General features: G+C 46.1%; 1 protein-coding gene across 1 annotated transcript; it reads left to right on the top strand.

The window, feature by feature from the left end:
* The first annotated feature begins 16208 nt into the window (after window positions 1-16208).
* Window positions 16209-69895, top strand: Sae1 (SUMO1 activating enzyme subunit 1). The gene is made up of 9 exons (XM_006991459.4): window positions 16209-16445; window positions 25153-25264; window positions 30009-30182; window positions 31897-32039; window positions 34036-34135; window positions 42246-42351; window positions 61593-61737; window positions 66412-66481; window positions 68903-69895. The coding sequence occupies exons 1-9, from the start codon at window positions 16339-16341 to the stop codon at window positions 68993-68995; spliced, it is 1050 nt and encodes a 349-aa protein (XP_006991521.1). The 5' UTR covers window positions 16209-16338; the 3' UTR covers window positions 68996-69895.
* Window positions 69896-71321: the final 1426 nt, after the last annotated feature.

Raw genomic sequence — 71321 nt, 5'->3', positions numbered from 1 at the left:
GAAAAAAGTGACTCTGGAAAATTGTCCCCCATCCTCTCCTCTTCCTCTCCCCCCTCCTCTCTCTCTCTCTCTCTCTCTCTCTCTCTCTCTCTCTCTCTCTCTCACACACACACACACACACACACACACACACACACACACACACTCACACACACTTTGAAAAAAAAGGAGAGCCGGGCAGTGGTGGCACATGCCTTTAATCCCAGCACTCAGGAGGCAGAGGCAGGCGGATCTCTGTGAGTTCGAGGCCAGCCTGGGCTACCAAGTGAGTCCCAGGAAAAGGCGCAAAGCTACACAGAGAAACCCTGTCTCGAAAAACCAAAAAAAAAAAAAAAAAAAAAAAAGAAAAGAAAAGAAAAAAGAAGAGAAGGGAGGGTAAGAGGGTTGGTCTAGCTGGGCTAGACCTGTCATCCCAGCAAGGTCACTCTTTCTACACAATGTGTTTAAGCCTGGACTAAAGAGCAAGACCTTACCTGAAGCAAACAAGCAAGAATTTCTATTGGAAGCGCTGTTTGAAACATCCCAGCCAAGCACGGTGGCACAAACCTCAATCCCAGCACTCGGGAGCAGAGACAGGCAGGTGTCTATGAGTTCAAGACCAGCCTGATCTACAGTTCCAAGACGGCCAGAGCTAGGTAGCGAGACCACAGGTCCATGCCACCCTCCCCAGCAAAGCTTTTTCCTAGGACCTTACACATGCCAGACACATACTCTACTTCTGAGTCATAGCCGCAGTCCTTGGACTTGTTGAATTTTTAAAGACAAGGGATCATTTAGCCCAGGCTGCCCTTAAACTTGCTATGTAGCTAAGGATGACCCTAAACTCCTGACCCTCCCACCTCCACTCCCTCTGTGCTGGCAGTACAGGTATATATGCATACCCCACTTGACTTTTGCCATTTACTATTGAGAAACAAAATGCCAGTAGACCTCTTCCCTGAATCTGTTTCTGACTCGCTTTGTCCTTCCCTCCTCCTTCTCATCCCCAGTTGGGTTTTGCTATGTTACTGGGATAGCCTGGAACTCCGGGGCTCAAGTGATCCTCTGGCCGAAGGCTTCAGAGAAATTAAGACTATAGGTGCATATCACCATGCTCTATTCTCTCTCTCTCTCTCTCTCTCTGTCTCTCTCTCTCTCTCTCTGTCTCTCTCTCTCTCTCTCACACACACACACACACACACTTTCTTGCTCTCTCCTTTTCCCTCTCTCTTTTTTGACAGTCTCATATAGCCCAGGCTAGCCTTCAGCTTCCTATGTAGTGAAGGATGACCTTGAACCTCTGACCCCTCTGCCTCCACTTCCAGGGTGCAGGGATTATAGGCAGGCGCCACCCCATCTAGGGGACCAAACCCAGGACTTCCAGTGTGCCAAGCAAGCACTGTAACCAACTGAGCTCTGTCCCCAGCCCAACAAGGGTCTTTTCTTTCTAGTTCTTGGGATGGCTCTAGGGTGGGTTTTTATTATGTAAATGAAGGATTTTACAGAGAAGATACTCTCATTCCTGATGAATGAGGAAAAATATCCAGTACCAGCCTCTGGAGCCATCTAGAAAAGACAGGAACCCATCAGAGCCTAGCAGTGGTGGCCCATGCCTTTAACTCAGCACTCAGGAGGCAGAGGCAGGAAGGATCTCTGAATTCGAAGCCAGCCCGGTCTACAGAGCAAGTTCCAGGACAGCCAGGGCTACACCGAGAAACTCTGTCTCAAAAAGCCAAAAAAAGAAAGGAAGGAAGGAAGAAAGAGAAAGAAAGAAAGGAAGGAAGGAAGGAAGGAAGGAAGGAAGGAAGGAAGGAAGGAAGGTAGAAAGGAAGGAAGAAAGAAAGGAAAAAAAAGAGATTAAAAAAAAGAAGGTTCCAGGTAATAAAATCAAAGCCTAGAGACAGATCCATCCTCTTCTCGTGGGGGATGATGTTGCCCCCTAGAGGATCTCTGTGAAATTACTGAGGAAAATTAATGAGTGGTTTTCAGTAATCAACTTTCTCCAGGGAACAGTATACCCTCCCTGAGGATCTTTTTTTTTTTTTTTTAATTTCCTTTTTTTTTTTTTTAAACCGTTAGTTACAATGATAAGGGGTTTGTTTCCAGGGAACGGCACTCATCATAAATGATCACCTCATTAACAGTTAATGAAACCCAGGCCTGGGGCAAAGGGCAAAAATTCCAGAACTATAGAAATTGAGGCAGCACATTCAGACATTCAGAAGCTCAAGGTCATCCTCCAGTATATGGCTACTTGGAGTTCAGCCTGAGCTACATGAGACCTTGTCACAGAAAAAGAAAAAAAGAGGACAGCCAGGGCTACACACACACACACACACACACACACACACACACACACACACACAAAGGAAGAAATGTTTTGTCATTGTCATTCAGGACAGTAATTGGCCGACATAGTAAATGCACTAAATGTCACTGTGAATTATCCACTTGAGAATGGCTTGCAAGCCGGGCGGTAGTGGCATACACCTTTAATCCCAGTGTTTTTAGGAGGCAGAGGCAGGCAGGAGCCCTGTGAGTTGGAGGCCAGACTCATCTACAGAGAAAATTCCAGGACAGCCAGGGCTACACAGAGAAACTCTGTCCCCCCAAAAAAAACAAACAAACAAACAAACAAAAAACAACGGAAAGAAAGACTTGCGAGGAGATGATGCACAGTTAAAAACAACTGCTTCTTACAGCTATCTATTGCTCCAGTTCCAGTAAATCCCCGACCTCCTCTGGCCTCCAAGGACACCTATATGCGTGTGGCGCACATACAAACATTCACACAAACACCCATTCACATAAAATAAAAATAAACAGGGGCTCTTGGCTACTCAGCCATCTCTCCATCCCTGGCACTCTGCGCCTTTTGCCTTTCCTGGGACTCACTTGGTAGCCCAGGCTGGCCTCAAACTCACAGAGATCCGCCTGCCTCTGCCTCCCGAGTGCTGGGATTAAAAGTGTGTGCGACCACCGCCCAGCTGCCTTTGTTCCTTTATTTGCTCCTTACACAGAGGGCAAGGCACCCACTCATACCGAGGTCCTCCCCGGTGAGCCCCGCGGCCTCAGACAAGGCACCCACACTGAGGTCCTCTGTGAGTCCCGCGGCCTGTTGGTCTTTCCTCCACTCAGCCTTTGGCTCTGCAGTTCGGTCTTGTATTTGGAAGAGCTGCAGCAGCAATGCGGGGGTAACTCCAGCTCTCCAAGGCCCTTGAGGGTTGCTGGTTGTCCCAGCAGCAATATTTATTTTTATTTTGCTGATCCCGTGAACACACAGGAAATGGGAAGAGGGCTAGGAATACCCGTCCCCTCCCCTTCCAGCAATGACCCGGAGCAACATTGGATCGGCTGCTGCTCTTGGGCCCACTGATGTCTCCTATAGGGAGAGCTCACTCTCCAGACCCTGAGCTGTCACACCTTCAGAGAAGGGCAGCAGACAGCCACAGGATTCTGACAAATTCGGAGGGATCTATCTATGATGGCGGGAAAGGCATGGTAGCAGGAACATGATGAGGCCATGTGGGCACTCAGAAAGCAAAGCCTTTAAATATTTATTTTATTTTTGTTTTTGTTTTTTCGAGACAGGGTTTCTCTGTGTGGCTTTGAAACCTGTCCTGGAACTCACTCTGTAGACCAGGCTGGACTCGAACCCACAGAGATCCACCTGCCTCTGCCTCACCAGTGCTGGGATTAAAGGTGTGTGCCATCACTGCCATGTTCCTGTCCTTGGTCCTGTTGTAGCTGGAGGCCATGTGGATGTCCATGGCTTGTGTTAACCACCAAAGGCCATCTGTGCTTCCTGCTGCCTGAAGCAATGATGTTCATGGGCCCTGCTGCTACCTGAGGCAGTGGTGATGTAAGTGGTCTGGGCTGCTTCCAGGGGCCATGGCGGTGTCTGTGGCCCTGCTGTGCCTGGGGCCATGCTGATGTCTGTGGCCCATGCTGTAGTGGTAGTCTACGATCTGTGTGCCGCCACTGACTGTAAAGAGCAAGGAGGCCTCTCTTGGATCCAAGCCTGCAGACTCACAGTGGAGAATGAGAAACATGGAGGGCTGCTGTGACTTCCCCCACTCCCCCCTCCACACACCCCCTAAATAGAAACATTCTAGACAGGAATCCATTGGAGAGAACTATTAAACATTGTTTTAGGGGTGCTGAAGTGTAGCTCTCCACACTGATGGCTTCTGGAGAGGGGTACGGGTGGAGAAGGACTCAGTTTTCCTTAAGGGGCTGGCTACTATGAGTGTGCTCATGCTCCCAGTGAGTATATAGCTGATACAAACTGGACTTTTTTGCTTTTTCTTCTTTTGTTTTAGGGGAGGTCACAAGGGTGGGGAGGTGGACCTGGGAGGACTGAGAAGTAAATGTGATCAGGGTGCATTATGTGAAATCTCCAAATAATCAATTAAAAATATTAATTACGTTCATCAAAAGAGACATAAGCCTCATCTTCTTCCTGTTCACGAGGTCTTGCCTTCACTGCACCAGCATGTACTCAAACCCTCCAGAATCATAAACACAAAAAGTTACCTAGGTCACGGTACTTGTTTTTGCCAAGGATCTGGGTTTGATTCTCCACAGCCACACAGCAGTTCCAGGAGATCCCACTTCTGAACTCCTTGGGCACCAGGCACCCATGTGGCACACATCCATGTGAGAAAAACACTCATACTGATACACATAAATGTAAAATCAGTAAATCTAAATCTAAATCTATATATATATATCAACACAACCACAACCAAAAGGTAACTAATGCAATAATGTTCAGGCTGGAGAGATGGCTCAGGGCTCAGGGAATGTACTGCTCTTGCAGTTTCATTCCCAGCACCCATATTGTACAGCTCATAACTTCCTGTAACTCCAGCTCCAAGGGATCCTATGACACACACACACACACACACACACACACACACTCTCTCTCTCTCTCTCTCTCTCTCTCTGCATGCGTGCATGTGCGAGAGAGAGAGAGAGAGAGAGAGAGAGAGAGAGAGAGAGAGAGAGAGAGAGAGAGAGAGAGAGTAAACCCCTGAGCTTACTTACTCAACTAGGGTCTCCTGATATGGTCAGTGGGAATGAAAACCAGGTCGGGTTGGAGGCTTCTCAGCAAGACTGAGGCTGAGACAAGTTTATTGCAAGCAATCAGATTTTTTTAATCCCCTTATCAGAAACAGAATATAATGGCAGTTGCCAGGAAGAATCCAATTGTAGTCGCCAGGTTGCAATGACGTTCGCAAGCTATACAGGGCACACAAGATGAATGTCTAAGACTAATAGTCCAGCCAAGCTTCCATATGCTTCACTGGCTTCTAAGGAACACAGAGGGCGTGCCTCACTGAACTGAAAGGCACATAGTGCCCCAGGAGTCAAGGACTCTAAACTGAATCACCTACCACACATGCCTCTCAAGGCAGCTAGACCAGGCCGCCTCCATGATTCCCTGCCACACGCAGACAAAATAATAATAGTAGTAAAATTAAATCTTTTTTCTTCTTAAAATGTGGAGCTAGAGATCTGGCTCAGCGGTTAAGAGCACTGGCTGCACTTCCAGGGGACCCGGGTTCAATTCCCGGCACCCACCCACGTGGTGGCTCACAGCTGTCTGTAACTCCAGTTCCAGGGTATCTGACACCTCCATACCAATGCACCTAAAATAAAACATGGTAGAGAGAGGAAGTTATAAGGTCACAGAACAGCAAAATAGGGCTAGATGTATGGAAATAGCCCAAGATCAATTTCTCTGTGAGGGCAAATATGCTTATTTGTAAAGACAGTTTAGATTTGATGATCATACCTTGGTGCTCTGTCATATAGCAGCTTTGAATGCTTGGGACAGGTTTGAAGAATCATGAAAAAAGACTGAATCATTTCCTGAAATTATACAAGGCCCAAAAGAAGGCTTCACTGATTTTTTACAAAGATTGATTTCAGCTATAGATAGAATGATTCAGGTCCAGGAGACCGACAAATATTAATTGAATCTTTGGCTTTTGAAAACGCTAGTGCTGAAAGAAAAAGGGTGATTAGGCCTTTATTTTATTTTTCATTTTATTTTATTCTGTGCAGTTTTGGAGCCTATCCTGGAACTCACTCTGTAGCCCAGGCTGGCCTCCCGAGTGCTAGAATTAAAGGCATGTGCCACTGCTGTGCAGCAATTTCCAGAAATTTTAAGAAAAAAATCAAATGTCAGATATTTTAATTGTGGTCAACAAGGTCATTTGAAAAGGGATTGTAAGCCGGGCAGTGGTGGCGCAAGTCTTTAATGCAAGCACTCAGGAGGCAGAGGCAGGCAGATCTCTGTGAGTTCAAGGCCAGCCTGATCTACACAGAGAAACCCTGTCTTGCAAAACAGAACAAAAAGAAATGTTCAGGTTGTACATAAGCAAGGCACAACATTTGGTGGTCTTTCAGGGATACCAATAGCTCTACCTTTAAAATGGTTAACTGACAAACCTATGTGGGTGGAACTATTGGTGAAATTATTAAGGATATTTATTTAATGGCATAACTTACAAATTAAGGGATAGGTAGGTCGTGGGGTCTGGGGAAGGTGTATCGCAATCCAGCAGTGTTCTCTGGAGCTCTGCTCAGTCCACCTCCACTGTTCAGGGTCTCGGAACAGAGAGAGCGCTGGCTCATCCAGATCTAGGGTCTCCAGGCGCCTCCCCTGGCCCCCGCATTGTAAGCGTGACAGTTGCCAGAGTCTCAATGGGGGTTGGAACTTCCAGATCAAAGCTGGAATGGCTACCCACTACATCTCCCCCTTTTTGTCTAAATAAGAAGGTTCTAAACTAATACAAGACTATATACAAAGGAATGGTTATTAAATATTGTCCAGGAATAATGAGGGATAATGACCTAGATAAGATGGAACTACAACCAATGTAAATAATATCAAGCAAGAAACACATACTAAAATCCAGAGAAGTCTAGAGCATAGGTAAATGGCATGTTATAAAGATCATTTCAAAAGGTATCCTATCATAAAGAACCTGAATCTAATACTTAATATGTTCTATCTAAGATATTATATATACTAAGTTGTAACTATAACTGGTAGTCTTCAATCCCATCAAAGACCTGAGAAGGAACATAATGGTACCTGAGAAATGGTAGATGGATGCAAGCAACTTTCGGGAATCTTGCAAGAGTAGACCAAGATAGCTGGCAGCCTGGACAGTCACCTAATGTTCCTCAGCATTGTTGGTACATTCAAATTAGCTACAGGCCTAGAGTATCTGACAGACCATTTTCAGAAGCAGGAATTCTGAAAGACCATCTTACCCTGTCTTGGCAGAGTACAGTGGTCGCTTTCCTTGTGTCCCGCTTGTCCAGAAAGGACAGCATTGCATTGGTACTATCAGCTGTCAAGGCAAGGGCAGTTCTTTGCTCAGTAGGCCATTTTGTGCCAAGAAGACAAACTTGCAAATGGAAATGTCTTAGAAGCCCAACATTCTCTCTGGATCAAATTGGTGCAGCCAGGAGCAATTGTGTCTCACGTCAACAGAATTCTAAGTTATTTAAATGCCATATTCTCTAGGTCTATGAAGTGTTTGAAGATTACCTGTCCATCTGACCTATGTATCTGTAAATCTGGATAACCTAACTAATGTAACTATAGAGATGACAGGCATAGGTGACTATAAATCTATAAGTCTTATCTACCGAAATAACCTAAGGACTGAGGCTTCATGTAAACAAGGTAAACAGTCTATAAGCAAATGTATGGTAAAGAACGATGACTTCAAAATTGTGACAATACACAAGATATTTATAACAGAGGTAGGAATATATAGTGCAATATGCAATATGACAATAATCTTAAATATATATCAATATACCGAATATCCTAAACAGAAGCAGAACATACATAAAGTATGACAGATATAAATTTACATTTGTATCAATATAAAAATATTTCAAATAAGAGTAGAAATATATGTACATTATAACAAATATAGCTACCCACTACAGGAACAGTGGCCTTTGACATCAGAAAAACTACAGGCACTAGAACAGCTGGTAGAGGAACAGCTAGATGCTCAACATATTGAAGAATCAACCAGTTCTTGAAATTCTCCTAATTTGTCATTAAAAAGAAATCTAGAAAACGGAGAATGGTAACAGATCTAAGAGCTATTAATAAGGTGATTCAGCCAGTGGGCTCTCTAGAGCCTGGAATGCCCTTGCCTTCTCTATTGCCTAGAAGATGGTCTAGTACAATGATTGATTTGAAAGATTCCTTTTTTACCTTTACAAGAATAGGATAGAGAAAAATTTGCCTTCACGGTGCCGACTTATAATAAGTCCCAGACTGTTAAAAGGTATCAGTGAAAAGTTTTCCACAAGGGATGTTAAACAGCCCCACTTCATGTCAATATTTTGTACAATAGCCATTAGGAATAATTTGTAAACTGTTCCCTCAATCTATAATTTACCATTGTATGGATAAATATCTTACCACCTGATTCAGATGCAGATGCCTTAGAAAAAAATGTTTGAAAAGGTAATGAAAAATTTGCCTTGTTGGGGATTACAAATTGCTCCTGAAAAAAAAAATACAAAGAGGAGACTGTATTAATTATTTAGGATATGTTAGGTTTACAACAATTTCAACCACAGAAAGTACAAATCAGGAGAGATCAACTATAACTCTTTTTTTTTTTTTTTTTTTTGGTTTTTCGAGACAGGGTTTCTCTGTGTAGCTTTGCGCCTTTCCTGGAACTCACTTGGTAGCCCAGGCTGGCCTCGAACTCACAGAGATCCGCCTGGCTCTGCCTCCCGAGTGCTGGGATTAAAGGCGTGCGCCACCACCGCCCGGCATAACTATAACTCTTAATTATTTCAAAAATTGCTGGGAGACATTAACTGGCTACAGCCCCCAGTTGGATTAATAACTCAAGGACAAAGTAATTTATTTCAAACCTTACAAGGTGATAAGGACTTTATAGTCCAAGACTATTATCAGATGAAGTTGAGGAAAATTGGCTCTGGCAGAAAAGACATTATAGGATACATGTGGATCGATGTATGTCCAGTTTTTTGGGGGGGACTCAGATGGGGAGAGAGGGACACAGGGAAGGACGAGGGCTTAGGAGTTTCATGGGCCTTTTGGGATCTTGGAAAAGAGAGAGGAGGGTCAGCTGGGCTTTTTCTCCATTGCTTTTTGGATCTACCAGGTTCAGACCCCAATTTCTGACTCCCTAGTTTTCATTAATAATAGAATAATTTAGATAACATGGGTCATGGACATCAACATGGTTTCCGGTTTCTGGACACAGCTGGGATCATGGACATTGACAGGGATTCTGGTGGCAGCTCAGACCACAGACATGCCCATTGCCTTTGGTGGTAACACGGACCATGGACATCAACATGGGAAAACTCCTATCTTTTTTTTTTTTACATTAATTTATTTATTATGCATACAGTGTTCTGCCTGCAGGCCAGAAGAGGGCACCAGACCTCATTACAGATGGTTGTGAGCCATCATGTGTCTGTTGGGAATTGAACTCAGGACCTCTGGAAGAACATTCAGTGCTCTTAATCTCTGAGACATCTCTCCAGCCCCGAAAACTCCTATCTTAAACCACAAGCAGGAAGCAGAAGGAGTGAACTGGGAAAGGACAGTGGCACAACCCCCAGCGATATACCTTCTCCAGAAAGTCAACACCTTCTGAACGTACCCAGACCCAAACAGCACCACCAAATGGGGACCAAGCGTTCAAATATCTGAGCCTACGAGGGACATTCTTATCCAAACCACTACCGTTGTGTTTTCTTTCTTTTTAAAGCATTTGCCTTTTTATTTATTTATTTTTGAGACAGGGTTTCTCTGTAGCCCTGGCTGTCCTGGAACTCATTATGTAGACCAGTTGGCATTGAACTCACAGAGATCCTCCTGCCTCAGCCTCCAAGTGCTGGGCTTAAAGGCATCCACCACTATGCCCAGCATCATCTCTCATCTCTCTCTCTTTTTAATTTTTAATGATTTATTTATTTTATGTGCATTGGTGTTTTGCCTGCATGTATTTCTTTGAGAGAGTACCACGGCTCCTGAAACTTGGGTTACAGATAGACAGTTGTGAGTTGCCATGTGGGTGCTGGGAATTGAACTCTGGTCCTCTAGAAGATCAGCCAGTGCTCCTAACCACTGAACCATCTCTCTTGCCCCCATCATCTTTCTTTCTTTCTTTCTTTCTTTCTTTCTTTCTTTCTTTCTTTCTTTCTTTCTTTCTTTCTCTCTCTCTCTCTCTCTCTCTCTCTCTCTCTCTCTCTCTCTCTCTTTCTTTTCTTTTCTTTTTCTTTTTTTTTTTTTTCTGAGACAGGGTTTTTCTGTATAGTTTTGTGCCTTTCCTGGAATTCGCTTTGTAGACCAGGCTGGCCTCCAACTCACAGAGATCTGCCTGGCTCTGCCTCCTGAGTGCTGGGATTAAAGGCATGTGCCACCACCGCCCAGCATCACCTCATTTTTTTAAAAAAATTATTTTATTGCTGGGCAGTGGTGGCACACTCCTGTGATCCCATCACCTGAGTGGCAGAGGCAGGTGGATCTCTGTGAGTTTGAGGCCAGCCTGATTTATAGATCGAGTTCCAGGACAGCCAGGGCTACACAGAGGAATCCTGTCTTGAAAATCAAAAAATTAAAATTATTGTATTATTCTATATGTATGAGTGTTCATCCTGCATGTGTACCTGCATACCACATGAGTCCCTGGTGCCCAGAGAGGCCAGAAGAGGGAGGTTGGATCCCTTTGATCTCTTGGAATGGGAGTCACATGGCCAATGTGAGTTACCATTTGGGTTCCGGGAATCAAACCCAGGTCCTCTGAAATAGTGTTCTTACCCACTGAGCCATCCCTCCAGCCTGTTATATTTTCTTTCTTTTTTTTTTTTTTTTTTTTTTTTTTTTTGGTTTTTTGAGACAGAGTTTCTCTGTGTGGCTTTGGATCCTGTCCTAGATCTTGCTCTGTAGCCCAGGCTGGCCTGGAACTCACAGAGATCAGCCTGCCTCTGCCTCCCGAGTGCTGGGATTAAAGATGTGTGCCACCACCGCCCCGCTCTTTCTTTTTTTTCTTAATAATTAATTTATTTTTATTTTATGTGCATTAGTGTTTGCCTTTGTATATGTCTGTGTGAGGATGTCGGATCCCCTGGAACTAGAGTTACAGACAGTTGTGAGCTGCCATTTGGGTGCTAGGAATTGAACCTGGGTCCCCTGAAAGAACAGCCAGTGCTCTTAACCACTGAGCCATCTCTCTAACACGCTTCTTTTTTTTTTTTTTTTTTTTTTTTTTTTTTTTTGAGACAGGGTTTCTCTGTGAAGCCCTAGCTGTCCTGGAAATCACTCTGTAGAACAGGCTGGCCTTGAACTCACAGAGACAAATTTTGCCTGCTTCTGCCTAGGATTAAGTGTGCCACCACAGCCAGGCACTTCTCTGCTCTTATTGCAGGTATTGCATTTCAGAACCACCAGGGGAAGGCTTTGATTTGTAAAATCCCCAGTATCTCAGCTCCATCGCAGACCAATTAACTGAAGTCTCTGAAGGTGGATGGGCAGGATATCTACTGCAAAGCTCCCTCGGTGATGCTAATACGCAGGTGCAATTGAGAATTCCCACCTAGTGAGTGGTGGGCAGTCATCTGGGCGGAGGTAACTTCATAATCTTTAAGCCTAGGAGCCTAAGGTACTGAATAACTAACTGCTCTCTCTCTCTTTAAGGTACAGAGCCTTAATTTGGCAACTGTTCTAATTAACAGTTTAAAAATAACAGTCTAAAAACTGTTGCGTTATTTTTTTTGGTTTTTTTGAGACAGGGTTTCTGTGTGAAACAGTCCTGGTTGTCCTGGAATTCACTCTGTAGACCAGGCTGGCCTCAAACTCACAGAAATCCACCTGCCTCAGCCTCCCGAGTGCTGGGATTAAAGGCGTGCGCCGCCGCCGCCGCCGCCGCCGCCGCCGCCGCCGCCGCCGCCGCCACTGGGCAAAACTGTTGTTTTAAACTGTTAAAATTAATAGTCTAAAAACAACAGCCGCCGGGCGGTGTGGCGCACGCCTTTAATCCCAGAACTTGGGAGGCAGAGGCAGGTGGATCTCTGTGAGTTCGAGGCCAGCCTGGGCTACAGAGTGAGTTCCAGGACAGGCGCAAAGCAACACAGAGAAACCCTGTCTCGAAAAACCAAGGGAAAAAACCAAATAAATAAATAAATAAATAAATAAATAAATAAATAAATAAATACATAAATACATAAATACATAAATAAAATAAAATAAAATAAAATAAAATAAAAAAACAGCCACCAACAACCCTTGTCTCCGGGGTGGGGGTGAGTGTGTGGGTAATATGCAAAGGAAACCAACACAGCATCTCAAGGATCTATTGGTACTCCCATTTCCACGGTAGCTATTTTCCTCTTCGTTGTAACAGGCCACCTAACAAAAGCAGTTTATGGATGGAAGGGTTTATTCTGACCCACACTTGAGGCGACAGTCCATTGTGGAGGGGCAGGTTTGGAAGCAGAAGTGTATGGTTGCTGGTCACCTGGCACCTGCCCTCAGAAAGCAGAGGGATGAGTGCTGATGCTCAGCGTGTTTTCTCCAGGCTGGGATGGTGGGGTGACGCTGCTCACAATCCACCTAAGCCGGAAAACCCTCGCTAACATGTCAGGTTTGTCTCCTAGGTGATACTCTCATCTTGTCAGGCAGACAACAGAAATTAACCATCATGGTAGCTCTATCCTTTTAAAAAATATTTTATTTGCTGGGCGGTGGTGGCACACACCTTTAATCCCAACACTGGGGAGGCAACCCTCCCGCCAAATAACCAAATAAATCATGTATTTATTTTGCTTTTTTTTTTTTTTTGAGAGACAGGATTTCTCTGTGTATCCCTGGCTGTCCTGAAACTCAGAGATCTGCCTGCCTCTGTCTCCTGAGTACTAGGATTAAAGGTGTGCACCAGGCCTTTAAAATTGTTTTATTACACTTGTTTTATTTATTTATTTGTGTGCATGCTTGCACGTGCACGTGCACGTTATCACAGGTTGGAGAACAAATTTGAGGAGCCGGTTCTCTCCTTTCACTATTTAGGTCCTGCTGATTAAAACTCAAGCTACCAATCTTGGTGGCAGGTGCCTTTATTCACTGAGCCTTCTCACTAGCCGGACTGAAACTCTGTGTATGTAGTTGACAGTGGCCTTGAACTTCTAATTCTCTTCACTTTGTTGAATGTACAAAGTGTTGGGACTGCAGGTGTGTTCCAGTATGTTAAACAAATTACTCCAGCCGGGTGGTGGTGGCGCACACCTTTAATCCTAGCACTTGGGATGCAGAGACAGGCGGATCTCTGAGTTCGAGGCCAGCCTGGGCTACAAAAGTGAGTTCCAGGAAAGGTGCAAAGCTACCACAGAGAAACCCTGTCTTGAAAAACCAAAAAATAAAAAAAAATTACTCTATTAGCTGAGCCACATATACAACTACTTTGCAAATTGTATTTTGTTTGCTTGTTTTTTGTTTTTTGTTTTAATCTGTCTTCATGTACACCTTTATGCCAGAAGAGGGCATCACATCCCACAAAAGATGTGAGTCACATGTGGTTGCTGGGAATTGAACTCAGGACTTTTGGAAGAACAGCTAGTGCTCTTAACCACTGAACCATCTCTCCAGTCCTTGTTTTTTTTTTTTTTTTTTTTCTTTTCTTTTTTTCCCCTTTGAGACAGAGTTTCTCTATGTAGCTTTGGTGCCTGTCCTGGATCTCACTCCGTAGACCAGGCTGGCTTCAAACTCACAGAGATCCATCTTTCTCTGCCTCCCGAGTGCTGGGATTAAAGGGCTGTGCCACCACTGCCTGGAAAATTATGTATTTCTAATTTATTTATTCTTAGACAATTTCATACATATATATATAATGTAATTTGATCATATTCTCCAGCCCCCATTATCCTCTTTTATCCCTTTCTCCTCCCAACAGACCTCTTCCGCCCAACAAACCCCATCCAACTTTCATGTCTCCTGTGCATTTAATTAGGGTTACTTTCCTAAGCATTGGTTGGGGGAAGTGTTAACATTTAAAATATTGTGTGTGACATGTATATGTGCTCGTCAAGGTCACATCCCATTGGTGGAGGTCAGAGGACAACCTCTGGTGCCAGTCTTGTAAGCAGTGGCCAGGGATCCTTCGGTCTCTACCTCCTCAGTGCTGGGATTACAAATCTGTACGATATAAGCTCAGTGTTTGGTTTGTTTGTTTGTTTTACAGGGCTATAGAGAGCAAACTCAGATCCTTCTGTAACAGGGTCCCAGACCTTAGCACACCTAACTCCATGCGGGAAGTACCGTTCAGGCTGTAGGGCTCAGCATGTAGACAGCACCACCTGTAAAACTAAAACAAAGGTCTGATCTATGAAAGTCCATATAGTCCTGGGAAAGTCTCAAAATGTACTAACCTTGCTTCTTAGCTTCTGTAGTTCTGCTTCTGGCTAACTGTTCTTGTTAACGGAAGTATGTCAACCCATTAATTACACAGGGCCAAACACACAAGCCAGAACATGGTTTCTGTGCTTAAAAGCTCACCCTGAGAAAGGCTTGGGGCTGAGCTGGGATCCCAAGCACCCAGTGTAGTTGCTGGCCAGCTAATACTTTCTTTTGGCTTAAACCCATATCCAAGCAGTCTTCTCTGGTGAATACCCCACAACACTTACACTTGCTGGGCTTTACTGAGCCATATCTTAAGTCCCTGTTTGTTTTGAGACAGGGTCACTATGAAGCCTTGGCTGGCCTGGAAATCAATATAAAGACCAGACCGGCCTAGAATTCAGATATCCACCTGCCTCTGACTCGCAAATGCTAGAATTAAAGGCATGTATGACCTGGCCTGTTTGTTTGTTTGTTTTGGTAGATCTATTTTTAGTTGTTTCAAGAACCCCCATATGGACTTCCAGAGTGGCTGCACTAGTTTGTAATTCCCTCCCACGGTGTGTATGAGTCCCCCCATTGTCCACAAACTCACCAGCATGTGTTGTTTTCTAGACAACTGCCATTCTTATTGGGGTGGGATGGAATCTGAATGTAATTTTGATCTGCAATTTCTCTGACAGCTAGTAAGGGTGAACATGTTTTCATTTGTATATTGTGATTGTCATTTTTGTAAGAACAAAAGCATAGTTAATTTGAGGCAGCCTTTAAAAAAAGTCTGTGTCAAACTAGTACCTTTAAAGTAGCTGGTGAATTTGGGTTGATAGGTCTTCCCTTGGTCACTATTTCTTGTAAACTGGCACTAAAAATAATGCACATGGCATTTTTCTACATAAGTAAAGCCTGGCCTGTTTGTTAAGAGGCAGAATCTAACTCATAGTAATTCTCCTGCCTCAGCCTCCTGAGTGCTGGGATTACAGGCATGTGGCCTTAAACCCAGGTTTGCACTTGTTTGCTAACAGGATCTCATGTAACCCAGGCTGGACTTGAACTTCTGATTCCTCTCCATTCTTTTGTCCAAAAGCTACGATCACAGGCATGGTCTACCATGTCCAATTTCAGTACTGCATTTTACGTAAGGTTTGAGGATCTACAGATTTTGATATCGGGAGAGGGAAGGGACCCCCTTCCATTCCCACCTACCTCCATTCTCTCCAGGAGGAATGTCTGTTTTTCTTTAGTTTTTCCTCAATAGGTGGTGAGCTCCATGAGCATGTCGTTATTTTAAAATATTCACTTTATTATCTATCTATCTATCATCTATCTATCTATCTATCTATCTATCTATCTATCTATCTATCTATCTATCTATCTATCTATCTATCTATCTATCTATCTATCTATCTATCTATCTATTTATTTGGTTTTCCGAGACAGGGTTTCTCTGTGTAGCTTTGGAGCCTGTCCTGGAACTCCCTCTCTAGCCCAGGCTGGCCCCGAACTCACAGAATATCCGCTTGCCTCTGCCTCCCTCTGCCTCCCGAGTGCTGGGATGAAAGGCGTGGTCACCACCGCCCGGCCCACTTTATTTATTTATTCCTACCATCGATGCAGGATTCCCCGCGAGAACTCGATAAACCCAAGTCCAGCTTCATAAATGACCACATGGACATCCCCGCGGAGCCAAAACTCCCGCCACTTTTTTTTTTTCCCTTCTCCCCCTCGTGTCCCTCTCCGGGATTGATGGACGTCCCCCTCACGTGACCCGCGGCAGCTAGCGGGCCTGGGAGCCTCGGGAACCCACGTGGTCCCCGGGAGTGCGCGGGGGCGGCCACTGCGCACACTGCGCAGACGCGGCTCTCTGCGCAGGCGCAGACGCGAGCCCGGCGCACGGCTCCGCTGGCGGTTGGCGAGAGCGGGAGCGGGTGAGAGCCGGCGCCATGGTGGAGAAGGAAGAGGCCAGCGGCGGCGGCGGCGGCATCAGCGAGGAGGAGGCGGCGCAGTATGACCGGCAGATCCGCCTGTGGGGACTGGAGGCCCAGAAGCGGTGAGGGGCGCGGCCGGCCCGAGCCGGCCTGGGGGGCCCGGGGGAGCGGGTGGGGCCTGTTGGCAAAGCCGCGTCGTGATGGACGCACCTGGGTTCCCCAGTGACTCGGACAGGACGAATGGAGGGTGTTTCTGCAAAGTGTGGGAGGTGGTGACGCCCCCCCCCCGGGTGAGAGAGCGGGTGTCCTCGGAGGAGGCGGGGAAGAGGGAGGATTCGAACCCGAGGCTCCGCCAGAGTCGGCCACGGGTGGTGGTGGAGCTTAGGGCGTGAGAGAGGCGGGCTGAGCTCATTGACTTCCATTCGGTGGGAACCTGGGGTGGGCGCCCTGGGGACCCGGCACACCCCACAGGCTCCCCTGGGGAGGATTTGGGAGCGAGTCCTGACAAAGGGACGCCTGGAGAGGCTCAGAATGGCCGGATTTATTGAGCACATTGTCATGGGTCCTGTCCCGTGTCCCTCCACCCCCAACCCCCCAAGACAGTTGTCCTGGAACTCAGAGACCCGCCTGCCTCTGCCTCCCGAGTGAGTGCTGGGGTTAGAGGAGTGCGCCACCGCAGACGGCTTCTTTCCCGTTTTCCAATTGTTATTATTATTATTATTATTATTATTAGCTGGGCACGGTTTTGCACATCTTTAATTCCGGCACTCTGGAAACTGAGGCTGGAAACTGAGGCTGGTGGTTCTCTGTGAGTTCGAGGCCAGCCTGGGCTCTATAGTTCCAGGGCAGCCAGAGCTACACAGTGAGACCGTGTCTCAAAACAAATTAACTTGCAGAGATCCTCTTCCTTACCTTCCCAAGTGCTAGGGGTTACATGCATTCACCACCACACCTTAGCTCCTTAAACATTTTTTGGGGAGAAGTTTTAGAATGTGATGTATTTGTTGATGTGTTCATGGTGTGGATGTGGATGCCAAAGGACAACTTTGTGCTATTTCACCTTGATGTGGATTCTGAGGTTTGAATTCAGGTTGCCAGGGTTCCCCCCAGGCCTTCAAGACAAGCACTTCACTTGGTGAGGCATCATGCTTGGGCTACCTGAACATTTTTCATTGAACAGAATAGGCTCCTTCCCCACTTGAAGCTTACGTTCTGATGGGGACTGAGGACAGTATTCATAAATAATAAGGTTTCAAAATAATAAGGCTCCAAAGTAGTGGCACACACCCCAAATCCCAGCACCTAGGAGGCTGGGATGGAGGAGTGGGCTCCAGGCTAGCCTGCAGTACATAATGAGTTTGATACCATTCTGAGCCACAGTGACACCTTACCTCAAAAATCAAAAATACTGCCAGGCACGGCAGGTGGTACAAGCCTTCAGTCATGTCAGAGGCAGGCCAGGGCTACATAAATACACTCCAGTCAAACAGAAAACTGCATTGATGAGGTGGCTCACGCTTGTAATCCCACTGCTCAGGAGGTGGAGGAGGGAGGTAGATGCCATATAAACTAGATGTGTGGGTAAATGCCTATCATTTTAGCACTCAGTAGGTAGATGCAGGAAGATCAGAAGTTCAAGGCCAGTCTTGGCATGGTGGCACACACCTTTCTTCCCAGTGAGTTTGAAGCCAGCTGATCTACATTGTGAGTTCCAGGCCAGCCAGGGCTACATAGTGAGACCCTCACTTTAAAAAAAAGGGGGCGTGGGTGGGTTGGGAGCTAGAGAGGTAGATGATGGGGTAAGAGCACTGGCGGCTCTTACAGTAGCCCTGCATGTGGTCTCTCCAATCTACATGATGATTCACAACCATGTTTAACTAGTTCCAGGGACTCTGGGAACTGCACACATGTTTCACATATATACACTCAGATGTTAACACACAGACGTGTAAAATCTCTGAAGAAAAAAGGAATGACTCTACTTTATGAGATTGAAGCAAATGAGATAGCATAAGAACAACTACACACACAGGTCGGGCGATGGCAGCGGCTCACACCTTTAATCCCAGCCCTTGGGAGGCGGAGCAGGAGGATCTCTGTGAATTTGAGGCCAGCCTGGTCTACAGAGCAAGTTCCAGGACAGCCAGGGCTACACAGTGAAACCCCGTCACGAACAAACAAAAAGAACAACTACACTCAGAAGACATCAGTAAATTCTCTGCATCATTAGACAAGTCTGTGTTAGCTGGGCGTATAACTTAGTTGATAGAGTGCTTGCTTAGCATATACAAAGCCCAGGTTCCCTCTCTAGCACTGCATAAAAAAGGGCTCAGTAGCTCATGTACTTAATCTCAATCTCATCTCTCCTTCCTAAAAAAGAAAAACACTCTACAAAGATTAGAAGGTCATTATGGGCTTCTAGGATCCTTTGATGCCAGGGTCCTCTGTTGGAAGTAGCCTTAGTTCCTGTGAAGGGAAGCTGATTTGGCTTTAGCAGGTCAGCAGGGGAAAGAAAGAGTGTAGAATGAGCTGAAGTGAGAGGATCCACAGGATTGAGTTTCCAGTAAGCAGCTCGCAGAGAGACCATTCAAATCTTTGAACAGTGTGGTAAGATGTAGCTCACATTGTAAGAGCTCTGTCTGGGCTGATCAGTGGTTGCAGAAGGGGCCTAGCATATGAAGCCCTGAGTTCTACCCCCAGTAGGGCAAAGAAGACATGTCTTTGAAATGTGGGCAGTAGATTGTGAGGGACAAATGGAGGCAGGGAGGCCAAATGTATTTCAACAGGGTCTCCTGTAACCCAGGTTGGTCTTCCATTCAGTTTGATCACCGTGAACTTGAGATCCTCTTTGCCTCTACTTCTGTCTCTGGAGTGTTTGGATTACAAGGGTGAGCCACACCTCATTTATGCTGTGCTGGAGACGGAATCCCGTGTTTTGTGCACGCTAGGCAAGTACTCTGCCAACTGAGCTATAGCCACAGCTCCTTTGTTTTTGTACGTTTAAGAAGCAGGGCCGGGTGGTGGTGGTGCATGCTGTTAGTCCCAGCACAGAAGGCAGAGGCAGGTGGATCTCTGAGTTCCAGGACAGACAGGGTTACACAGAGAAACTCTGTCTAGAAAAACCAAAGAAAGAAAGGAAAAAAACAGGATCTTGGGCTGTTGAGATGGTTCGGTTAAGAGCACTTAACTACTCTGTCAGGAGACTGAAATGCGGTTCTTGGTACCCATATGGCAGCTCACAACTTCCTACAACTCCACTTCCAGGGGATCTAGCTTTCTGTGGCTCCTGCACACCACATACGCGCACACACACACACACACACACCCAAAAAAAAAAAAAAGGAAAAAGAATGACATGCAAGCAAATACAGCAAAGTAATTAATAAATCTTCTTATTTTTAAGTAAAGAAACAGGGTCTTGCTTTGTTCTTCTTGGGTTCAAGTAATTATCTTTCTGCCCCAGCTTACACAGCTGGAACTACATGTGCTTGCTTACTCCTGGGTCCTGTTGAATTTTGTGGGTGAGAACTGATGATTTGCATCGGTCAGGATATAGTTTGGGCAGGGGAAGACGGTACACTTCTGTGTATGTTGTGCATGTTTTTCAACTCAATTGTGCCTCACACAAACTTTGTTGGCTACAGTATTGCCACTGAAAGCTTGTGTGTAATTTTTATGCTCATGTCCTTCTGTAGGATTGATTCCTAGATGGAGAATTGCAACTTCAGAGATTATGAATAATAGCTACTTCATTCAGTGCTGAATGTGTGCCAGGTAGTGTTTTAAGCCCTTTTCATGTAACGAGCCATAAGTAAGCTATAGTCTCTGGGGCCCTGGCCTGTGTGGTTAAGATTACAAATATGATACTCATTTTTGATTGCTGTTGAATAAAGCGAACAATTCCAGACCACTTGTTCTGAAGAGCTATGTTGTAATGGTTGTGGGGTGGGGAGCAGGAGAAGCCCTTCAGTTACCCGAGACTGGTCAGAACCCTTTTCTTTTTGTAAATATGTACACATAGCAGCCTCTTTTTAGGGTTTTCAGTTCTCTGTGTGTTTTGAGACAGGGTCTCACACTTTGTCTCATTACAGGTGTGAGCCACCTCTCCCAGCTAGCTAGCTTCACTCTGTACTTTTGATCCTCCTGCCTCAGCCTCCTGAGCAGGTGGGATGACAAGTCTGCTCTATTAAACCTGTTAGAGACCTTTAATGTTGCTGCTGCAAGGAAAGTTCTGGAGAGGTCATTTTCCCTTGAGTGTGCCATGGTAGGAAAGGCCCCCAGGACTGGCTGGGCAGGTAAAGGCATTTGCTGCAAAACCTGACAACATGGTTTCAGTCTCAGTGGAAGAACAGAATGGACTCCTGAGTTTCATCTGATCTCCACATATGGGCATGGCATACATCCACACAAAATAATAGAAATTTAAAAAGAAAGGCCTGTGTGTTAACATTTTCTCATTGCTGTGATTTGTTTTGAGGGTACAGTCCATTATGGCAAGAAAGCCAGGCAGCAGGGATGTGTGACAGAGAGCTGGTGGTACTGCAGCTAGTCAGGAAAGGTCAACAGTCAGTACTCTGTTCCCCGCCTCCTTTTTTTTCTTTCTTTCTTTCTTTTTTTTTTTTTTTGGAGACAGGGTTTCTCTGTTGTAGCTTTGGAGCCTGTCCTGGAACTCACAGAGATCCGGCTGCCTCTGCCTCTCTAGTGCTGGGACTAAAGGCGTGCGCCACCGCTGCCCGGCCCCTGCCTCCTTTTTAAACTTACTATTTTTGTTTGTTTTGAGACAGGGTCTAGGAAGTAGCTTGGTAGACCAGGCTAATCTTGAACTCATAGAGATCCTACTTGCTGCTGCCCCTGAGTGCTGGGAATTTATTTATTACTGAATGTCTGTGGGAGGTTAGAGGGCAACTTTGTGGACTTGGTTCTCTACTAACTTTTTGTGGCTTCTGAGAATAGCACTCATGTCCTCAGGCTTCCATCCTCAGGCAGAAAGCACTTTTGCTTGTAGAACAAGAGCCTCTCTTTGTCTTTTTTATTGAATGGGGATCCACTCCACTGATGGTGTCACAGTCAGGGTAGGTCTGCCATCTTCTATTGAACTTTTTTTTTTTTTTGAGACAGGGTTTCTTTGTGTAGTCCTGGCTGTTGTAGAACTAGCTCTGTAGACCAGGCTGGCCTCATTCATAGAGATCCACCTGTGTCTGCCTGAGTGCTCGGGATTAAAGGTGTGTGCCACTGTCATTGCCCGTCCCATTGAACCTTCCTATAAATGTCACAGGGCCAGGCTGTGGTGCCGCACACCTTTAATCCCAGCACTCGGGAGGCAGAGCCAGGCGGATCTCTGTGAGTTTGAGGCCAGCCTGGTCTACAAAGTTAGATCCAGGACAGACTCTAAAACTACACAGAGAAACCCTGTTTCGAAAAACAAACAAAAAACCCAAAACCTGTCATAGAACATACCCAGAGCTGTGTGTACATGGTGATTCTAAATCTAAGTTGTCAGTGAATATTAACCAGCATGGGTGCTGAGGAATAGCACTGGGGTGAGGGAGCTTGAGTAGGCTAGGGAGGAAGAGGTCATGTGTTGAAGAGAGTGTGAAATGTGATTTTGAAGTCTGGAGATGGAAAGCTGAGGGCATGCTGGGGGGTAAGGAGGTAAAACTAGTAAAGTAGTGTGTAGGTAAGTTCTGAACAACTAAATGTCAGCTGTAGGTTTTTTTTTTTTGAGACAGGGTTTCTCTGTGTAGCTTTGCGCCTTTCCTGGAACTTGCTTTGGAGACCAGGCTGGCCTCGAACTCACAGAGATCCGCCTGCCTCTGCCTCCCGAGTGCTGGGATTAAAGGTGTGCGCCACCACCACCTGGCTGAGCTGTAGATTTTATCAGCTGGCAATGAACTCAGTTGCTTATCTTCCTTGTGTGCATGAAGCCCTGGGTTTGATCCTAGTACCACATATGCTGGGCAAGAAGGGTGCACACCTATTAGTGTACTAGAGATAGAGAGAGGCAGGAGGGTCACAGTTCAAGGCTGTCCTCTGCTACATAGTTTTAGGGCAACTTGGGGTGAATGAGACCAAGTCTCAGTTCTTTCTGTGAGTGGGTGCTGAAAATACAGATTCAAGTGTATGGCTAGCCAGGCTTTTATAATGAAGGTGGGGGGGGGGGTTTGAAGAGTTCAGTAAGTCTCTGTTAACACCTGTGGAACATTTGTTACATGCCAGGTATTGCTCTAGAATCTAGATGATGCTTTTGTTTGAGATCCTGACAAGCTTGAAACTCAGTTTGATGACCAAGATGGCTTTACATTTGCAGTTATGTGCCTGCATTTATCTGCCCCCTTTTTTTGAGATAGAGTTTCTCTGTTTAGCCCTGACTGTCCTGGAACTCACTCTGTAGACCAGACTGGGCCTCGAACTCAGAGATTTGCCTGCCTCTGTCTGCCTCTTGAGTGTAGTTGGTAAACAATAAGTGCTTGTTTGGAAACCATGGGGGAAGGAGAGAGCCAGCCAACTTCTAAAAGTTTACTGTGTTCTCACTCGCACATGTACACACCACACAAACTTTATCTATCTATCTATCTATCTATCTATCTATCTATCTATCTATCTATCTATCTATGTGTGTGTTTTGGAGACAGGGTCTTACTATGTAGCTCTGGCTGTACTAGAACTTGCTATGTAGACCAGGCTGACCTTGAACTCACAGAGATCCACCTGCCTCTGCCTCCTCAATGCCAGAATTAAAGGTGAGTACCACCAAGCCCGGCTAAATGATAACTTAGAGTTTCCTTTTGAGAGTATTCCTTTCTACTACATAGTCATAATGTTGGCTGTCATATGAACTAGTGTGGTGTGCATCATCATGCCTTGCTGATTCTTTTTTTGTTAGAAAGACTCAAAACTCAGGCTGACCTCAAGCATAGGATAACCTTGAATTCTAAGTACCTGGGATTATAGGGTGCTCCCCCACCGTGTCCAGCTTTGTTTTTGTTTGTAGCTTTAGAATTATATCGTGCCATAACCAAGGCCGGCCTCAAACTCTCAATCCTTCTGCCTTAGACTCTAGAGTGTTGGGATTGCAGGGATGCACCCCAGCACTCTGATGACTACTATACTTATTAAAGGCTCCTAAATGTAATTCTGTGTAAGCAAGCACTCATGATCATCAGAGTAATTTTGGAAAAGAGCCCCTGGTGGTCTCCAGGTGCTGGCACTTGAACAGAGCTGGTCTGCTGTGTGACAGAACCAGGACAGCAACACTGGGGTTGCTAGAAGCCTTGAATCGCCACAACCCCAGTGTGGCTGTGATGGACTGCACTACCTGGTCCTTAGGGCCTTGTCCAACAGTGCAGAAGCAAGGTCTGAATTGCCCTCTCAGACTTGATAAATTCTGACTTTGGATAGTTGTGGATCAAGACTTTCAGGATACTGTGAAACAATCCTGCCTCTCACAACTGGGTTACTTATTATTATTATTATTATTATTATTATTATTTTGGTTTCATTTTCTTTCTCTTGACAGAGATCAAAGCAGTTCCCCTACCCGCAGGTTGGCCTCAAACTTTCTGTGTGGCCAGACATGACTCCGAACCTACCCCCTTACCCTGTTTCCACCTCCCCAGTGCTGGAATCACAGGTGTGCACCGACACCTTCTCATTCTTAAGCACACTTTCATGCTGTCATGCGTTCTGCTTGTGTGCTCCAGATTAAATAATGTTCCTCTTGCCGAGCTGGGGTGATACTTCATTGCTAAAGCACTTGCCTTCTATGCAAGAGCCCTGAGTTCAGTACCCGGTTCCTAGTAAATATACTTGCCCTCTTCAGCACCTCTTTGGATGTCATACTAGTCTGAGGGTACACGTACATAACTACCCCAGTCTTCTGCTAACTGTGACATGATCTCACCACATGCCTTAGAATTGAGTCCAGACCCTCTAGTGCCCACCAAGCCCTCATGCCATGCCCCTCACTCTCATACCTGGCATGGGTTCCTTGTGCACTGCTTTGCAGCCTCTGTTCTTGCTGTGTCTGAAACATGTTGAGCCCAGACATCCTTTTCCTGAGCTTGTGTGTTTACACGTTTAGTTTTCTACAGTTGGAATGATTTCCTTTCAACTATCTGTATGTTGATAGTTATGTATTTCCCTTTGATTAAAAAGCACCTCCTCCAGGTTTCTTTTTGTTGAGACAAGGTCTCTGTAATCAAGTCTGGACTGAGCTTCTGGAGATCCTTCCTACCTCAGCTGCTTGGTCTGAAAGGTTTTCATCATTATCACTGTTCTGTTTAAAATTCGAATCTTCCTTTGTCCTTTTTAAAATTTTATTTCTTTGTGGTTCTTGGGATCCATGTAGGAGCTCATGTGAAAGGCCAAATTCTACCACCCCAGCCCCATAAAACTCTTCAAGTCTGTGCTTGAAGAGCTACCTTATGGACTGCTGTTTGCATACTGTAGATAGAGAAGGTGCATGTTATGGTAGGTGCTCAATAAAGAAGTGATGTTCTAGGCTGGGTGGTGGTGTTGCACGCCTTTAATCCCAGCACTCGGGAGGCAGAGCAAAGGGGATCTCTGAGTTCGAGGCCAGCTGGTCTACAGAGCGAGTTCCAGGACAGGCTCCAAAGCTATGCAGAGAAACCCTGTCTTGAGAAACAAACAAACAAACAAACAAAAAAGGAGTAATGTTCTCTGAAGGATTGTTTGGAACCCATTTTCCTAAATATGAAGGTTCAGTGGTGCTTCAGTGTGTATAGTGAAAATAAAGTGTTTGTTATTGTCCTGTGATTGAACACATCCCACTGTTTGGAGTCATCAAGTTAACATAGCCTGTGTCTACAGGCTTCGAGCTTCCCGGGTGCTGATTGTCGGCATGAAAGGACTTGGGGCTGAAATTGCCAAGAATCTTATCCTGGCAGGAGTGAAAGGACTGACCATGCTGGATCACGAGCAGGTATGTTTCCCTCTGCTCGCCCTGTCTCCCCTCAAGATGCAGTGCTGTGCGTGCTGCGGTGCCAAGCCAGGTCCGGTGGCACTGTGCTGGTAGACAAAAGCCTTGAGGCCTATGTACGGCCCTCACTCCTGAGCTGCTGATTCAGAAATTCTGGGGTGGTTCAGGAATGGGTACATTTAAAAGATGTCTCAGCCGGGCGGTGGTGGTGCACGTCTTTAATCCCAGCACTCAGGAGGCAGGGCCAGGAAAGGCACAAAGCTACACAGAGAAGCTACACAGAGAACCCTGTCTCAAAAAACCAACTCCCCCCCCCCCCCAAATAAAGATGTCTCATGGCACACACCTATAATCTCAACACTCAGGAGATTGAGGCAGGGTTGTAAGTTCAAGCTTGGTGTTTACTACGTAAGTGCAACTCTCAAAAAAAAAAAAAAAAGGACTTAATCTTGGTGTAGATGGTTCACTAACATTGCTTTGAGAGAAATACTGAATCAGAGAGAAGGTGTATAGACTGCTTACACAGAGGAGAACAGTGAGCATTCAGTATTGACTGAGCAGGGTGTGGAGGAGATACTAGAGCAGCGCCTGGTTCTGGTGCAGTGTCTCCAGCCTGTCCTTCCTTCAGGGTGAAGGTGCTTCTTTACACATCTTCACGCCTCAGGGACATGTAGGTTTTCTAACAATTTTTGTTTCTTTGCTTGCTTCTTGGTCTTTCGAGGCAGGGCCTCACTGTGTAGTTCAGGCTGCCTTGGAACTTGCAGTGTAGCCTCAGAGATGCATGAGACTGTCTCAGAAATCTACAACTTTGTACTGCAATACAAGAGGAACATGGGCTTCACTTGCTTAGTGTTACAGCCACAACTTCTTTTATTTGTTTGTTTTGAGGCACGTTCTTCTCTATGTAGACCAGCCTGCCTCTGCCTCCTGAGTACTGAGATTAAAGGCATGCTTCACCATGCCAGGCAGCTGCAACTCTTTTTAAGACTAGCTCTCAACTATGTAAGAGCTGGCTTGGAACTTTGTATGTAGACCAAGCTGACTTCAAACTCACAGTGGTCAGCCTGCCTTTGCCTCCATAGTGCTGCGATTTAAAGGAATGCACCATTGTGCCTAGCATTTTTTTTTTTTTTTTTTTTTTTTTTTTTTTTGGTTTTTCGAGACAGGGTTTCTCTGTGTAGCTTTGCGCCTTTCCTGGAGCTCACTTGGTAGCCCAGGCTGGCCTCGAACTCACAGAGATCCGCCTGGCTCTGCCTCCCGAGTGCTGGGATTAAAGGCGTGCGCCACCACCGCCCGCGTGCCTAGCATTTTTATTGTTACTGAGGTAGAAAGATTTCAGTTAGCTAAAGCTGACCTCAAACTTCAGCTGAAGGTAACCTTGAACTTCTGATCTTGCCTCCACTTTTCCAGTGCTATTATTATAGGCAAGAGCTACCGTACTCTATTTATGAAGCATTGGCAGTCAAACCCAGGGCTTTATGCTTGCTAGGCAAATACTATGCCAACTGGGCTATATCCCCAACTAAAAATTGATTTTTAAGTTAAACCTAAGGGGAGAGTGGCATGGTGGTACATACCTGTAATCCCAGCACTTAAGAAGCAGCTGCAGGAGGATCGCTGCAGGTTTGAAGTCATCCTCAGTTACATATCAAAACTCTCAAATGACAAGCATTTAAAAATGAAAGAAAACCTAAGGAAATACATTTGTGTGAGCAGGCAGTCAAGACAGAGGACATGTCTAAGACTACAGTGCCCTCTACAGGCAGGAGCACATCCAGAGGATTAGTACACCTGCCCAGACACTTTGTAACTGGCAGCTCTTGGTATCGAAAGTATAAATGGGATTTCCCAAACCATTATCTGGCTGTGGGACTCCAGTGGGTCCATCCTATACCAGGAGGTGAGTGAGTGGTTCTGATGCCATGTCAGAAGAATACCAAGGGCTGTCCAGTGTTGGGAGGCACAGGTGGATTTTCTTCCCCTACCTGGAGGACCACAGTGCCTTCTCCTTTCTTGAGGTAGTGGTCCTCAACCCCAGCTACATTGTAGAGAACCCGAGCAGTGATAATATAAAAGCACTCCAGGGTTAGAGTTAGGCATGGTTTCTAACGGACTTCCTGCAGTCTAGTGCTGGTCAGCTTAACTAGCTCAACTCCCATCAGATAAATTTAACAGTCCATAAATACACCATGCTTTTCCTCCTGCAATTTCCCTAAGAACACCCCTGGGAGGCAGTGGTGCAAAATAGTTTAGAAGACTGTGGAATCATGTAGACTTGGCTATAGGGTCAGTGAATTGTTTGTGGAATTTTGCTTACTGACGTGAACAGCCCTGAGATAGACTTACACACAGCTGTATCTCAGAGGGCCTTATGGAGACTAGAATGGCAGAACATTATGTGGTAGGTGTTATCTGTTGGATGATAAGCATCTATATCACGTTTCTGTACATGTAGATAATAACAGTCAGTGGTTGAACCAAGATTGAATTGAGGATTTGAGTCTAACCTGAATTGTCCAGGACCCTTGCCCTTAATCATAGATTTCAGCCTTGCAGTAGGGAATGATCCCTGAAGAACAGAGGGTTGGTCTGAAAAATTGGTCCATTTTCTTGATATTAAGGAAGAATGTGTGCTTTGGATAGTTAGTAGGTGATTGGGGTGGTGGTGATGGGAGGTGACTTACTGCTTCTGGTGAGGTGGTGAAGTCATTTGCTGAGTTAGATGTTTTGTGAGGAATACTTGGAGTGATATGGAATCTGCTTACTAGTAGCCCTGGTCTTTGAGGCTCTGCTGACATCTACCTTTAATAATGAAGTCAATTTCTCTGCTTGCCTCCACTCCCCCACCTGGGGGGTTGGGGTATTCCTCCAATATAGGGAGGTCAGATTTAGGGTCCTGTGTGCGCTAGAGAAGCACTTTACTATTGAGCACTAGTAACCAGTTGTTCTGTTAGCAATTAGATATCTGAACAAATTTAAGCCAGGTATTGTGGCACATGCCTTTAATCCTAGCACTCGAGGGGCAGGGGCAGGGGCAGGAGAGTCTCTGTGAGTTCTGGTGGCCAGTCTGGTCCACCAAGTGAGTTCCAGGACAGCCAGGACTGTTACACAGAGAAACTCTGTCTTGAAACACACACACACACACACACACACACACACACACACACACACACACACACACCAACAAATTTAAGTAAAGGAGACATTAGACTTTAGAGAGAGTTTCTCTTGTAAACACAAGGGGGTGCTATTTAACCATCAATGACCAGTATTAAAGCCTCAGAAGGAAGAAGAGCAGGAGTCTGTCTTAGAATTTCTATTGCTGTGTAAACACTGACCAAAAGCGACTTGGGAAGAAAACACTATATATATATTTCAGCTTGCAACTCTGAGGTCACACCCCATGACTGAGGGAATTCAGCGCAGGAACTCGGGAGGCAGAAACTGAAACAGGTCGTAGGGAACACTGCTTACTGGCTTGCTCAGCGAGCTTTTTTATACAATCTAGGACCACCTGCGTAGGTGTGCTACTACCCACACTAACCTGGGCCCTTCTACATCAATCATTAATCAAGAAAATGCCCCACAGACCTGCCTGTAAGCATTCTGATAAAGGCATTTTCTCAGTTGGAAGTTCCTCTTCCCAAATAATTCTAGCTTGTGTCAAGTTGACAAAGAAAAAAAGCAAAAACTAAACTAACATCACTGTTCAACTATAACTTCTCTAAACATCCCAACTTGTAAAAGTCCCATGGTAGTTAAAAATTCAAACACTTTGAAAGTTTAGTTTCTTTAAACTTGCAAAATACCTTTCAAGATTTCTCTTAAATACCCAAACTTCAACTGTGTGCTCCTGCAAAATTAAAAAAAAAAAGAAAGAAAGAAAAGAGTAAATGCTTCCCCGCTCTAAGAGGGAAAAAACCTGAGTGCAGTTACAACAAAATCAAAGTCCAACAACAGTGTAAAGCTCAGTGCCAGACTTCTTTGACTCAGGATCTTCTGGGCTTCAGAGATCTTGAGGCGCTCCATTCCATAGCTACTACAGTCCTTGTTCCTGGCATCTCTATGGCAGCTGGGCTGTACCTTCACCACAAGCCCCTCCTCTGACCCTGCTGTACCTCAGCTGCTCTGCTCTCTGTGACACCTTCATGTCTTCAAAAGCAGTACCTCTGGGGGACTCTCACACATTGTCGAGTTTGGCTGCTAGCACAGGTGTGGTCTTGGCCACCTCCGGACCACAGCTTCTGTGTGCTGACCCTGAACAAATACTTCCTAGAAGATTTTGCCTCAGTGATGCTGGCTGATCTCTGTTTTTGTTTTGTTTTGTTTTGTTTGAGACAGGGTTTCTCTGTGTAGCCCTGGCTGTCCTGGAACTAAGCAGACCAGGCTGGCTTCAAAATCAGAAGTCTGTTTCTGCCTCTGGAGCACCAGTATTAAAGGCATGCACAGCTGTGCGTCGTGTGTCCCCCCCCCCCCCAGTTTCTTTAGATTGGGTTTCTCTGGGTAACAGTCCTGGCTGTCCTGGACTTTTATAGATCAGGATTGCCTTGATCTCACAGAGATCCACCTGCCTCTGCCTCCTGAGTGCTAAAATTAAAGGTGTGTTAGCATACCCAACTTAGACAGATTTCTGTAGGAACAATAACAGTAGTTGGTTGTGGGCATTTTAGCATCCTTATAGGCTCAGTGTCTTTGAGATTTATATTCTAGAAAGACTCAAGAATTAAGGAGAAAATTTTTTTCTTAGGTATCTCCAGAAGACCCTGGAGCTCAGTTTTTGATTCAGACTGGGTCTGTGGGCCGAAATAGGGCTGAGGCCTCTTTGGAACGTGCCCAGAATCTCAACCCCATGGTGGATGTAAAGGTGGACACTGAAGATATAGAGAAGAAGCCGGAGGCATTCTTCACTCAGTTTGATGCGGTGAGTCTCTTAGTGTAAGCCTGTTGGGAGAGTCAGCAAGTTCAAGTCGTAGTGGAAGCTCATTGTGGGTTCACACCTGTAACCCCAGTGCTTGGGATCAGAGGCAGGAAGGAGGGCTGCTCCAAGCTTGAGGCCAGCCAGGACTACATAGAAATTCACTGTAGGTGTGCTAGAATTTCCTCTCATGTACATTTATAAACTTGTGTTCTTTAGGCTTGACACATTAAGTATGCTTCGGTGTAGGTCCAGTCTGTTGGACCTCTTGTGGTTGTTTGTGAGAGGTGCCTGCTGTCTACTGGCTGCTTCTCTGTTTGGGCTTATGTTCCCCCAGACTAGATTTCAGCATTAGTATTTTATCTTCCTTCAGAATCTTTGCTCATGTGTTCTACTAAAAACTTAAGTCGTTGATTAATTTTGTTGCCAGCTGCACTTACTTGTTAGAAATATCAAGCTGCAGCTTGTGTTTTGTGTTAAGAAAGAGCATACCTAGCCAAACTTGGTGGCACATGCCTATAATCTCAACATTTGGCAGATGGAATAGATCAACACTGAGTTTGAGGCCAGCCTGGGCTACATAAGACTCTGTCTTTTGTGGGGTAGGTTCTGAGCAGGGTTTCTCTGTGCAGCCCTGATTGTCCTACAGCTTGCTCTGTAGACCAAGCTGGTCTTGAACACAGAGATCTGCCTGCCTCTGTCTCCCAAGTGCTGGGATTAAAGGTGTACGCCACCATGCCTGGCTGACTTTGTCTTAAAAAAGTAAAGATAACCAACAACCAACATCTATCTAATCTTGATGTGTCTGTGTCCTTTTTAACACATCATCACTTTGGCCATGCACTTGACAGTAACTACAATAATAAGCATAATGAGGCATAGCCAACCTCATCTCCTCTCAGTGCCAAGGCTATGCAGAGGTGAAAGAAAAAGCTAAATTCTATGTCAGTGCATGCGGCTTTTCCTGTTTGTTTTTGAGACAGGCTCTCTAACAAAGCCCTGGCCATTCTGGAACTCACTTTGTAGACCAGGCTGGCCTCACAGAGATCTTTCTGTCTCTGCTTTCGGTGTGCCGAGATTACAGTCTGTGTCACCACATCTGATCACACACATAATTAATAAATTAGGTACCTTTAGCCCTGGTGCTTAGGAAGTAGAGACAGGCCTGGTCTACAAGAATGAGTTCCAGGCCAGTAAGGCTACATTGAGAGAACTTTGTTGTAAAAAATAACCTAAATGAAATAAATTTTTTTAAAAAAGATTACATGTGTGTTGGGGAGGTTTTCCTCAAACATGACCTTTGCGTCTGTTAAAAAACTGGTTTTACTTGCCGCCAGAATTTGCTTGATTTTAACAGATTAGCTAATAGTTTAGATTACTAGATAATAGTTTAGATTACCTTGATATTGCTGTCTTCATGAGAACTGTGAAGTGTAGTTTATGTGTTCTTGGATTAAGGGAACAGATTCTTGAGTGGTTTTACTTTCCAGCTAAATCCTCTTAGTTGTCAAAAGTGGCCATCATATCATTTACACTTTCTACACCCTGAAACCTGCAACTTCTCTTTTGTCTTATAATCATAGCACCCAAAGAACCTGTTGTACTTGTTGAAACCGGTCCTAAGCTTGCCAGAGAGACAGTTAATTTAAGATTTATGTAGACAGCAGGGCAGTGATTCACAGTTTTCAGCTCTTACCAGTCAGTTCCTGTTTCTCTGCAGGTGTGCCTGACTTGCTGTTCCAGGGATGTCATTGTTAAAGTTGACCAGATCTGTCACAGAAACAGCATCAAGTTCTTCACAGGAGATGTCTTTGGGTACCATGGGTACACCTTTGCAAATCTTGGAGAGCATGAGTTTGTAGAGTAAGTGCTGGGAGGAGAGGGTGGGTAGTATTCCCACAGTTGGAATAGTATTTATGGTAGGAAATGAATTGCCCTAATGAAGTAGCTTACTTTGCTACAATACTTAGAACATTCTGAAATAAGCGATTAGCAAATTACTAAGTAGAGTGCTTTGTGGGTTAACATTTTTGTTTTGTTTTTTTTCAAGACAAGGTTTCTCTGTCTGGCTGTCTTGGAACTCACTCTGTAGATCAGGCTGGCTTCCAACTCAGAGATCCACCTAACCCTGCTTCCTGAGTGCTAGGATCAAAGGTGTGCACTACCACACCTATCTTATGGGTTCAGAATTTTAGGATATGTGGACCCCACACTTAAACGATGATGTCATCTGAAGCCCGAAGCAGTCAGAGTTCTGGACAAAACATCATAGGAGAATCCCAGCCTCATGAAATTAAGGGCTGCCACCCACATACACTGTCCTTGGAAGGCAAGCTTGGTTTATAAACACTTGTTCCCTAGTTTGTGCTTGCATGTGGAGAGATGGTGGAGAGAGTACCTGCTGGTTAAATGGGGGGCTCTTTGGGCACATTCAGCCTGCCTTGGAAAAGCTCCAAGGTGGAGCCTACTGTGGTAGAGCAGACAGACCTTATCCCTCATTTTGAACATGAGGCTGCAGAGCTTAATAATTCTCGCATGACAAGACCTGCAGTGGTTTTTATTTATAGCCTTTAAGTGAATGATAGCAGATGATAGAGTATTATAAAACTATAAGCTGAGTATTTGGGCACCATTTACTATATTCATATTCATTCATTCATTCATTCATTCATTCTCTCTCTCTCTCTCTCTCTCTCTCTCTCTCTCTCTCTCTCTCACACACACACACACACACACACACACACACACACACAGAGCATCTGAAGCCTACCTTGCCAGTGAGTGATACAGAGAGGCCTAGGCCTGATTGGGCAGAGCTTCCTACTAAGCAGTGCTCTCATTGTTCAGCCTCTCCAGCAAGTCATTGGTATTTCTCTGACCCACAAGTTTCTTGCCTGTGAAATGAAACTTTGAGCTGGATGGTAGTAGCACAGGCCTTTATTCCCAGCACTTGGGAGGAAGAGACAGGTGGATCACTCTGAGTTCAAGGCTAGCCTGGTCTACAGAGTGAGTTCCAGGACTTACACGGAGAAACTCAGTCTCAAGGCGGCGGTGGGTGTGGTGGGGACACGGATGGGGATTTTAAAGGGTCAAACATTTTCTCGCCATTTCCTCCCCTAGTCACACAGAAGCCTTAGAAAGATCTGGTTCTAGGAGTGTTATACATTGAACGGTTATAACAAAAGCAGGCTTGATTATTCAAGCATGAGATTCCCATAGCAGAAAGAGGAATTAGGTTTGGCTCTTTATTCTGTTTGTTTGTTTGTTTGTTTGTTTTTGTTGTTGTGGGTTTTTTGTTTGTTTGTTTTTGGGGGGTTGATAGCCCTGCTGTCTTGGAACTCATGTAGACCAGGCTGGTCTTGAACTCACAGATCCACCTGCCTCTGCCTTCCAAGTGCTGGGGTTAAAGGTGTGCACCACCATACTTGGCCAGGTTTGGTTCTTTAGGTCATGGTGCCTCGAGAATGTTTGCAAAACAGTCTCTTTGGTGTATGGGAGTTTGTTTATGCTAGGGAGTTTGCTTACACCCTCCTTTTCCCCTAATCACAGCAGGGACAGCTATTCCCAGAGTGGTTAACTGACTTACCAGTTTTTAGTGGCTGAGGTGAGATTTGAATCCATGCCTCAGACCCCAAAGCTGTTTTGCACTTTTTTTTCCTAGATAGGGTTTCTCTGTGTAGCCCTGGCTGTCCTGGAACTCACTCTGTAGACCAGGCTGGTCTAGAACTCAGCTTTTTTGCCCTTGTACATACATATCCTTTTTAAAAAAAATTTAAAAATCCTGATAGCATTTTTAAAATTCATTTTCCAGTCATGTGACTTATGGTTCAAACTTGATTTCCTTCCCTTGTCACTCTAGAGAGAAAACCAAAGTTGCCAAAGTTGGTCAAGGAGTAGAAGATGGACCTGATACCAAGAGAGCAAAACTTGATTCATCTGAGACAACCATGGTCAAAAAGGTAAAGAACTGAGGTCAGAACCCCTGGGGCATGGAGAGGGATCTTCATAACTGCAAATTAGGTAAACCCTGAGGGGAGGCCCGAGACTGGGCCCTTCCGTCTAATGGGGTATAATGCTGCTCCTCCCAAAGAGAATGGGTTTATACTCCAAATGAGATTTTTCAAGAAAGTTAGGAATCTCGTACACTTCTGGCAGCCTACTCACATTGCTTCCGGTACTGTTCTGGTGTAGCACCATGGTGGCCAGACATAGCAAGCTTGTGTAACTTACTTAGCATAGAAGATATCAGTTTTGCCCTCTGGTGTCTGGAGCAGAAGTCATTACGTTTTTCCTCCTTTGACACCCACTCCCTCCCAATCATTTTCTTTTTTTAGATTGGTGCACAGGTCCTAACTGGGAAGGAGCCAGTTTAAACTTGAATTTTTTTTCCTCCCTTTTCATTCCCTGGTAACTGTATTTGTACATAATGAGCGCTAGTGTGTCTGGCCTACACCTGGTGTTCATGTTTGAAGTCTTGCTCAGTCTTTTTTTTTTTTAGCCTTTATATGTATGGGTGTTCTACTTGTGTGTGTACGTGTGTGTATGTATGTGTGTGTACGTGCTTGCATGCAAGAGAGAGTAGTGAGAGAGTGTGTGAGTGTGTGCATGCCATGTGTGACAGCACTCTCAGAAGACTAGAAGTCAGACCCCTTTTGGACTGGAATTACAGACAATTGTGAGCCACCATGTGACCTGGGGAGGTGCTCAGTCGATAGTGTTTCCTATATAAGCATGATGACCAAGTTTGTCCCCAGATATGGGAGGGTCGGGGTGGGGAAGCTGAACATGGCATCTCATTAAACCCAGTGCCCGGATGTTGGAGACAAGAGGATTCCTGGAGCTTGCTGGCCAGTCAGTGTAGTGAGTTCTGGGTTCAGTGATAGATCCTGTCTCATAAAGATGAAGAGTGGGGCTGGAGCTCGCCCTTGCTGGGACCTGGGTTTAAACCTGTGATACATGAGCCCAGCATGGCAGTTCATGCCTGTAATCTCAACATTCAGAAGATAGAGACTAAGCCAGGGCGGTGGTGGCGCCGCCGCTGCACGCCTTTAATCCCAACACTCAGGAGGCAGAGGCAGGCGGATCTCTGTGAGTTCGAGGCCAGCCTGGTCTACAGAGTGAGTTCCAGGACAGGTACCAAAACTACACAGAGAAACCCTGTCTCGAAAAACCAAAAAAAAAAAAAAGGGAGATAAAGACCAGGGGTTAGAAATTCAAAGCCATTTGCCCCAGTTCCATGTTAGCCCGGGCTACATGCTACTTTTTTCCCAAATAAACAGAAAGATCTTTGATATGTGTGTAGTGATCACTGGTGCTGTGTGTGTGTGTGGCTTGTTGATGTCCCCTGTCCTCCCCTCCCAGGATTGGGTATAGAACCTAGGGCCTTAACACATGCTGGGTTAGCAAGCTCTACAGCTGAGTCTTGGGGCCACTGTGTACTTTTTAATGAAGTTTACATTTGGGGTTTAGGCAGTATTTGGATCTGATGCAGTGTTTAATCTCATTTTGGAGAAAGCAGTTAGGAAGGCAATGGTGTCTCTAGCTGGTGTTAGAAAAGGGAGTCTTGTACTGGAGAAAACAATGTAAAGTGCTTGGTGTTGGTTTTGTTAAACTGAGAAATGATGCGACCAAGCTCATATTTACCTTGTAGATTTAAATGTTGAAAGGAAACCAGCTGGTTGGAATGTCCAGTTAAAGTTGCATTGGGGGTTGAGGGTCCATAGAATTCAGGATCCTCAGAAGTGGGACTAAGGCCTCTGGCAAGACAGCTGTGCATTTTCTTTCCCTTACTTTTGTGTTTGTGTTGGGATAGCTTTATCTGTGAGCCTGATGCAGAGGAATTATTAAGCTCTAATTTTAGTGTCTATTCACAGGACTGTAATTACCCAGAGTGAACATTAGAGTTTGGGCCAAACCTGGGGTCCTTTCTTTTTGAGGCCCAGTCAGTCTTTCTCTGCATGGCTGCCTGAGTTTGGTGGGGAGAGACATTGTTAACAAATGGAGGGGCACAAAAGGAGCTTTGTGGGCGGCTCTGTCAGTTTATAAATCACACCCTCTTACAAGTGTGACACTTGGCCCTGGTGTGAAGGGGTTTATGGCTTAAGGGCCTTCTCTGATTGAGGTCTGCTTTTTGCATTCAAATGGAAAAAGCCCTTGCTTTGTTAGCCATTCACAGCTGGAAGTTTCCCTGGAGTCATTTCTGATGGTGCCCTCTAGGGTGGATATGGAAGCCTCTTTTGGGAGCCACTTTATCTCACTATGAGGAGAATGTGGGGAGCCCAGGCCAGTACTTGGCAGCCTTGGTGTGCCATTCCTGAGGGCTCTGCCGGCACTTTGCCTTTTGTGCAGTGTCTTCCTTAGAAGGGGCAGAAATTGAAGCTATCAAAATATTCCCCAGCTGACATTGTTAGTCAGCTGTTACAATGGGACTGTTGAGCTAGGATTCCAGTCCTGAGCCCTTGAGGGTGCACGGCATGCAGCACATTCCTTCTGACAATCCCCTGGATTCCAGACCTTGTCTTTGTGTGCCTCACCAATAACACAGTGCAAGCCCAGGGCGTGGCAGTGTGGGCCTGTGGCTTTGCCACCTGGTAGTGACAGCTTCTCCATTTGGGCAGAGAGGGCCCTGGGATTTTATTTTATTTAAAATTTTTGAGACAGGTTCTCATTGTGCAGCCCTGGCTGACCTGAACTCAGAATGTTGACCATCTCACCCAGATCTTCCTGCCTGTCTCTGAGTGCTGGGCCTAAAGGTGAATCCCACCAGGCCAGGCAGCCCCGGCGTTTTGAAGTTCTTTCCAGTTAAGTTCCTCCACCCAGATTTTAAGGTTTCCTAAATTGTACAGAATAACTAGTTGGGCTCTACCCAGAGATTGCAGGATGGGGTGGGGGAAGCAACTACTTCCTGTTTCCTGTGAAAGGTGTCTATCAGAGTCCCTCTCTCCTCCCACTTGTCCTAGGTTCAATCAAATGTTGTAAAACCACTTTGGGGTTCAAGGTACATGGTGTGCTCCTAAATTAGAAACTTGAGAAAACAAAGAGGAAAAACATAGCTTGTGGTTTTCACACATCTAGGAAGCTCGGGCCTTTCGAGCACACATGTGCCTGTGATCAATAGGGCAGTAGGGAAGGCAGGCCTGACTGGAGGCAGCTGGCGTTCAGGAGTTTGGGAGCATCTTTTTTGATAGTTTGGTTTTAAAATACATTTGTTTACTCTGTGTCTGTGCATGTCCGTGTCCTCTTAAGTGCTGTAGACAGTTAGTTCCTTTACCACTGAGCTCCAGCCCTAACCCTCCCTTTAGACTTCGCTCTCTGGGCTGATGAGACGGCAGTGCAGTGAGTATAGGGACCAAAGGTGGATCTCCGGACACACACGGTAGAAGGAGAAAATCAGCTCCTGCAAATTGACCTCTGACTTCCATGTGCACACACAGTAAATAAACAAACGAACAAATAAATGATCTTTTAAAAAATTAGATTTTAGTCCCTAAGGGCAGGGAAGTTTTTGTTTATTGCCGTAGTCCTAGGCCAGTGCTTCGCACAGTCATAGTCTATAAATAGAGTTCGGTGTAGTGGCGCTTCTGTAGCAGAAAATGACTACCCTGAAGGAGATCTTTGTCATTCCTAGATTATGGAATGGACTGTGTTCAGTACATTAGTTTTTTGGACTTCATCAGAGAACAGAATTCCAAAGAAGATAAGGAATTTGTCCAGAAACACTTAGAAGTGACTCACTGAATTGTCAAGCAGTAACCTCCAGGCCAGTGAGGGTTATGGTCCTCCCAGTGTCGAGATCTTCTTGGTTCAGAGCAGAGATTCTCAACCTGTGGAGGATCGATGACCCTTTCACAGGGGTTTCCTGAGACCTCAGAAAACACAGATATTTACATTATGATTCATAGCAGTGGCCAAATCACAGTAGTGAAGTAGCACGGAAAAGAGTTTTGTGGCTGAGTGGTCATGGTGCAACCTTTAATCCCAGCACGTGGAGGCACAGACAGGTGGATCTTTGAGTTCAAGGCCAGCCTGGGCTACAGAGCCAGTTCCTCCAGGACAGCCAAGGCCACACAGAGAAACCTTGTCTTGAAAAACCAAAAAAAGAAAATAGTTTTATGGTTGGGGTCACCACAACATGAACAACTATATTAAAGGGTGGCAGCATTAAGAAGGTTGAGAAGCACTGGTTTAGAGGCATGCAATACACTGGTATCTGCAGAATTTGGTGGGATACTGGTACCAGATTTTCTAGGGAGGACAGTTAGCTGAGATGGGGCATGTGTCTTACCTTGTGGGGGAAAATTTCTCAGTTCCAATGAAGTGAACACAGAAAGGCTTAGCCCCTCATCATCATAGTAATCATGGAAGGTGGGGCTGTCTGGTTGTTGATCCCTCCCCTCCATTTCTCTCTCCTTCCCCTCTCCCAGTGATTCAAAAAGGATATCCCAGCTGGATTTGAACTCAGTCTGTAGCCCAAAGAGGCCTTGTCCTTTCAGCCTTTCTGCTTCAGAATTCTGAGCATATAGGGTGCACCATTGTACCTGTTGCCACTGTATCTGATACATGTGTAAATATGTATGTTACTGTGTATTTATTTCATGTACAGATAGACACCACATCCTTGCAGATGATCAGTCATAATAGAACAACCACTGTCTTCATTAGACACCCACATTCTCAGTGTTAGCATACTGGTCTGTCGCCCTTTTCTGTACTCTTGGCTTTATTCAGGTGACTCTGAGCTGCTAGGGAGTGTGAATGGATTAAAAAGTCACCTGAAGGGGGCAGGTTCCCATTCATCCTTACTTGCCTTTGAGTTTAATCGTATGTTTGTAGATACAAACAACTCAACTTGGGCTGGCGAGATGGCTCAGCGTTTCAGAGCACATGCAGCTCTTAGAGAGGGCCCCAGTTCCAGAGGATCCATCAGGCATGCATGTGGTGCACAACATTCATACATCTGAAGTAAATAAGTAAATGGTTTGTTTTTAAAGTTACCCTTTAAAAAAAAGAAGAAAGCAAATTTTTTTTTTTTTTTTTTTGGTTTTTCGAGACAGGGTTTCACTGTGTAGCTTTGCGCCTTTCCTGGAATTCGCTTTGGAGACCAGGCTGGCCTCGAACTCACAGAGATCCGCCTGGCTCTGCCTCCCGGGTGCTGGGATTAAAGGCGTGCGAACTAAAACTGTTAGCTAGCACCATCTATCCTACCAAGGTAAAGTGGCAAACAGCTCTGGTGTGGCTGAGCCTTTCTCGCAGTGTAAGTAGCGGCCATCAGCAGTTGGTCTCCTTCCCATGCTTTTCTTCTCATGTCTAGACGTGCTCTCCACGTCTCTTCACTGTTTCCGAACTAGTTCATGTTGCATGTGTGCTGTCACCTGCTTTGTAAGAGCGACATTATTGGTGAGGCCATCTGTTTGTGTGTCTTTGTGGAGCTTTGCTGTCCTTTATGGTAGTTGCTAGGCACACACAGCTATATAATACTAAATACAGCATAAAACCAGACACCTTTAGTGCTGAATAAGCACCTGTAGCTGCTGGCATGGGAGTTGCACAGCATGCATACATGACCTACCGCATCATAACAAGTCCTCTTGGACAGCGCTGCAGGGCTTCTGTTGTGTGAAACAGTACACTCCTGTTTATGTACTGTTGGTGGCATTCAGGGATGCAAACTTTTCCTGTTAGAAATTGCTGTGGTGAGCATTCTGTTTGTGTATGTGAGACTGTATATAATCTACTTGGGCAATTGTGTTAATTTCTGTAGGGTAAAATTAGGATAAGGGCATCTTAACCATTCTCATATTCTGTTGATTACTCTTGAATATTTTTACCAATTTACATTCCATGGCCAGTAGCATGTAACAGTAACACTTGATAGATAACCTCGGGCTTTGTTTCAGCCATGCTGTTGAGTGAAAATTGTCCGGCTTGTAGTTGTCATTTGTTAGAATACTTTCTTCTTTTCAGACAGGGTCTCACTATATAGCTCAGGCTGACCTTGAGGTTTGCATTCTTCTGCCTTCTACCTCCCATGTACTGGGATTATACATAGGCCCCACCATGGTGGGGGTTTTTTTGTTTGTTTTTTTGGGTTTTTTGTTTTATTTTTTCCAACAGACAGTGGTGGCAACGCCTTTAATCCCAACACTTGGGAGTCAGAGGCAGGGGGATATCCCAATTTCAGGACATCCTGGTCCTCGGTGAGTTCCAGGACAGCCAGGGCTACCCTGTCTTGAAAAGCCAAAATAAAATGTTTCCCCTTTGTTTTATATGTGTTTGGGTGTTATGCCTGCATGAATATATGTGTACCACATCCTTGCAGTTTTTATGGAGGCAGAAGAGGGATCAGATTCCCTGGGACTGGAGTTGTGAACTGCCCTATGGATGGTGAGAATCAAACCCCAGACTGATGCAAGAGCAGTCAGTGCTCTTTGCTGCTGAGCCAACTCTATCTCATTTCTCACCAACTTCTAATCAGTTTTAAATCTGGATGAGTGGGTACTCCACATGTATACTATCCATGCTTATTCATATATGAGTTATACATATGTGCAGCTACAAGTTGCACATAGAAGCTACCTAAGGTTAAAATCAGGTTGTCTTGTAGCTGTGTTCAATTCATGTGCTTGAACCCGGAGCTCACCAATTCAGCTAGTGCATCTAGCCAGCTTGCCTCTAAGTGCTGGGATTACAAGCCTACAACATGCCTAACCAGTAACCAGCTACATTTATTTCTCTATATATTGCCAATGGGTTCATACCAATACCTTTCAGCACAATGTTCATTCTAGTTTCTTACTGTTCCGTGTGTTAATTCTCTTCTAATAGGCAATCTTGGGCTTCCCACATTCCAATATTTGCTTGTGTCAGCCACTGGATGGAACCAGTGTCCTGTTACTATTTCTATGGGGATGGCCTTCTTAATATCTGCTTAGACCTTTCACCCAGGACAGCCATCTCTACATTCTTGCTTGGAAATTCCTTTCCCAGAAAATGTCTTGGTGTGAGGGTGGAAAGGCTTAACTTTTGGACTGTATTACTCAGGGAGAAGTAAGTGATATTTGGGTTTTTAAAAAATGTCTGTTTTAGCTGGGTGGTAGTAGCCTTTAATCTCAGCACTAGGGAGGCAGAGGCAGGTGGATCTCTGAGTTTGGAGACAGCCTGGACTACAGAGTGAGTTCCAGGACAGCCAGAGTTACACAGAGAAACCCTGTCTCGGGGCAGGGTGAGGTGGGGTGGGGGGCAGGGATCCAGTTTATTTTATTTTTAATTACTTGTGTGTTTAGATGCCTGTGCAGGTGCCGGGCAGACTTCAGATCTCTTGGAATGGGGTTACAGGACTACGGGAACTGGACATGGGCATTAGGAGTTGAAGTTAGTTCCCCTGCAAGGACAGTGTGTGCAGTTAACGCTATGCTCTCTCTCTAGCCCACATAGGCTCTTCCTTGTTTTTTCTAGTTAGGGCTTCTCTGTGTAACAGCCCTGGCTATCCTAAAACTCACTTTGTACACTAGGTTGGCCTTGAACTCAAGAGATCCTGAGTGCTGGGAATAAAGGCGATTGCCTCCACCGCCTGGCTAAATTTTAGTTTTCTTGATCATAATTATAAAGAATACTCTTTTTTTTTTTTTTCCCTTAATTTTTGAGATTTGAGTCTTGCTGTGTAGTAGCTCAAGCTGGCTGGCCTCAAACTTGCCATCCTCCTGCCTCAGTCCCCTAGGTCCTGGAATTAAGTCCTGTGTACCACCTCATCCAGGTTGTGTCTGGTTCTTTGGGAGGCTGGAACAGGAGGATCTCAGCAAGTTTGAGGCCAGCCTGGTCTACATAGTTTCAGCCTGAGCTACATAGTGAGACCAAAGGTCTTAGGAGATTGGCTTTGTCTTCTTCCCGCATAGGGAGCACATGTCCATACTTCTGTCACTATAGTAAGCAGGAAGTATTTCCTGAGTTTTAGTGGGGACTGGCTTCATAGAATAAAACTTTGAATATTGAAATTTGTCTGAGCTGGAAAAGAGCTTCAGCTCTGATTCAAACCAGTATGCTTGTTCCTGAGCACTCTGCCTTTTCCCACAGAAAGTGCTTTTCTGCCCTGTAAAAGAGGCGCTGGAAGTGGATTGGAGTGGAGAGAAAGCCAAAGCCGCCTTGAAGCGCACAGCCCCGGACTACTTTCTCCTGCAAGGTGAGGCCTACAGATGGAGCCACCCCAGGCAGGCTCCAGCTTTGACTTCTGCACTGTCACCCAGTGCTGAAGCTGTGTGGGTTTCTATCTCAGCCCAGAGCAGGATGCAGCCTCACTGAACCATCTTTCGGTGTATCCTTTCTTGTATTCGTGGATTTGTTACCAAAATACCGATTGTCTTCTCAGTGTTGTTCCTGTCCCTGACAATTTCAGTTGTTTATTTTTTATTTTAGTATATGTCTATATATTTTATATCTATCTATTTTATTTTAGTCTATATATATATATATTAGTGTGTGTGTGTGTGTGTGTGTGTATATATATATTTTATTTTATTTTAGTATATAGTTATTGAGACAGTTTCACTATATAGGTTATCCTAGAACTGGTTGTTTAGACCAAGCAGGCCTTGAACTCACAAAGATCCACCTGCCTCTGCCTTCTGAATACTGGGATTAAAGATGTACACCACCATGCCAGGCTCCATTCCCAACTCCCCATTCCCCCTACCCAGATAAAGTTTCTCTGTGTAACAGCTTTGGCTGTCCTGGAACTTGCTTTGTAGACCACGCTGGCCTGGAACTCAGAGGTCTGCTTGCCTCTGCCTCCAGGTGAGCGCCACCACTCCCGTCCTCAATCTTTTTTTTTTTTTTAAGTTTATGTATATGAGTGTTTTGTTGTGCGTATGTGTGTGCTGTGTGTGCCTAAGTACAATGTTTGTGTCTGGTATCCACAGAGTGCAGAAGAGGGTGCTAGACTCCCTGGAGCTATAGTTATGGGTGATTGTGAGCCATCTTGTCAGTGCTAGGAACTAAACCTAAGTCCTCTGCAAGAGCAGCAGGTGTTAAAACTGCTGAGCCGTCTCTCTAACCCCATTGAGGTTCAGTTTTTAAAATACCATTTAAAAACTAATTGCTGGGACATGATGACATTTGCCTATAATCCTAGCACTTGGGATTCAGACACAGGAGGATCGTATAACTCATCCTGGGTTACCTAGTGAGTTCACTAACAGCCTCAGCTACGTGAAAAGTTGTCTCAAAATCAGGAAAAGGACAGGGTAGGGAATTTCAGGGGGTGAACTATTTTAACATCCTGAGTGTCCATTCATCTAGAAATATTTAAGTGGGTTAAGGAGGAATGAGTGTTAGGCATGTGAGAAATGCCTCCCTAAGGACTGCGGGACCTTGTGTGGAAGAAGTGCCAGCTGTGCTGTGAGCAGCACCTGCTCCTGGGCCGGGGCTCTCTGCAAGCCCTGCGTCTGCACAGGAAGCGGTAGCTACCAGTTTGCAGCATTTGTGGGTATGGTGAAACCCTTTCTAACAATTGCTTAGGAAGAAGCAGAACCACAAACAGTCCAGGTCAGACTCCGGGCTTCTTCCTAAGCAATCCCCACAGCAGCTCCCATGGCAGAAGTTGAGCCACTGGAAATGTCAGTGCAAGCTCTAGCCTTACACCGTAGTCCTAGCTCTGGGGAAGCTGAGACAGGAGAATTGTAACAAGTTCAAAGCTAGCCTCAGAAGTGGGGAGACTATTTCAAAAAGGATAAGAAAAAAGGATGTTGTGTCTGAGAAGGCAATTTCGAGGGGGGGGCAGTTCCATCTGTCTCAACATCATAGCACTCTCCTAAGGAGCAGAGATGGTCATTAGTTTGATTTTCATTTATATTACTCATTTAAGACAGGGGTTTCTTTTTGTAGCTCTGGCTGGCTGTCCTAGAACTCACTATCTTAACCAGAATGGGTTTGAACTCACAGAGTTCCACCTGCCTCTGCCTGCCAAGTGCTGGGATTAATAACTTATAGTTCTTGAGACCAGGTGTTTGGAATAAAAACTGACCTGACTTTTCTGGCCTATTCTGCCATTTTTCTGAGATGAGTAATCCTTACATTCCCAGGTCCTTTCAAGTCTATTCAGTACAAATTATGAAAGGGGTAGGGAGGTGTACCTCAGTATTGAGTGCTTGCCTAATATACACAAGGTTTTCATGTTCAATCCCTAGCACCAAAGAGAAAGAATGCTTTTGGTAGAGAGCAAAGAAGAAAAGTAACACAGTGTGGGCCTGTATTCTTCAAACCCACCACCTCACTACCTTTTGTGAAGCAGTTCACCCTCAGCTTCTGGAGAATTTAGAACCATTATGCAGAGTGCACACCTGAACCCTACTGAGCGAGATAAGGACAGTGATCTTAGAAGTTGGCTATTGGTCACCAAAGCCTGTTCCTTTTCTGTGATACAGTACTGGCAACTATTTCATTGCCGATCTAAACAGTGAGTAGCCAGATGTGGGGCTCACCTCAAATCCCAGCTCTCAGGAAGCAGAGGCAAGAATATTGCTCTGACTTCAAGGCCAGTTGTGCCTTCAGGAAAAAAACAAAACATAAAACAAAAACCTAACAGATCGGGCAAAAAAATTGATTCTAATAATAACGAGACTCTATGACTAGCTGGAAGATCTGTATTAATTAATTAGTAGAACTGTGTATGTAATTTTTTTGTTTATGATACTGAATAGTCAACCCATGACCTTATGTTAGATAAGCTTTTTGTTTTGTTATTACTGGTTTTTTGAGACATATTCTTAATAAAGCCACTGGTGGCACTGGACAGCAATCCCAGGTTCTTAGGAGGCTGACACAGGAAGATGGCAAATTCAAGGCCTCTGTACTGTAGCATGATCTCAAGGTCCTAGACAACTTAATGAAACCCGGTCTCAAAACAAGAAATAAGAAAGGACTAGAGGGTGCACCCCATCGGTTAGAGTGTCTGCCTCACTTGTGCAACTGGCCCTAGGATCCATAAGCAGCATCAAAACTAACACATAGGTCAGGTGGTGGCGCACAGCCTTTGATCCCAGTACTCGGGAGGCAGAGGCAGGCGTATCTCTGAGTTCAAGGCCAGCCAGGGGTGTTACACAGAGAAACCCTATTTTTATTAAAATAGAAAAGGGGAAATGTGGTGGTATTCTAATTGTACTGAAATGTGATTTTGATTGTATGTTAATAGAGAGAGAGAGAGAGAATAACACACAGTTAAACAGACCATCTTTTTCAAAGCAAAATATACATGACCTAATAAATCATACATCAGAATTGTTTGAAGTATAAAAATGTACAAAGATAAATATACAAATGAACTCGTATTTCATTAGATTATTTAGAATTCAGATTTAAGAGACTGGTCAGTTAATTTCTTCCTGTCATCTCATAGCTGAGTAAACAAACTCCCCAAAAGGCAAATTGCCTCCCCTAATCCGCCTCAAGGCAGGGTTTCTCTGTATCCCTGGCTGTCCTGGAATTTGATCTGTAGGCTAGGCTGGCTTTGAACTTAGAGATCCTTCTGCCTCTGCCTTATGAGAGCTGGGATTAAAGGTGTGTGGTACTACCACTCAGCAGCAAATTGACTTCTACTCAAGATTCCAACCACAGTTAATGGCAAGGATGCTTAACATAAAGCCAGTAATATACACATGAGAGCTGCCCTGAAAAATGGAATGAGATTAATATACATGAGAGTCTTGTGGTTGGGGGCTGGAGACGTGGCTTGGCAGTTAGGAGCACCGACTGCCCCTAGAGAAGGCTGGGCTTTGGTTCCTAGCACCCACACAGTGACGCACAACCATCTATAGCTCCAGTTCCAGGCTATCCAACCCTCTTCTGAACTCCATGGGCACCAAGCACACATGTAGCACACGGGCTGTATGCATGCAAAATGCTCAAACACAAAATCTAAAAAAAAAATTCATTAATTAAAGGAAAAAGAGTTGTGATTATTAGTAACCAAGCAAGAATTTTAAAAGATACAGTTGTATGAATATAAGAATAAGGCATTGAGCTGAGGCCAGGGCTCAGTGGTAGAGCACCTTCACATGCATGAAGCTCCAGGTTGGACCCCTGGAACTGCCAAAAGAAAAGGAAGTCTTATATAGAGTCCATCAGAGAGCAGACCAGGCCTTTGTCCCCTCTGTATCTGGATGCTCCATACAGTTCTAATTGTAGCACCTCTAGAAAAGCAGGGTGCTTGACAGATGGCTGGAGTTAACAGTACTTGCTTCTCTTCCAGAGGGCCCATATCTGGCAGCTCATAGCTGCCTGTAACTCCAGTTCCAGGGGGATCCAACACCCTATTCTGTCTGGCTTCCATAGGCATTGCATTCACACAGCCACATACACAAAGGGGGCAGAGTGGCTCAGCGGGTAGTAGCGTGTAGTATCTCTTGAGACCCGAGTTTGATCCCTAGAATTCACATAATGATGGAAAAAGACAACCAATTTTACAGAGATACCCTCCAGCTTCTGTGCATACACATGCCCCACACAATAATAATAAATGAAAAAGAAAAGAAAATCAGGACCATGCAGATGTGGGCATACAGTGGCTATTAGGACTTGTCACGTGTGCCAAGGAAGCAAGGTCCAGGAAGAGAGGGTATGTGGGATGTCTAGAGAAAGATGAGTACACCCGTGTGTTGTGAAGAACCAGGGCCTGGGAGAAGTAGGGAGCTTGGGGTTTTTTTTTTTTTTCTTTTTTTTTTTGGTTTTTCGAGACAGGGTTTCTCTGTGTAGCTTTGCGCCTTTCCTGGAACTCGCTTTGGAGACCAGGCTGGCCTCGAACTCACAGAGATCCGCCTGCCTCTGCCTCCCGAGTGCTGGGATTAAAGGCGTGCGCCACCACCGCCCGGCTAGAGCTTGGGGTTTTATACCTAAGCTGCTTAGTATGTGTGTGCAATTGGTATTTTTGTTTGAGTTTTTCAGTTATGTGTGTCAGTATGTGCACATGAGTGTGGGAGCCCTCAGAGGCCAGAAGAGAGTGTGGAATCCACTGGAGCTGGAGTTAACAGATAGTATTTGAGGCCTCCTGGTGTGAGTGCTGGAAGAACAGTACTTGTAGTTTGGTCTGGTTGGCCTTGAACTCCAGGTTCTCCTCCTTCCACCACACCCAGCTAATTTGCTATTTTTATGTGATAGCTTAAATGATACTGAAGGATCTTTGGACCTATGAGTGGCCTTGTTCTTCTCCTGTTGGCTGGATGACATACCATCATCTATGCCCAGCTGATCTGGAAAGATGTGTAAGTAGTTTTTGGTGTTTCTAGATCTGAGAATGTGACCCATATGAGCTCGTGATGACTTTATGTCACCTGATAGTGCCCAGTGAGGACAGACAGGGTGCTTGGCTGTGATGCATCCCTGAGAAAGAAAGAACCTGACCTCATTTCCCCCATGCCTAGTGGAAAACGTTGGGCACTAGATAAATGACTATTTCTGTATGAGTGACTGGTTACTGCTTGTCTGCTCATCTGTTTCACTTTAGAATGAGAACTGTTCACATGCTGGTTTCCCTGCAGTATCCTCTTGCTGTCTGCTCCCTGGGCACTGGCAAGACTTCTTTTCTTTATGCTCCTCTGCCCTTACTTGGTGTTGAAGGTAGGGCCAGCCTTATGTGTATAAGTGTTCTACCACACTGCTCTAGCCCTTGAAAAAAAATATTCTAGAAGCTGGAAAGATGGTTTAGCAGTTAAAAGCACTGGCTGCTCTTGCAGAGGACCTGGCTTTGATTTCCAGCACCCTCGTGGCAGCCCACAGCTGTCTGTTACTCCAGTTTCAGGGGATCTGATGTTCTTCTGGTCTCTGAGGGCACTAGGCATATACATGGTACAGACATACATGTAGTCAGGACACCCATACACACAAAACAATTGGGGGGGGGGGCGTTTCTCTGTGTAGTTTTGGTGCCTGTCCTGGATCTTGCTCTGTAGACCAGGCTGGCCTCGAACTCACAGAGATCCGCCTGCCTCTGCCTCCCGAGTGCTGGGATTAAAGGCGTGCACCACCACCGCCCGGCACAAAACAATTTTTAAAATTTAAAAAAAAATTAATTTTGACGGGCAGTGGTGTCACGCCTTTAATCCCAGCACTCGGGAGGCAGAGCCAGGCGGATCTCTGTGAGTTCGAGGCCAGCCTGGTCTCCAAAGCGAGTTCCAGGAAAGGCGCAAAGCTACACAGAGAATTCCTGTCTCGGGGGAAAAAAAAAATTAATTTTAAGACACTAGGTTATCTTAAGATATCCCTGAGGTTGTGGTCCTCCTACCTCAGTCTCTCAGGTAGCTGGGGTAATAATGCCATTAAGGCTGGCACATACCAGGCTTGATGTCCAGTGTGTTCTTGGCTGGGTGCTTACAGAGTTTCATGCTGCTCTGCTGTCCGTGGTGTGTGTGTGTGTGTGTGTGTGTGTGTGTGTGTGTGTGTGTGTGTGTGTGTGTGTGTGATGTTTGGGAACTGGGTGTTTTTCCAGGTTGTCTAATACAATAGTGGTCAGACTGAATGCTTCCTGCTGCGTTTTTCCACTATCTTGAGAGCTGTCCTCTCCATCTGTGAGCAGAAAGAACCCATCTTTTTATTATTCTCCCATGGTATGTTGCAAAACATTTAAGTGTGAGCTGGTTTCCTGTGGCAAAAAGTTGACTTTGATTTGTTCTTTTTGAGGTTACTGTGAGTTTATCATAACAGGAGTGCTAAAAATAGAGCTCTAGTATGGAAACTGTTCACTTACCAACATGGACAGTAACACGCAGGCTTAGCCGAGAGCAGGAAGGAATGGACCACATCTCATGATGAGTTACTATCCTAGGGTCCTGCTGTCCTCATTCTCAGTCTGTTCTAATGAGCTGTGGAAAAATACTTAGCACATACTCCAGCCTCAGAACTGAAGGCAAAATAACCCAAGATCAAACATTTGGGGCGCATCTGGTGTTTGCAAGATCTGTAGCTGAGAATCGGAGGAGGAGAAATCGATCTCCTTAGCCGTGGCTTCACACACTAACACCTCGTGAGGAAAGCCCTAATGTGGGCTGTAGAACAAACTGCTCTGTCGTGTTGGTGTTCAGTATGACCAGATTACTCTGCAGCGATCAAAAGCAGACTGTTAAGAGCATTCCAGGAACTGAAGTGTAGACACCTCTACAGATACATATAGTCTTGAACAGATTTTGCTAAGAGGTAAAGAGAAAGATTGTACACAGCAGCTGGAAGCCAGGGCAGGGTGTAATGACCATGGCTTCCCATTGGATAGGGTATCAGAACCAACCGGAGAATCTTCAGAAAGTGCAAATCAATTATGTCTCCTCCTGCTGGCTTAGAATAACAGGGTGACTTGCTTCCTGACATCTTTCTAAAGTTCTCAAGTGAGACCCCTACAATAGGGAAAGAAGCCCTACCTCAAACCAAAGCCTCAGTCACCTGTTTTAATCTAAACATGTCCTAGGTACGTATTTTGTAACTAACAATATTATGCTGAAACAGGAACAAAAGGAAGCTCCTGGAAACCTTGAATGCAGTGGGTTTATTGTTTGTTGAGACAGGATCTTATATGTGTTCAGGAGTGAGCAAGTAGGTAACCAGTGTGCATGAGGACAGCCAGGTTTTCTTCCTAGCAGAACATTGTGTGTATGAAAGGCAGGACAGTCTAGAAGGAACCCTGGGAGAGTGGGTGGGATTGGAGGTTTATCATCTGCAGATCTGGAAGTGGACCAATGTGTACATGTATTCATTGGCTCTTCTGCGGGTGTGTTTCTTAGATCTGTGTAAAAGGCTTAAATGCAAAGGCACCTTGGAAGGACTGACCTCGCTCACTTAGAGCACAATAGTTGCTATCCTTTTCCACTAAGTAGAACCAAGGCTTCTCAGAGAAATGGATGATTCCAGAGTTGGGATAGGAAAATTACAGGTGAGCTTGTAACATCCTGCTGTGACAGAAAGTATGAAAGTGCTTAAGAATGGTGGGCATTAAGAGTGACAGGCATTTAAAAACCTGGAGCTGGTCAGATGGCTCAATGGATAGTTGCACTTCCTCTCCAGTTAATTATGAGGACCTCAGTTCAAATCCTAGCGCACGCACACACGTAAAATAACTTAAAAAGAAAAAACCTTGAGCTGGGCAGAGTGTTGTGCTTCTACTACTATTACCAGAGAGATGGAAGCATGAAGATCACTTGCATTCTTTTCTTTTTTAAAGTCAGGCATTGCTATAAGAACAAATCTAGGGCCGGGCGGTGGTGGCGCACGCCTTTAATCCCAGCACTCGGGAGGCAGAGCCAGGCGGATCTCTGTGAGTTCGAGGCCAGCCTGGGCTACCAAGTGAGCTCCAGGAAAGGCGCAAAACTACACAGAGAAACCCTGTCTCGAAAAACAAAAAAAAAAAACAAAAAAAAAAAAAAAAAAAGAACAAATCTAGGGCCGGGCGGTGGTGGCGCACGCCTTTAATCCCAGCACTCGGGAGGCAGAGCCAGGCGGATCTCTGTGAGTTTGAGGCCAGCCTGGGCTACCAAGTGAGCTCCAGGAAAGGCGCAAAACTACGCAGAGAAACCTTGTCTCGAAAAACCAAAAAAAAAAAAAAAAAAAAAAAAGAGAGAGAGAGAGCAAATCTAGCCTAGGCTGTAGCACAAGTACTTGTCTCAGAGAGAGAGAGAGAGAACAGAGAGGAAAGACTGGACTGGAGTGGTTAGCAATTAACTCTCTGTAACTCTAGCTTCAGGTGATCCAACACTTCTGGTCTCTGAGGGCACCTGCACTCACAAGCACGTACCACTGCCGCTCCCTCCCACATACACACACAGATAAACAGATACATAATTAAAATTTAAAAACCTTTAAAAAGTAAGAGCTCTAAAAACCCAAGTCAGCACATAGAAAGGTGCCAGTGCTGAACACAGGACGTCATGCTAGGTCCCTAGAAAGGTGTTTGTTGATGTCCATGAGTTCTCTGTCCACCCCGTCCCTGTCCCATGACCCTGACTGTACTAGATAAGCAGTTGGTCACTGTGCTGTGTCTCCAGCCTCAAAGCCTGTTCAACAGTGCATCGTTATCTCTCCTGAGCAGAAGATGGGGATCTTAAGATGAGATTCCTGCTTACATTCATCTCTGGAAAAGAGTTGTGTTTCTTTTCTAAAATAACAGAGCAAAGCTTGTGTGATGTGTTGAGAGAGAGGGTTGTCCATAAGGTACTTTCTCTATAAAAGATTTCTATGTCTACCAAATACTGGCGTTGGGGAGACTACAGGGAGCACACATGTGCCTATAAACAACAACTGGTGGTGACTGCAGCAAGACTCGACCTCATCAAAATCAAAGGAGTGGGGCCTTAAGGGATACAAAGAGGAGTAGCTGGGCAGTGTAGAGTAGAGTGCAAAGGGTGGATAGGGTGAGTCACCTCCTTCCTCACTTCCTTCCTCTCCTGAGTATGGGCAAGATAAACACAAGGAACTGGACGTGATGGCTCACAGGCTAAAATGGCTTGCTACCCTTGAACAGGACCATAGTTCAATTTGAAGTGCCCATATGTCTCACAACCATCTGTATGTAATGCCAGCTTCAGGGGATCTTACGCCCTCTTGGTGCACTCACATGTACAGATGTACATGTAAAATTATTTTCAAGAAAAATTTTTTTAAAGATACGTTGCTGTAAGCTGGGCAAGGTGGTGCATATCTTTAATCCCAGCTCTCGGGAGACAGAGGCAGGTGGATCTCTGTGAGTCAAGGCCAGCCTGGTCTACAGAGCAAATTCCAGGGCAGCCAGGACTACACAGAGAAACCCTGTCTGGGAAAAAACAATAACAACAAAAAGATATATTGCTGTTATTTTAGGTATATAAGTGTTTGCCTTCATGTATGTATGTGCATTGTGAATTCATGCCTGCTGTTCTTCGAGGCCAGAAGAGGAACTGGGGCTTCTGGAACTAGATTGAAAGGATGGTGGTATAGCCCAATATGGGTGCTAGGAATCATACCCAAGATTTTCTTCAAGAACAGCAACTGCTCAACTTGGTAGTGGTGGTGGCACAAGCCTTCAATCTCAGCACTGGGGAGGCAGAGGCCAGCCTGATTTACATAGTGAGTTCTAGGACAGCCAGGGCTATTACACAGAGAAAAACATTGAGCCTTCTCTCCAGCCCCAAATGACAGAAAATTGTTTTTGAATCTTAAGGGGGAGAAAAAATTCATGCATACTCAATCTGTTGAAAACCAGTATGCTCTGGATTGTGCTTGAGTTCTGTTCTAACCCACTTACTACATTCTCTTCCCTTTCCTCTTTGGAGACAGTATCTCTAGACACCCATTGCTATCCTAGAACTTGTTATGTAGACCAGGCTAGCCAAGAATACATAGTAAGACCTTGTCTCAAAAAAATGGGCATTGGCAGCCCCTTCACACACCTGGTGAGCAGCAACATGAACCACATGGACAAAGCTGAAGCTTATCCTAGGTGAATCTCCTTCTCACACTTATTCCCAGAGAGCTGGGTGGCCACCTCCTTATCACCACATTGGCCCATCTAGGTATCCAGACATTTCTGGGATCCCCATTTTATCCCACAAAGAGTCCCCACTACCCAGTTCTAGACTCTCTACCACTAAGCATGTCCCTAGCTCTATAATTCACCTTTTCTTCAGAAAACAGTTCTAACTATAGGTACATACTCGCATCCCACAGTCTGCTGGCCATCTTCTGGAACTCTGTACCTCTGTCCTACTTAGACATCTTTTCTCCCCAGGAGGCATCTGCAAGCCCATGCTGTAATTGTTCCTCTTCTTGTCCTTAGCACTTCATACTTGTCCTCGCTACTCAGCTTCCCATATCCCTCTCCTTGTGTTTAAGTTAGGTTTCCTTCCTCTGATCCGATAGCACCTTCTAGACAAGAGCTGGCTAAATGAAGCTTCTTCCCCTCTTGCTTGTCTAGCACTGGTCTGATACAGTGCTGCTTGCTAAATGGGGACTGGTTGAGGTCTCTTGGCACCTGTCCCAAATTTGGAGATTCAGACCAGTTCTTACTCTGTTGCTACATTAGTTTATTCTAGGCCCTTGTGAAGCAGTCTAGAAGAGGTAATTTGCATAGTAGACTCTTGGCCATTTTCCCACTGTGCCACAGCCAGGAAATGTATCTAAACTTCCAAGTGCGGGACTGCCCTTTTGGAGGGAGGATTACTGCCGCTATTGGCCTGACTGCCTACACTCAGGCACCCTCAAACAGCTAGGAACTTGTGGCTGTGCTGGGCACTGACCTATGGGGAAGATAATGTCTTTCTAAGGCAGCTGCTTGTTCTTGGTTTCTAAACTTAGCCAACCAAGTCTGGGCCTTACGGCTACTTTCTTCCCATAGAAAGTACTTGAAGTTGGTGCTGGGGAGACCTCAGCAATTGAGAGCACCAGCTGCTCTTCTGAGAACCTGGGTTTGATTCCCATCACCCACTTGGTGGCTTACAAACTCCTGTAATCCCAGTCCTGGGGGATCTGACACCTTCTGACTTCAGTGAGTACTAGGCATGTACATAACATTATGCACATGTATACATACATTGTGCATATATACATGCAGGCAAAACACTCGTATGTATTAAACTAATACAGTTAGGTTTTTAGAAAGAAAAAAGTACTTAAGTATGTTGGGTTTGAAAGATGTTTGGGTCCACACTTCGCTGTGTACTAGTTTGTGGCTTCCTGCCATTGAGCACCTCTGGGTTTTCATGGATCCTGCTTTCTCCTTTCACAATGAGAAGGACCGTGGTAATCTGTCACTCCCAATTTTCATGTTAGAAATCATTCTGTTTTCTTTGGTTTCTAAAAAAAAATATTTTAGTAACATTTTGTTTTAATTCCTGAAAGGAAACTGCTGCTTGTTTTCTTTAGTCTCAAGTCATGTTACTTAGATCCCCACCTGATGTGGGATGGATCCTCTTTAGAAGAAATTTCTTATTTTAAAACTCATGGGGTTGGGGAATTTAGCTCAGTGGTAGAGCGCTTGCCTAGCAAGCACAAGGCCCTGGGCTCGGCCCTCAGCTCCGGAAAAAAAAAAAAAAGAAAAACCAAAACTCATAGCCTTTGCCAAACAGGCCATGGGCAGGCAGCACTGTGTGAGCATGGTGCTCCGTAGTGGGGCTTTGGTGCCCAGCAATGACAAGAACACTCCCAAGGAGCAGTGAGCCGGGAGACACCTGTGATAATGGGGTAACAACGGACTGCTGTTGGTCTGCTGTCGTCGTCCTGACCACAGATGTTTAAAAATAATCTGTAGGCAAAAGCAGTGGTGATGTTTGTGTCTGTGCAGCACTTCGTCATCAGTGGTAGACTTGAGAGACCACAGTCATTGAGAAAGGAGGAAGGCATTACCATCCAGGGAAGAGGGGGGACCCTCCAGCAGCCTCAGGTGAGAAGGCGAGTGCTTAGTGCAGGAAAACAGGTCCAGAGCCGCAGGTCCCTTCATGAAGGCTGAGTCGTGGTGTGTCCTAGGAGTTCCTGGCGGCATGCTTCACCAATGACTGTTCTCTTCATGCCCACACAAGGGCAGATCATACTCCGTTCTCACACGGGGAAGTCTGAGTCTGAATGGCTGGGTGCTGTCAGAGTGAAACTGAGCAAAGCTTGTGTCCCCAGTACCTGTTTAAGCATCACCTCAAAAGTACCGTGAGACTGTTCAGTGACCCAGATTGTGAGACTCTGAATGCTGCCAATGGAAGGACGCATTCTTTTATCTGAACTCTGGGCCCTTGTCTTACACCGCTTTCAAAGATGGGAAAACTGAGACCTACCACGATCAGATAGAATAATGAGCCACATTGTCAGCCACTTGCCTTGTTTTTTCTTTGCAGGTCATGGCCCCTGCCCCCACTTCCCAGCATCTGCCTGGGAGCTGTTGACAAGCCCCAGGCCCAGCTGCAGCGCTGTTAGAGCCTCACATCTTTTCTCTGACTGTCAGATAGTAGTCACGGGAGTGTCCTGTGCCATCTTCCCTCTCAAGTGTGATTCAAGGCCACGTGCCACTCCAGTGGGGCTGGAGAAAAGGCTCTCTTTCCCTGCTGCTTGTGACCAGGCAGACTGGGTGAGTGCAGAGGCCTGTCATAGGCGTTGTGTGACTGCTGTGCGCTGGCCAGGCTGGACGCCGCTCATGGGCTGTGTCCATACAAAACACTGTTCGCCTTTGTGTTCGCCTCTGTTTTGTTTAGTTTTGTTTCCTTCATTAATTATGATCTTTTTATGCTAGTTAGAATGTCCCCATTAAAGGTAAGAGTCACTCAGGAATCATTTATAGACAGAAAAATAGTCTCTGGCAGAGACTGGAATTTGAATGGGAGTGTCATAGATTTTAATCCAATTGTTGATAGAAATGTGACTAAAAATTTAGCTTGAAGATTTTAGTAGCTTCAGGATACTCTGTTCTGTTCAAAGTTAGCATCCTATTACTGAGATTAGTCCCAGGTTTACTGTGGTATAAATAACGTGGTGGTGAACATTTGGGCATAATCAGTCAAGTGCTATGACATGACCTTGTGTGAAGAACCTTTTTGAAAGTCTTGTGTACCCCTGACTAGCCTAGGCCTCTAGCTTGTGGTGCTCCTAGAGCTTCTAGTGTAGGTACTTATTAGCATGTTTTGTGTGATTCGCTGAGCGTTCCTGCCTCTGCTGAGCTCTAGATGAGATACAGGTCCTCTGCCTTTTGCTTGAGTAATCTCAGTGTAATTTGATAGGCAAAAAAGGGCATCTTATTTTGAGTCATTTCTGAGAATTGGTCTTCTCCTTAACCCATCAACAGCTTTCATGTGGCTGTCGGGAAGTTTTTCAAAAGCAAGTGAGAGACTGACAGTGAGAGACAGTGTCTTTCTCTCCTTTGAGCTGATTCATCATAAGGGCATTGATGAAGTTTTATTGGAGGGATGAAAGGGTGAAGAGCTAGCTTTCTGTCATTATAACAGATAACTTGAGGTAGTAAACTGTTTAGAGAAGAAGATCCTAGTATGGTGGTACTGGGGAGGTAGAGGCAGGAGGATAACTGCAAGTTCTGGGCCAGTGTGGCCTGCCTAGTCAATTCGTGACCATCAGGGCTGCATAATGTGATCCTCTCAAAAAAAAAAAGTGGGGGGGAGGGTCCAGGCTCTTGGAACTGACTGAGGATACCACCACGGGTGTACATAGCTGAGCAAAACCTTTCACGGATGTCATAGCCAGGAAGCAAAGGAGGTGGAGATTTGGATTCCATAATCCCTATCAGGTATACCTTCAACAGCCTATTGGCCTCCCAGTCATGCAAGCTAGGAATCAAGGTTTTATCATGTGAACACTTAGGAAAGCTGTGGGCAGGACTTGGAGCTCACACAGGGTATCTGAGCATCTTCAGGAAGACCACTATGGCTCTGGCATCAAGCAGGGGCTAGTAAGCATGTCATTTGTCGATTGTAGGGAGCCCATCTGAGGCCTGGGGTAGAGACCTGGGCTCAGAGAGTGTTACTGAAATAAGTATACATGTGCATGGACTGATGCTGCTGAGACTGGACTTGAGGTCAATAGGAAAATACTGGGCACTGATCTGAGTAGATGAAGAGAGGCCACCAGCTCATAGTAGCCTCCAGGGACCCCTGTCCTCTGCCACAAGCTGTGTCCTACTACCTATGAGCTTCAGGTACAACATTGGCCTCCAAGAGATGTGGTTTTGGGTTATTTGAGGCAGAGTCTCCTGTAGTCCAGGCTGGCATTAACTACTGTGTAGTAAAAGATGACCTTGGACTTGTAGTGGTCCTGCCTTCACCTCCAAAATGATGGGGTTATAGGCCTATGCCACTCAAAGGGCTGCTTGTTTCTTCGTTTTTGAGATTGACTGAGGATGGCTTTGAAGTTCTGCCTCTATCTCCAGAGTTCTGGGATTACAGACATGCACAGTGTCCTTGGAGGATAGGAGAGGATATCTTATTCCCCTGGAACTGGAGGTTGTGAGTCCTGGATCCTCTGGAAGAGCATCAGTACCTTTAACCACTTGAGCCATCTCTCCAGTCCCTTGCGTTGTTTTTTTGTTGGTTTGTTTCAAGACAAGGTTTCTCTGTGTAGCCCTGACTGTCCTGAAACTTGCTCTGTAGACCAGGCTGGCCTCTACTTCCTGATGGTTGGGATTAAAGGTGTGTGCTACTACCATCCAACTGACACCATCTTAAAGAAAAAAGAGAAACTGAGGTGAAAAGAGTGAAACAGAAAAGAGAAAGGAAAGGGGCCAAATCGACTTGTAACACAAATAAATAAGTAACCCGAGCCAGTGCTGGCTGCTCCGGGGGCATGTGAGTTAGGGTACCACACTGCGGGGGAGGGAATGACAGAACTGGCCCGCATCTTTTTGGTGTGTTCACACTGAACCACACACTATCCTTGGGGCTTAAATACCTTGACTAAGTGTTCTTGGGTGTCCAGTTTTCCAAAAGAGACTTTAGCCATGTGGCTGTTCATTGGTATTCTGTGCTGCCTTCTAACTTGCCAGCTCTCTGGGCCTGAGATGACCTTGGCACAGAGAAGATGCAGCCTAGCAGAAGGAACTAAGCATGTGTGGCTCTGCCAGTGGGGGAGACTGGCTGCTGAGAAAAGCATTCCCTGGCACCCCTAGGCTTTCAGAGCTTCTGGAGTTGGCCATGCTAGTCCCTGTGTGGTTTTTGTTGGTCACCCTTTTGAGAATCATCTGGGGAGGGGGAGCATTCTGTTTGTTCTTCCCTGCCCAGCACCGGCTCTAGCGCCACTCAGTACACATGGACTGAAAGGGTGATTTCTCAATGTCAGGCCTGTAGTCTTCCCTTAGATAGCTAGCTATTGGAGGAGACCCAGTGTGGTAGTATATAGGCCTGCATTCCTAGTTACTGGAAGACGAATTAAGACCAGAGGTCTAGGCCAGCCTGGGCTGCATGGTAAAATCTTATTGGAAGACAGAGAATATCAATTAGCCTGTTGGAAATGTGTGCTTGCTTCCCAACTCTATTTGCAGCACCGAGAAGGCTGAGGCAGGGGAATCATTGGTAGATGAGTTTAAGACTAGCCTGGGTATCATAATGACACCCTGTATCTAAAAAACAAATGAAGGGGCCGGGCGGTGGTGGCGCACGCCTTTAATCCCAGCACTCGGGAGGCAGAGGCAGGCGGATCTCTGTGAGTTCGAGGCCAGCCTGGGCTACAGAGTGAGTTCCAGGAAAGGCACAAAGCTACACAGAGAAATCCTGTCTCGAAAAACAAAAAAAAAAAAACAAATGAAGGAAGCTTTCCTAAGTGAGCCAGTTGGGGATGGATGAGTTTCTTTCCTCAGAGAGCACTAGGAAGATGAGGCCACGTTGTCTGCCCAGAAAAGGGGGATTTTGATACAAGTTCAAGCTCCCTGCCTTCAGTTGAGCCAATTTTGAAGCTTGTATTGGGGCTAGTTTGTGACACCCAATTGTCTTCTATTAAATAAATACTTGTGTGTGTGCTGCTTTGTTTTGGGTGGCTTTGGTGATCACATTAAATACAGTATTTGACTGACTGGTTCTTGCTTCTATGCTGGAGATGAAACCCAGGGCCTGGCCCCTGGTGGATAAATACATTATTGCTGGGCACATCCCTAGCCCCTGTCATAATAACATTTTATTTATTTTTGGCTTTTGAGATAGCATCTCACTGTGTAACCCAGGCTAAACTTGAATGTGAACTTACCAGTGTTCTTCTAACTGTGTGACCACAACTGCTGGTAGCACTGAGCTGATGTTCTGAATTCAGATGAAGTTTGTGTATATTTAGATATTTTTGTAGAAATTGTGTTATGTTCACATACACACAGATTCTCTGTAATAACATGAAAAAAAAAATGTTTGGTTTTGTTTTTCTAGACAGGGTTTCTCTGTGTAGCCCTGACTCTCCTGGAACACACTATGTAGACCTGGCTGGCCTCGAACTCAGAGATTTCCACCTCTCCCTCCCTGAGTGGTGGGATTAAGGGCGTGTGCCACCACTGCCTGGCAGAAGCTCATTTGCAAAATTTGTCTTTTTCATCACATAAGTTTAGGACATGGACTAGTCCTAAACTTAAGCAGAGACCTCGGTTTATCTTCATCAGTACATGTCATCATCCTTGGGCAACCTGAGTAAAATCGCTCAGATGAAGTTAATCAAGTTTAGAACTCTCATTTTGTAGTGTTTTTATGTTATCCGATGAGTCATCTTTTGGCAAAGCAGTTCTCCATCCCAGTGTTTGATCTGAACGAATTACAGCCCAAACTGGTGAGGAGGTGTGCTTCAGAAATGCAGAGTCAACAGCCCTGCTCGTGTGTGGCTGACTGTTTGAGAGCTTCAGAAAGCAGAACAAAGAGCAGAATGTAGTAAGAACTTGTCAGGGGCTGGGGTCAGTCCTTTCTGGAACATGAGTTCCTTCCCGCCCCCTTCACCTCTGCTAATGAGTGCTGACATTCAAAAAAGAGGAAAAAAGACAGCTTCTGTTTGCTTTACTGCAAATAAGTGGCCCTGCTGTTGGCCGCCTTCCCAGTGGCCCTCAGATGTGGTCAGTGAGGTATGTGCACGGTGCCAGCCTGCCGGCCTCATCCAGGCGGACTGCACCCGGAATGGCCAGGCCGCTGCCTTCTGCCTTTGCTCTTCCTCGTGGTGCCACCTGGTTTCTTTCTGAGGCAAAGCTGATGTTACTCTCTGAAGACAGATGGACACGGGGTTCTGCTCCCTCTGCTCATCCTCTGATCTAGTAACTTGCAGTGGATGTTGTTACCTTTGTGAGCATTCAAGACCATCTGGGAAATGTGTCTTGCAAAAATGTAGTCCAGTGTGGCAAAGGACCAGACCACATGGCACCTTTAGTGCCAAATTGCTGCATGGTTCTGCCACTTTTGGATTCCAGAAGCAGGCCTACGTTTACACTCCTGTTCCTTTTCCCTTAGCAGTTAACTGAGTCATCTCTCACTGGATGTTTCTTCCTCTCACCATCCTCTCGGGTTACTCTTGTGAAGATACTGATACATGTAGGCTGTTGAGCATGGCTCCTTACACACAGCAGGGTCTATCACTGTTTGGATTTTGTTCAACACTGTGGGGGTTGGTGCCCTGTCTTCTCCGCAGTCATTGACAATGTGCAAGAGCCACCCAGAGAAATTGCTGTGGCTAGACTGTCTGGTGTCTGAGTTTCTCTGTTTTCGTGGGACATTGGGGAAGGGGCTTTCTGAGTAACCGCGTGCAGCTGCCACTCCAGCCAGTCCCCAGATGCCAAATCAGGTGTCTTCATTGCACATGCACACACTCACACATAATTTAAAATCTTAATTTAAAAAAGAAGAAGGAGGGGCTGGAGAGATGGCTCAGAGGTTAAGAGCACCGACTGCTCTTCCAGAGGTCCTGAGTTCAATTCCCAGCACCCACACGGTGGCTCACAACCACCTGTAATGAGATCTGGTGCCCTCTTCTGTATACATAATAAATAAATAAATAAATAAATAAATAAATAAATAAATAAATAAATAAATAAATAAATATTTTTTTAAAAGAAAAGAAAAGAAAAAGGAATAGTTCTTTAGTTGGGTCAAGTTCAAAATGCTTGTATTTTTAAGAGCCTGGAGCAACTTGAGATGGCTCAGCTTTCCAGTCTCCTTCATCTTCAGAGGAGCCTCTGCCCTGTGGGGCTAAGACTTAAATGAGTGTGTCTAGCTAACAGTAAAGTGCCTGTGCAGGTGAGTACTGTGCAGAGCACCGGGGGCTGAGGCTGCTAAGCTGAGGGACGTGTCTCCCTCCACTCTGAAATACCCTGTGGTATGGGGCGGACTGTGACCCTGTGGTCGCTCTGCCTTGAAAAAGTACACAGGTGACACAGGCCGGTACAGCAGCCGCAGAAAGTGCTTGTATCAGTGGTACTGCTTCATTTGGACCAAGTTCTCCTTACATAAGCCTGGGGCCGAGACGTGGTTGGAACCTTTCCCTGCTTCCTTGGTTCCTGGAGGTTGACATAGTTCTTGTGTTAAGGGAGGTTTGTTTGCAGTAACTTGCCTGTCTGGTGAGTGAGTGTTTGGCTATCAGCCCTTTGTACTGATGCCTAGAATGCAGGCCTCCCACCCCAACCTCTCCTCCAGGTCGTAGTAACGGCGTCTGCTGGCCTCTGCTGCCCACACACATTTTACTTGTTTCCTCCTCAGGAAAGCCTTACCTGACTTTGACCTGGGTCAGATCCCATTTTACTTTACATTTGTCACAGAAAATTTAGCTGTTGTACGGCTATAGTTGCCTTTCTGACTGCATTTGTTGGATGGGGAAAAAAATGTATTACCTTTCACCTGGCCTGCATTTTGATTAATGTATTGTTTCCTATAGGTAAAAAGAAAAAAAAAGATATTTTGGGTTTTCCTTCTATTGAGATTTTGAAGTGAGATCAGAACATTCATTATAAGATTGGCTCTCTAACCTCCTTTTCCCCTTTCCCAGTGCTGCTGAAATTCCGCACAGATAAAGGGAGAGATCCCAGTTCTGAGAGCTACAGTGAGGATGCTGAACTGCTGCTGCAGATACGAAATGATGTGCTTGACTCACTGGGCGTCAGTCCTGACCTGCTTCCTGATGACTTTGTCAGGTTGGTATCTGAACAGACAGACAGACAGCTGGTTTTGGTGTTTGTCTTTATGGAGACCCAAAGCCTCAAAGGGGACTCCTGTGCCACATTTGCCAGCTGCATAAACCACCTACCAGTTCTATAACCAACACTGCAAGAGAAACGAAGACTTGTAGGTTTGGTTTCATGTGGTTTGTAATTGAAGGTGCGATGTGGTCTGTTAGCACGTTCTGGGCCTTTCTGTCTCACCTCTGTCCTGTGTGAGGGGTTCATCGGTGCGTCATTTCCTCACCTGTCACAGGGTGGAGGATCCCAGCGTGTGGAGCACTACAGCTTTTCCCTGCTTGCTGGCCTTGTGTTCAGTCTTAGCTGTGTAATGCTGTCCTGTGTCTCCTTGGGTCGTGCACTGTCCAGATTCGGCTACATGGTAGATGAATAAGGAGCGAGTTGCTGGGTCTAAAGGTGTGACTGGTCACTTGGTAGATATTGGGGTAGTTTTTTGTCATCCAGCAGCAGGTATGTATCAGTAGAGACCTCAGATCCAGTCCTCAGACTCTGGGAAGCTCTAGCCTTGGCAGTCTGCTGCTCTCACACAGTCAGGCTTGGGATGTTGTGGACAAGTAGCCCTGAGTTCCTTCCAGGCAGCTCTGCCATCCGGGGCACCCTTGAGCTGACCCCCCACCCCCAACCCCTGAGCCTCCAAGCTGTAGCCCTAGGAATTGTGAGCGCAGTTTATTTGCTGCAATTTCTGAGCAGCTTTCTGCAACAGGACAGTTGTTCGGTGAGCTCGTGATCTGCCTTAGTCCTCCAAGCGATGCTGTTTGTAGGCAAGGGGTAGAAGTTCAGGGACGCACAATGGCTAGTCCCCTGCACGAGGTCTTTCTGCACAGCTGTGTTGTTAGCGCATACTGCTTCCAGGTTCCTTCTTCCTAGAGCCTTCTCTCTTTCTGGGCTCCTCATACCCACCCTAGCCACATCACCCATGTAGGAGCACCACTGGTCTTTAACTCCCTGTGCAGCTGTGAACTAAAAGGCTGACCTCCACAGCTAGGAAAGCCGTCTCGGAGGTACTTTGGCAAGAGTGACACACAAGAGCAGGCCTGGCAGCACTGCATGCTTGGCACTCTGCTCCTGCTGTGGGAAGGACCAGAACACCAGGAGCAGGCATTGCTTGCTCTGTACTTCTGAGCCTGAGGAGCACTCAGTCCCACCAAGCTTCTCCAACAGACCCACCCAGGCAGTCAGTTCTCATACAGCTAATGGACTAATTTGAGCACTTATGGTGATGAACTGGCTGTTGATATCTCACCAGGCAACAGAAGGGACGGGCTATACCTGGCCTAATGAGCTACTGGCTGGCCCTTCTCTTTTGTACCTGCCTACCATCTGTAGAAACCGCATCCCTGTCTAGGTTCTGTGTGTTCAGCTGCTTCTCCTATTTCCTTCTAAGTAAGAGGTGTTCGGAGGCCTCTTGAAGGATATCTGCTGGCAGGCTAGGGGATAGGATCGGGCTGTGCTGGAGGAAATGTCTCCCGCTCTCAGCTGAGCAGGGACAGCTATGCTTGCGTGTCTGTCCTTCATCTGGCCTGTGCCCCTCTCCGTCTAGTTTGGAGTGCTGTCTCCTCAAAGAGCCTTATTGCTTTTCTGATGGGAAAAGATGGCCTGTTTCAGCTGCTGCTAACATCTTTGAGTCTGGGCTCACAGATAATTTTTTCTATTGTTTAAATATTATAATAGGTATTCTTCAATTGCCTCTTTACAGTATACCATGTGGCTTATTTATGTTACTAACCAGATCTCTGTTATTGTACATCCACTTGTTACTTGTACATACTTGTTATTACACTGCCTGGATGTGTAGCTATTAATTTAACCATCACTTACTTTATTAGGGTGTGTTTATAGTGTCAGCACTTCATAAACAAATGTTCATAACTTTATGTACAAAATAAATGATGCTGTATTTTTTAAAAATTAAAAGGATCGGGAGTTCAGAGCCCTCTTCTACTATGTAGCATGTTTGAAGCTAGCCTGGGTTATATGAGATCCTGTCTCAAAACAAATTGATAGTAAAGTATACATGACAAAATTAGCCATCTTGGGCTGGGACAATGAGCTCATGGGGTAGAGCACTTGCCGCCCTGTCAACCTGAGTTCAGTCCCTATGGCCACATAGTGAAAGAAGAAACCCAGCCTTCTGCAAGTTGTCCTCTGACCTCTACTCGGTGCTGTGGCGTGTTCACATTATTAAATAGAGATGTAAATGAGTCAAGTCAGTAATAATTTTTTCTAATTTGGCCATTTTAGCAATTTGTTTTAGGTGTGTGAGTATGTGATGATGGGAGAGTAGGATGCATATGTCATATGCATATGTGTCTGGAGGTCAGAATACCTGTGGAGTGCGTTCTCTTTCCTCCTTTATTGGGTTCCAGGGATTGAACGCAAGTCACCAGGTCTGTGCCTTTACTTACTGAGTCATCTCCCTGGGCCTCCCTCACTCTAGCCTTTGTTTTGTTTACTTATACTTCATGTGTGTGGATGTTTGCCTGCATGTTGTCTGCACCATGTGTGTGCAGGAGCACACAGGCCAGAGGAGGGTGTCAGCTGCTCTGGAACTGGGCATAACAGGTGGTTATGAGCTATTGTGTGGTGCTGGGAATAGATAGAACCCAGGTCCTCTGAAGAACAGCAAGTGCTCTTTGCCCCATTTTAACCACTTTTGGGTACGCCATTCCTTGGCATTAATTCTGCTCTCACTGTTGCACAGCCATCATCATCGACTACCTATTCTAGTCCTCCCGCTCCTGGGGCCTCCAGTGCACTCTGTCCTAAATCTCTCATGTAAGTGGAATCGTGTAGTATTTGTCTTAGGCATCAGACATCTCAGCACATACCTGTCCTCCCATCAACTTGAGGCAGAGGGAAGAGCATTGCCTCGAGTTCAAGGCTAACCAGGACTCTAGAGAGACCATTTCAACCTCTTACCTACCCATGTCATCCTTTGTGAACTTTCTGGGATTTTTGTTTTTTGTTCTTTTGGATTTTTTTCCCCTGCTTTTTCTTTTTGGTGCTAGAGACTGACTTAAAGGACTCAGACACACTGAGCACATGCTATACCACTAAGCTACAGCCCCCCCACCCCCACAGGTTTGTATGTCTATGGGTAGGCGCCTATACATGTGCTTTCCTATGGGTGTGGAGACCAAAGGTTGCATTGGGGTATCTTCCTCAGTCATTCTCCATCTTACGGTTCTAAGAAGAGTCACCGAACCTGGAGGGTGCTCATTGGTTAAACTAGCTAGCCAGAAAGCCCCGGGTATCATCTTGTCTCCATCGTGCCTAGCTTTCACATGGGTTCTGGGGATAAACTCGGGTCTTCATGTCTGTATACTCTCTGTAGACCTGACTGTTCTAGGACTCACAGAGCTCCACCTGCCTCTGCCTGCCAGTGCTGGGGCTAAAGACAGGTGGCGGCACCGCCTAAAACAGTACTTGTGAGGAGGAAAAAAGCAAAATACTGTGGAGTGTAACAGGCAGAGTATAGGTGTGTGAGTGGTTTGTTTGCTTAACAAGTGGCTGTGTAGCATGTCCTGTAATGGCAGGTGCTCAGGAGGCAAAGGCAGGAAGATCACAAGTTCAAGGCCAGCTTGGACAGTTTAGTAAGCTCTCGTCTCCGAAGGTAAGAAGAGGGCAAAGGGTGTATCTCTGGCAGAGCACCTGCCTGGCGTGCACCAGACCCTCGACTAGTCCCCAGCACCCTAAGAGTGAACACAAAGACTGGGCCTAGAGTGCTGCTCACTTCTCACTTCAGGCCTAGTGCTCCTGAGACGAAAGCGGGAGCTCCGCAGTCTTGGTTTTGGTTTTGTTTTGTGATCAAAGGAACATTGTTACCACACTTGGTCGTCTGTGCCTGGGGTTTACTGTTCCGTATGGGATGGGTCTCTTTCATATGCAGCAGACCATTTGGATGGTTTGTGCATGGCTCCTTGATGGCAGTTTAAACACTTATCATTGACTTACCAGATCACAGAATGGGCGGGTGTTGGTAGTTGAGTTTACCGTATATGTGTGGGGGTGGTATACCCGTGTAAAAGGTCAGGGTGGCCTGCTGCCGCCCCAGTTTGCTCCTCTGACTGACCCCTCTGTGCTGTGGGCTGGGAACTAGCTGGGCAGCTTCCTTTGGGAACCTGTAGCTAAACGTGTTTTGACCCCCACGATGGTGATTTGGGGGGTCAGCTGACAGTCTCCTCTGACATTTGTCCTCTGCGTTCTCAAGCCAGGCCCAGAAGGACGGAGCTGCTTTCTAGGAGGGGCATAAAGACTGTGCTGCACCCCGTGTTCCTCTTGGCGTGTTAACACGGCCTGCTTGCCCATGGCTCGGGAATAGCATACAGAAGAGCACACTGCCTGTGTGCAGAGAGAATTGCGGGAATGTGCTGGGCACTCACACATCTGGTGTTTGTAGGGCCTTATTTTTAGGAAGCACAGAGATAGTCTTTCCTTCAACTTTGAAAAAAAAAATCATGTGAAGTGCTTTCCAAAGTTAAAGGTCTTTCCCACCCATTTAAGGAGCCCCTGGGGTCAGATTTAATTTTCACGCCTGGATGCCAGTTCTAGCACTGCCCTCTGGCTAGGACTTTGATCCAGGACAGCCCCCAATGCCCTGGTGCTATGTTTTACTTGTCTGTCTTCTAGGTACTGCTTCTGTGAGATGGCCCCAGTATGTGCTGTGGTTGGAGGGATCTTGGCACAGGAAATTGTGAAGGTAAAGTCATCATGGAACTCGCTGCTGACCCCAGCGCCCTGACTATGCACTAAGAGAGCCGAGGGCTGGTGGCCGGCTCCGACCTGCCTCATCCCTTGCCCTCAGCCTTGATGCATGCCCTGCCTTTCTACCTAGCCTGTCCATGGGCCAGCCAGCTAGGGCCTCGGTTGCTTCCTTCCTACAGTTGCTGCTTCTCTGCTGTGTCAGCTGTGTGAGTAGATCAAGGTCCTAGTTTAAGAGGGAACAGAAGAGAAGCAACGCCTGTGCTCCTAACCTACACCCATCACAGTGGTGTCAGAGCCCCCCGTTTATTTGGAATGCTGTGGGTATCGGCAGCCCAGGTGTAAGTTCAGTGTCTGGGCATATGCCAGCGGCTACGGGAGGTTCTACAGTGACCTGTGACTTCATGCTATGGGCAGTTAATGCCTTACATACAGAGGAGGACTAGGTCTAAGAACTACTGTAGTCTTCCTAGAGTGTTTGGGTTGCTGAAACTTTGGCAAACTTTGAAATTGATTTTATTTCCTTTGGAGACTTTGATATCTGCCCAACTTTGTTATATTTGTCTTATGCAGGGAACAGTGGTGAAGTGTGTGCTTAGCACACCCAAGGCCCCTGGGTCAGTCCCTAGAAACTTGTGTGTTTTCAGACAGGGTCTCAATCTATAACCCATGCTGACCTTGAAAACTCAGTCCTTGTGCCTCAGCCGCCTGAGTGCTGGGATTGCAAGCATGCGCCCCCACTGCAACTCTTCTCTGTAGTCTCTGGGAGCTGCTCACCCTTGTCTGTTGTGGACAGAGGTGTGCCTGGCTGACTGACTTCCCCACATCTCTGCAAGTAAATTCAGACCGAGGGGGACGTTGGCCCTTTTTCACTCCCACTGACTGGCTCTCTGGACTAAACTTATTTGCCCAAGTCTCACCTGCTTCTACACTGAGAGCCCAGCATCTCTTGAGATGCTATCCTGCAGATGGCGCCCTAACAACACCCGTCCAGGACTGTGTGGCAGTTTGTCCTGGGGGTGTGGAGAATGGAGGTTGGGGCAGGTGGCCTGGAACCATTGTTGGTGATGGCTTCTGCGCACCCCTGTCCTAATGCTGCCCCCTCCTTCCTGCCGGCGGGCACAGCTGTTGCTCAGCATCTTGTTTCTGTTTACCCCAGACAGTCAGCGCACTCCACATTCTTGGTTGCTGGGTGTGTTTGGAATCTCGTACCCCATCTTGCTCGGGAAGCACTTTACCTTTTGCCCCATGTTCACCCTGTGCCCTGTCTCTTCATCCCCTCCACTCCCTCTGCTTACACCCTTTTGGCCAGCTGGCAGGGGGGCCTGCATCTGAGGCCCTCTCTCTGGGAACCTATAAAAAGTACACGGGAGGAGTTAGAGGGCGAGTGTGAAAGTCTGCAGATGAGCTTTCCCTTCCTTCCTTCCTTCCTTCCTTCCTTCCTTCCTTCCTTCCTTCCTTCCTTCCTTCCTTCCTTCCTTCCTTCCTTCCTTCCTTCCTCCCTCCCTCCCTCCCTCCCTCCCTCCCTCCCTCCCTCCCTCCCTCCCTCCCTCCCTCCCTCCCTCCCTCCCTCCCTCCCTCCCTCCCTCCCTCCCTCCCTCCCTCCCTCCTAGCTGCCACTGTCCTGGCAGGCTTCAGGCGTCAGTCACCCTGTTGGTGACTTTGCACACAGAGGTAGAGGCAGCACTGACAGCAGCAGCCAGCACAGCAAAGCCTGTGTCAGTGAGTCACGGCAGCACCGGCATCTGCAGCCCAGCTGCTCAGGCCAACCACAGCAGACCAAGGCCAGCCTAGACATGGTCACCTCTGCTTTGGGGTCAGTGCTCTAGGAGTGTTCCGTCTCTGGCCCTCAGACAGCACTTCTTCCTCCACCCACCCCCACTGGTAACAAGAGCTCCTTCTACTGAGAATGTGCTCTGAGGAGGGGGACAAGAAGGAGGTGGTAGATGTGTTTCTAGACATGCTAGTGACCCTGGGAACAAAGGCACCCTGGCCTCAGGTGAGGAACACCGCCTGAATCGTCTATGTATGATTGGTTTTGTTTGTTTAAGGCAGGGTCTCACTGTGTCTGGCTGCACTATGTTCCGCTGGCCTTGGGCTCACAGACCTGAGTGCTGAGGCCTGTGCCGTCACCCTGGCTATGGAGTCACCTTTTCTGGTGCATGGAAACATGTGGAGGGCACAGGACAACCTGCAGGAGTTAGTTCTCTGTATGCCATGGGGTTCAGGGATTGAACTCAGAGTGTCAGGCTTAGCAGAAGCTTTTACCCAGAGTCCTCTTGGCCCTTATTTTGTAATTCTTATTTAATTTTTCCCAGTCCACTGTTAGAAGGCCTGACAATTTCTTGTTCTCTCTTAATACTTAATGTTACGTCTCTTCATATTGAAGCTGAGCCCTCTTGCTCTTGTCTTTCCCCAGGCCCTGTCTCAGCGGGACCCTCCTCACAACAACTTCTTCTTTTTCGATGGCATGAAGGGGAGTGGAATTGTGGAGTGCCTGGGTCCCAAGTGAGGCTGAGGTATGGCAGCCCAGAGGTGTGTGCGTGCCTGCTCCAAGCCCACCTGTCACCTGCCGGCTTCCCAAGAAGGCATGTCTGAATGACAAAGATTTTTCTAAAGCAAGTAGGCCGGACTGTGTCCTGCTTTTGTCCTAGCAAGTGTCAGGGACCTGCTGGTTCTGGAATACGACTATCACATAGCACCCCTCTGGCACTGCTCACGCTGCCATTGGAGACTGGCAGTTCCTAGCAAGAGCAGCATACTTCATCATGCTTCGTGATGTCAGAGCTTCTTGCAACCTTTTGGATTTAACCCTTTCTGTAACAGAACGGGGCGGGGCTTCAGCAGGGGTATGAGGCCCAGAGCCTCTGAACCCCAGTGGAAGTGGACTTCTGCCAAACCCGAAGGACTGAGAGCAGCCCTCGGTTACTGAGCCTTCATCAGGCTTGTAGCCTGGGCTTTGGGAAGGGAGGGGCTGTCACCTAGTATCTTAGAAGTTAAACTTTCGTGGAACTGTTCATTTCTTGTCTTTTGGTTGTGAGCCTATGAGCCTAGCCTTTAATGCCTGAGCCATCTCTCAGCCAAAAATTTTTATTTCTAAAAAGGCAGATTCAATGCCAGGGACCATGTAATCCTAGAAATTGGGATGGAGGGTCAGGAGGGTTGTCTTAAGTTTCAAGGCCAAGTTGGTCTACATAATGTACCAAGAACCTGTCTCAAAATATAATAAAAGGTGTGTTCCCGAGTTAGAGGTGGTCGCCTCTCCCAGTCCCTGTCTTGGGCACCCAGGTCCTCCAGTGGCAGGGCTGAGTTGGTTTGGTCTTCTCGAGGTGGGACAACTTGTCTTCTCCAGTTCATAGATTCCCTTGGTTGTTTGTGAGGATTGATAATAAAGTAACAATAATTCTCTCAAGCTTGCCTGTCTCCTCTGTTTTTAGAAACTTGTGGTTGGCTGGTCTCCCCTTTCCCCAAACCTGAAGAATCTCACTCATGTTTCAGATCCTTTCTGTCTCCAGAGTCACACATTTGGTTTCTTGTCCGTCAGTGTTCCTTTTGATACTGTAGCAGCTGGGCTGCACAGGCAAAACACACAGATGCTTATATTTCTGCCTCTGTGCTAAGGATCCCAGCTGTGTGGTGTCCACTCTCATTGGTAATGGGGAAGTCAAGTGAGTGATCCTGAGTGTCTGGGGGCCTAACCTGTGCTTAACAGTGGCACGTGGCACACTCCTGGGAGCTGAGATAGGAAGATCACAAGTTCAAGGCCAGCCTCTGCTATGCAGCAAGTTCAGGAAGTGGAGAGCAGAGGCCTACAGCTCATAAGACAGCACTTCCCTGCACTACCATCAGCTCCGATTCTTAGCCCTTTGTGTTCTGGTTGGTGCCAGACACACAGTTCCCACCCTGTCCCCAAACCTTTGCCAGGTGCAGTGGGACCCATTGTGAAGGACTCCCTTCCTGGGCACCATTAGTATAGACAAGATGCTGGGCTGGGGTCATCAGTCTTGATGTGAATTTCATGGGCTAGGACCGACAAATGACACCTTTGCAGTTGCAGTTTAAGCCTTGGTCATCAGGAGGAGCATATACCTTGAACTTAGTGAAACAAACTGTCTAGCTTGTGCCTCTAGATAACAGACTGAGTCACCCAGGAGGACCTCTGGCGAATCTGAAGATGCTGACCCCAGGCAAGAAATGTCACTAAGCTTTCAAATTCCATGCATATAACTCCAGATTACAAGTACATTATAGAAGTGGATATCCTTAAGATTCTGGAAAGGTTCTCAGGACAGTGGTGGCCTCTAGACCCTCTGGAAGGTGCACAACTCTCCTGCAGAAGATCCGATCATGGGAGGCATGGGGGCGGGGTGAGAGGGGTGGGGGGAGATGGGGTGAGCTGCTCAGCCACACAGTGCCTCTACTTCTATCCACCCTTTTCAAAGCGTGCTGGAGAAGAGGTCACACAGAAGACAAACCCACAGGGCTGGACATGGTAGTGTGTGCCTGTACTGCCAGAACCCAGGAAGTGGCAACAGGAGGATCGTGAGTTCCAAAGAAACCAAAAATAATAAAGCAAAAACTAACACCTGTGTGCTCAGACTTAGCTGGCTGCTTTTTTAAAAAGCACATTTTATGCATTTTACTGAGTATGGGTTTACATATGTGGGCAGGCACACATGCCACAGTGCTCATTCTGAGGTCAGACAACAGATATATAATGCAGCTAAGCAGTGGTGGCACACACCTTCAGTCCCAGCACTCAGGAGGCAGAGATAGGTGGATTTCTGTGAGTTCAAGGTCAGCCTGATCTACATAGTTCCAATGGCAGCCAAGGCTAC

The sequence above is a fragment of the Peromyscus maniculatus genome, chromosome 1 (assembly GCF_049852395.1).
Source record: "Peromyscus maniculatus bairdii isolate BWxNUB_F1_BW_parent chromosome 1, HU_Pman_BW_mat_3.1, whole genome shotgun sequence".
Classification (NCBI taxonomy): domain Eukaryota; kingdom Metazoa; phylum Chordata; class Mammalia; order Rodentia; family Cricetidae; genus Peromyscus; species Peromyscus maniculatus.
Note: the sequence above shows the minus strand (reverse complement) of the source record. Positions and strands in the feature narration are given on the sequence as shown.

Coding starts and splice junctions, on each gene's coding strand:
- Sae1 (XM_006991459.4), top strand. CDS start 16,339: ATGGTGGAGAAGGAAGAGGCCAGCGGCGGCGGCGGCGGCATCAGCGAG. Junction 25,265..30,008: donor CCATGCTGGATCACGAGCAG/GTATGTTTCCCT, acceptor TTTTTTTCTTAG/GTATCTCCAGAAGACCCTGG. Junction 30,183..31,896: donor TCTTCACTCAGTTTGATGCG/GTGAGTCTCTTA, acceptor GTTTCTCTGCAG/GTGTGCCTGACTTGCTGTTC.